Below are 72,089 nucleotides of genomic sequence, written 5' to 3' on the forward strand. Positions count from 1 at the left end.
ATTATTACTTTCAAATGCCCTGCGAATGCTCGCACATGCACCACACATGCATTGCTTTATTACTTTCAAATGCCCTGCGAATGCTCGCAGACGCACCGCACATGCATTGCTTTATTACTTTCAAATGCCTTGCGAATGCTCGCAAACGCACCGCATATGCATTGCTTTATTACTTTCAAATGCCCTGTGAATGCTCGCAAACGCACCGCACATGCATTGCATTATTACTTTCAAATGCCTTGCGAATGCTCGCAAACGCACCGCACATGCATTGCATTATTAGTTTCAAATGCCTTGCGAATGCTCGCAAATGCATTGCATTATTACTTTCAAATGCCCTGCGAATGCTCGCAAATGCACCGCACATGCATTGCATTATTACTTTCAAATGCCCTGCGAATGCTCGCAGACGCACCGCACATGCATTGCTTTATTACTTTCAAATGCCCTGCGAATGCTCGCAGACGCACCGCACATGCATTGCTTTATTACTTTCAAATGCCTTGCGAATGCTCGCAAACGCACCGCACATGCATTGCTTTATTACTTTCAAATTCCCTGCGAATGCTCGCAAACGCACCGCACATGCATTGCATTATTACTTTCAAATTTCTTGCGAATGCTCGCAAATGCATTGCATTATTACTTTCAAATGCCCTGCGAATGCTCGCAAATGCACCGCATATGCATTACATTATTACTTTCAAATGCCCTGCGAATGCTCGCAAATGCATTGCATTATTGCTTTCAAATGCCCTGCGAATGCTCGCAAATGCACTGCACATGCATTGCATTATTACTTTCAAATGCCCTGCGAATGCTCGCAAATGCACTGCACATACATTGCATTCAAATGCCCTGCGAATGCACTGCATTAATACTCGCAAAAGCACCGCACATACATTGCATTGTTACTTTCAAATGCCCTACAAACGCACTGCATCATTACTCGCAAACGCACTGCACATGCATTGCATTATTACTTTCAAATGCCCTACAAATGCACCGCATTATGCCGGCTTAGAAAGCCTCATTTCTCATAAATCATTCGGCTTAAATAGCCCATATTCATATCCGGTTTAAGGCCTCATTAATCATCGCCAAAGGCATAATTCTCATGAATCATCGGCCTAGAACCTCATTTGCATTAGCATCAGCAAAGGCTATCATTTATTTAAATCATTGCAGCTTTTTATGGGCTTATTTTACATCGCTTTACTTTCGATATTTATTTTTACTGATTACTTTATCTAGTTTAAGTTTCGCATGAGCTTTAGCGCAACGTGGAACTATTTCTTCTGTAGCGAATTGGGGCAATTTGTTGGGAAGGATAATCAGACTTCCCGACAAGGGTCAAGGATCTACCTCGAACACTCGTCTCCAACCACAAATATTCCGTTTGCATTCCAGCACATTCAATTTTCAGAATTCTTGAGTTCTGTCGTAATACCCAGTGTCATCATAATTCGACACTGGGACAATATGTTGCAAAGATTCGCACCAATCGGGATTCGTTATTCATAGGTGTCGTAGTTATCTCAGAACTACACAGGGCCTGATTCTCGTGCAGCCCAAGATATGTAGGCGACTCAGAGACCGGAGTTCGGCCGTAACCCTCTCAAATTTTCTTTACCCTTAGTCCTCCAAAATCCTTTAGCCGGGACAAAATAGGCTACTGAGTCAACGTCTTTGTCCGAAAATTCTTTCATCATTACCGGTCAAAGAAGGACAAGTTGTTGACATCCAATTTTGTCCCACCTTCCTCCGAAATAATCTATTTACGCTTCTAATGTTTTTGGAAACTTAAGAAATAATTATTTATATTTTACTATAACTATTAGCTTTTATTAATACCGGCGTTTCATTATTCCATTGCAATCACTAGCCGTTATTATTTTTGTTACTACTATCACTTACCCTTATTATTATTATTATTATTATTATTATTATTATTATTATTATTATTATTATTATTATTATTATTATTGTTATTTTTTTTTTGTTATTATTATTATTATTATTATTATTATCACCAATATTATTATGATTTGCATTGTAACCATTTCAGCATTTTTACCACCTTATGTACACGCATCGCATTTATTTTTGCGTAGTTAAATAATATCATTATTTACTGATATTATCGCACGACTATTACGACGACATATAATTTTATTTTTATCCGAGCACTAATAAATACATACGTTTATATTAAATAATATTTTAGCACACGTTAGTATATAGTTAATTAAAATGGGTCTTTTATTTAAATTTAGAAGCTCAAATTGGGTCTTTCATCAGCCAAATTATTAGTCCAAATTCGAACCCAATTAACCACCAATATTTTCGGATTGGCCCAAAACGACCCAACCCACTTTTTTTTAATCCACCAGCCCACCAACCCATTAAACCTGGTCCACTACCCGGACCCGACGCGACTCTTTCAAAACAGATGAGACATTAGGGTTACTCATTCTTTTCCTATTCAGCGCCGCACCCCCACCCGCTCCTCTCTCTCTCTCTCTCTCTCTCTCTCTCTCTCTCTCTCTCTCTCTCTCTCTCTCTCTTCCTCTTCAATAAAAACAGCAAAGTCACAGTTGCCTTTCACCTTCCCCAGCCAAATTCAGGAATGAATTTAATGCCCATCCGGATTCAACCCTTAAAAGGGGTTGAATTTTGTTTTATCCGCTTCTTTCCCCTCTGCTTTGATCTGAATCGTTTTAATGGGTTTCGTCCCTTTGCGGGGGGCAAATCTCTTTTTATCAGTCCCTTTTGATTTTTTGGGACAGGTTTTTAATGGATTTTTGTCCATTTCTTTCTTTTTCTGATCGGGCGGGTGAAAGACTCACAGAAATCCCAGCGTCTTTGACCAAGAATCCTGCCCAGAAATTTGAATACAGCAAACCCTAAAAAAAATATCCTATAAATACTCGCTTCCTGATCCATTTGAGGGAGTTTTTTTTTAGCTGCCGTGAATACCCTAAAAATAAATATTTGTTTTAGCCGCTCAAAATTCCCTAAAAAGTTTTAGTGTTCAGCAGTCGTAACAGTTTCTGATATCGAGCCAAAAAAATCTAATCATCATCTTTTGTTTTTGTTTGCCTTGGATTTGTTTCGAATCCGAGCACACGCAAGTTCGGATTTGGTGGTGTTTCGAGGTAGATTGGAAACCCTGCACCCACTTCGCTGCACCCGAAGAAGGTCGGTGAACCCTCTTCATTTTATTTATTTTTAGTATTTTGCGTGTTTAGTTTAATTTGTGTTTGTGTGTTAGTTACTATCTGTGTTGGTGTTCATTTAGTTTAGTTGAGCCTAGTCTTAGTTAATATAGCATAGCATCAATTAATCATGTAGTTCGTTTAAGAATCATACATGTTATATTTGTTCATTTATTAACTTGTTCTATGTGTTAGAAAATAGCCATGTTAATTGCTAGTTTAGGATATATATATGTGTGTTAATTGCTATCTTTGTTTAGTTATGCTTAGTAGTAGTAGTTTTCAAGCATGTTCATATATGTTACTTACTAGGTTTTAGCTCTGTTTAAGTTCCTCTGTATGGTTTAGTTGGTAATTTAGCATTTGATATGTCTTTAGGGTAGTCTCTAGTATACCTTGGTTCCGATTTCATCCCTGTTTAGGTAGTGCTGCTCTGTTAGGATGAGATTCATGCTTTAAGAATTTATGTGATCTAGATATGTGACAATTTTATATGTTACTACATTAGTTGATTTATACATGGTTAGCTTGGGGAAAATGTTCAGTTAAATGGATAATAAGCTTAGCAAAGGTTAACATAAGGTTTTGTTCTTTATTTGAATCTGATGTATCATAAAAGAGATTGGTAAGAATTTGCTTTTTTTTTTAACCTATACTAGCATCGGGTTAGGGGGCTGCCATGTGCTTATTTAGTTTAAAGTATATGAATTGAGTTTGCCCTTGTTAGTTTTGTTTTAAGTTTCCTTCTGTTTGAATATCATTCACCTTGCATGTTACCTTTGGTTTGAGGTCTAGTATGCTCACTGTTTGGATTGAATAAACAACATGTCCCCTTTTGTTTGGATATGTGCATCAGCCTAGTGAAATAATGATCATATCTCGCACACTGTTTAAAATTGATCTGAAGCATGTTCATCTAATCCATGGTTGACCAATATATTAGTATGAGTATCTACAAACCTGTGATATGTGATATTTTTTCTCTTTAAAAATACTGGTAATGCTTGTTGAGATTGGTTCTTATGATAGAAAATGGTCCAGGATTAGCCTTTGAGTCTGTTGTCATGTCTGCTGTCAGATGTATACTCATATTTCCATGCTAATGCCATATTTTTATATTGTATGAAATTTGATAGTACCTATACTGGTTCTAGTTGTCTTTACTGTGTATTGGTGGTATAGTATGGCTATTTTTAGGTTCAGACTGAGACTTATATGTGCATATAAGACTTGAATCAAAAGGCACTGGTTTAGATGTTCGTAAGGGTTAGTTCTTTTCATGTAAAGTTTTTCCCATTCACTATCATCCTAGACAGTTAGTTCTACTATTAAGTGTTGATGATTTTGGGAAAATTGGTTGCTACCTCATTCTCTTTAAAAAAGAAAAAAGAAAACTGATGTTGCACTCGTTTTGGAAATTGATCTGAACTAAAATTCATTTCATGCCATCACTATGCTATAGGGAAATTTCATGAATGTGCTATTGATCGTGTACCCTTTTTATTTTCCTATGTGGCTGTCCATTGCAAGTGTACTGTGGATTATGTATATATTGTGTATGACCAGTATATCTTAGTATTTGTATGACCAGTATATCTTAGTTAATACGTTGATAGTGAGGTTAGTTGGGTCATTATGGATCAAGCTTGAACCCTCCCCGGTGTTAGCCATGCCTGAGATTCATAAAATCCCTTGGAACTTGTGCAACATCGGGAAGACGGGGGTGAAAGCTTTCCAATATTAACCTTCTATACATCCTTATGAATGTGTATACATGAGATATACTTAAATATATGCAGTATATACATAATCTACTGATCTGTTTTGAATTTATATTTTACATGTTTAACCTTATTCATTGATTAGATACTAATCATTTTCCTTTCATTTTATGCATGACCATCGCATACGAGTCCGAGGGACTCGTTCTTCTTCCGCATTCGGTGTTGGGCTAAAAGCCCAACGCAATCTTCTCGGGTCACCCCCATCAGTCCTGTCCGCAGCAAAGAAAATAGAAAATAAAATTCTGGGCCAAAGCCCAATAGAGAGGAACAGACCGCAGCAGCAATATATAAAAATTTAATGGGCCGAAGCCCAATAGCAGGCAGATCCACAGCAGTCCTAGAAAAATGGGCTGAGCCCATTTAATTTTATTTATGCCTCTACTTTATTTTTGTGCAGTTAATTTGTATTATACGACTAACCCTTTATTTTGTTTTGTTTTCTTAAATTTGATGAACCCTAGTGAAATTAGTGGGGTTTAGTTTTAGCAATGGGTAGTTAATTTAAGGAAAATCAACAATTAATTCCATAAGTTTCATTTTCTTCTTTTTATATTAAAGTTATTTATAGTATCTATAATATTTACTTTTAGAATAATTGATTTTCAATAGCGTAAATTCATATTTTTGAGTTAAAGGAATCATATTTTATTCTTATTATCTTAGAAATTTTAAAACGCCACTAACACATAAAATATGAACTAAAGAATATTTTGTAATCATTTTTTTGAGGTTTATCCAAATTATGCATATTTTCAGCCGAATGTAGTTAATAAAAAATAATAAAAGGAGAAAGAAAGCTCACATCTTGTTTATACTCCTAAATCGCAAAAATCAATTAATACCTCGCCACTTGAGTTATCTCAAATATTTATTAAAACGCTGCACAAACCCACATTTTCTTCTACTTATATATTTTATGCAAATCTTATTTTAAATAGCATTTTTATTTAAAGCCTTAGCAACATTTATAAGTTTTATTTTAAATGACATTTGAAGTTTCCTTTTATGCAAATGATCATATTTTCTACAAGTCTCATTCTAAATAGCATTTTTATTTAAAGCCTTAGCAACATTTATAAGTTTTATTTTAAATGGCATTTGAAGTCTCCTTTTGTGCAAATTATTATAGTTTCTATAAGTCTTATTCTAAATAGTATTTTTCATTTAAAGCCTTATCAATATTTATAAGTATTATTTTTAAATAGTATTATTACATTTTCCTTTAAAACCTTAGCGACATTTACAAGCCATCTTCTTAAAATTTAAATGCTATATTTGCATCTTTAGCCCCCTAATTAATTAACCTAAGTTTGGCCGGTTAACCGTAGTTAACGGATTCTAAAGGATGCCTAACCCCTTCCCTTTAGGATAATCTAGAACCCTTATCTACAATCACGCTAATTATGCAGACCATTAACGGCGGTTTAGTTAGGCTTTACCTTAGTTAATAAATTAGGTGCCCTAATTCACCATTAAATTAATTAGGTGGTGACTCCTTAAAATAAACAAAATAAGAATCACCAAAATGTTGTACTCCTACTTTAACCCGTTTAAAAGGGGTATAACAGTAGTTGGCGGTGTTAATGGTAGTGGAGGTGGTTGAAAAATGTGTGGTGATTGACGATGTGTTTGGTGGTAGTTGGCGGCAGAGCTAGTTGTGATGGTGGAATTTGTTTGATGTAATGAATTAGTAGTTGGCGATCTTAATGGTGGTGGAGGTGGCGGATGGTTGACGATGTGTTCGATGGTAGTTGGTGGCAATGATAGTTGTGATGGTGGAGGTGGTTGATAGTAGGGATTGACCGCAATGGTGACAGAGGTGGCGGCAGCGGTGATGACGCCGACGACAGCGACAATGGATATAATTATAATGGTGGAGGTGGTACGTGTGGTAGCGACTGAAAATAATGGTTGGCAGCAGCGATGGTTGCAGTAGTAGATGTGATGACAGATGTGGTTAGTGGTGGCGGCTGGTGGTTAGAGACGATAGTGGTGGTTGACAATGGCGATCGTGGTTGTGATGAAATAGGTAGTTAGTGGTGGTAGCTAGTGATTGTGGATAGAGTGGCAGTGAAAATTATTCACACAGAAATACTTCTTACTGATTAAGATCTTTTCAGACCAAACAAATGCTTAAATCTTTATGTAAACAAGTACACTTAATGGCCTAGGCTATGAATTATTAGATTTCCATTAAGGGCCTGTTTGGAAAGCCACCCAGGTAATTGGAATTAAGTGTAATTACACAGTTTGACATGTTTGTTTGACCAAGTAATTACATAGTTAGGTGAAAATTGGGTGTAAATTACACTCTCCAATTCTCACGAGGGGGAGGGGAGGGGGGGGGGGGGGCTGAGAATTGGGTGTAAATTACACTCTCCAATTCTCATGAGGGGGAGGGGAGAGGGGGGGGGGGGGGGGCTGCGAATTGGGTGTAATTACACCCTGTAATTACAGGGTTACTTTTTAGTTTGTTCATTTTTTTACTTTAATTTCTTTTTATTTTTAATTTATTTTTATTTCTATTATTTTAACTTCTTTTGATCTTTAATTTATTTTTTTATTTTATTTTCTTTTTAATTTTTACTTTTTAAAATGTATTTTTCTTTTTATATTATTTATTTTTCATTTCCTTTCTTCTCATTCCTAACCTTTACTTCTTGTGGTCCATGTAATTGCTCGTATCTTTTTATTTTATTCATTTAGCATAACCGTGTTATTATTCTAAATTTTCAAAATTACACCTCTTAATATTGGAAAAAATGAGTCATTAACCAACTTGACATATAACGAGTGACGTTATTAAAGTAGAATTTCATTGTGAATGAGGTTATAGACTTATATTTTTCCTTTCTTTTGAATTATTTACTTAAGTTATGTTGGAACTTACTTATGTCATGTTAGAATTTGACATAAGAGTATTATGTTGAACTTTTTCTTTTGGATTTTGAATTTAGGTTATATTTCCAATTTTAAGTTATTTGCTTTCACATTGCATGTTGTTTATTTTTCACTTACATTTGATAGATTTTTTTGTGTTAAACATTTGAATAATGTTATGGCATTATATTTATTAATATTATTTTTTGTCAAACATCCAATCCATGATGTTCTAGCAAAAAAAGTCTTCTTTTAAATTTTATAATTAATTAAATTTAAATATTATTAATTTGAAAATTATATTTTCCATTATTTTTTACAATATTAGTTACAAATATATGATTATTAATTAATATATTTTCAAGAAACAATGTGTTATTAAATAACTAACTTAATATCATTTATAAAGGCAAATATTTTTTAAATATTAATTTTAAATTTTTTATAATTAAATTTTATTTTTAAATTAAACTAACTGTGTAATTACACTTGTGCAACTAAACAACACGCTTGTAATTACACTATAATTACGTTATGACAAACAAATAGGTCATTGTAATTACACTACTGTGTAATTACTAGGTTACCCTAATAATTACACCAATTCCAGTTACCAGATGGCTTTCCAAACAGGCCCTAAATGTAAACAAATGAGACCTAACAATCCTCTACTTAAAGGTGGTGTCTAATAAAACCCTGCCTAATGATTTATCTCTCTTTGTTTGGTTGGGGAATAAGTTATCTTGGGACTAGACCTCCATTAAGTGCAAACAAATGAGGCCTAACAATCCTGAGGTAGTAATACGGAAGATCACTCAACTATGGGTAATCATTTCTTAAGGTCACGATTATTTATTTTTGTAACAACAAGATCACCCAACTTTCCCTATATTACATCAAAAGTTACCCAATAAATATTTGACCAATAAATATGACATGACATTTAATTTAGTCCACGTGAATTTTTTTTTTCTCAGACCACTTGGAAAAAAGACCCGACCTGACCCAAACCCAAATTAACTCTTAGTAACCCTATATTCTCTCTTAATTAAAATAGAGTTTTTCTCTCTCTGAAAAAATTGGCCCATAATTTTATAAAAATCGTGTCTTCTTCTTTTTCCTTCTCTCAGGTGAAGTTTATAAGGATTTTTTTAACGACATAACAAAATAAGGATATACTAAGATATAAACAAAGATACCAGTAACAAAACAAGGTTTCTCATATACCTTCCATAACAAAATAACAGGCAGTTTGCAACTATTCTCTTCATAGGTACTAATAAGCAAAACCAACTGCAGCTAATTAATTTCTTCAACAAAAAAAAAAAAAAAAAAAACTGATTGAACAAAAAAAAAACTGATTGAAGAATAGCGTTTAAGGGTTAATTTGGGTTTGGGTCGGGTCGGGTCGGATCTTTTGTCAAGTGGACTGAGGGTAAAAAAAAGTCCACGTGGGCTAAATTAAATGTCATGTCATATTTTATTGGCTAAATATTTATTGGGTGACTTTTGATGTGATATATGAAAAGTTGGGTGGCCTTGTTGTTACAAAACAAAGAAACATGACCTTGAGAGATCATTATCTATAGTTGGGTGACCTTCTGTATTACTACCTCTAGCAATCCTCTACTTAAAGGTGGTTTCTAATATAGCCCTGCCTAGTGATTTATCTCTCTTCATTTGGTTAGGGAATAAGTTATCTCGGAACTAGTTATCCACCCTCAATGTGAACAAAAATAACACAACAGTTCCAGGATAACTAATCTCGGAATTAGTTATCTCAAAATTGTCTTGATCAAACGTGGGATAAACTCGTCCCAAATTTAAACTCGGAATAAATTATCCCCTATTCCTCATACCAAACGAACCGTTCATGATTTCCATAGCTTTTAATGTTTCATTGGACAAGAAATTTATGAAAGCAATCAATTATATTAAGTGTGAGTCTAATTGTCACGACCCAACCCCGTGGGCCGCGACCAGTGCCCGAGCTGGGCACCTATACGTACCCGATACCCCAAATTAGCATATTAACAGAATAATAATATAATAATAATATTAGTGGTCGCTACAGAATTTAGCAGAAAAGCAGACTTGGCACACATAGGCCGATAAGGCCATCACAGAACAGAATATCCCAAACATATGTACAGAACCCACACAGATGTATCCACAGACCTCTACAGAACATATCATAATCATAAGACGGGACAGGGCCCCGTCATACCCTGAACAAAGTACATATCCAGATAGCAGTGACAGACTGTACCAAAAGATGGGCTCTGTAGAAGAGAGCGCCCCAAAATAGCAGAAATGGGATCCTAAACGTGCGGATCAGCAAACCTGTCGTCTGTACCTGCGCGGCATGAAAACGCAGCCCCCGAAGAAAGGGGGTCAGTACGAAATATGTACTGAATATGTAAAGCGGAATCACAGAAGTCAAATCATAATGATTACAGAAAATCGGTACAAAATCCAGAGTGTCAAATGCATATTTCCAAATCAGACAGAATGTGTACAGAAACATATGTCATATCATATCCGATCCCTGCCACGGGACTCGGCAGACAGAACGTGGTCACCCTCCCGACACTGGTGCCACAATACAGAGGAATCAGAAAAGGGGCGTGCCCCGTATCATATAATATCATATCAAAATGGCCATAACAGATCAGATCAGAATAGGCGGACATGGCACATCATACTCCACAGACCCATGTACGCGTATACCTGCCCCCTCACATCGGGACGCGGCGAACAATGCAGAGAATTACGCTTGACAACATATCCTGGCCCGGGCTCAGTGTGGGAAACATTGGGACATCCACGAATGGAGTAGTGAGAGACTAATGCAATTTAAAAATATAATAAATGTTTTCAAAGACTCGATGAAGCGTATCAAAGACAAACAAATCCAATGGGGTCGGACGGAATCATAATAAATGTATTTCGGATATCATAATAAATTACAGAAGTATAACTTTCCTAAAGTCATTCCGAGTGTCAAAATAATTTATAATATTTAACAGAATATTTAAAATAATATTCGTTAAGCGATTAGTAGGGTAATTAAAACATTTCTTTCAAAAATCGCTTAAAAAGGAAGCTTTAACACATTAGGGGCAAAACCGTAAATAGCGGGCCCGCCTTGGGACAAACAAGGCGGCGGGCTCAAATTGTGCCCTCTAAGCATATAGTATCACCTAAAAAGGTTATACAAACATTCTATGACTTTCTGAATAATTTAGAGCAAAATTGCATAATTTCAGAAAAAGCGTATCAAAATGGTTCAATTCTACTGAAGGAAAAACTGAAATTTTGTCTTGCGGATTCCGAGGGCCAAGAGGTCCTTCGAGGCCCGGATCCGACCCTAACACACTAGGGGCATGCCAAGGGAAGAATTGGGGTTGCTTTACATACCTTTCGCGCTCCTTAAGCCTTTCCAAACTCACTTCCCTTTTCGTCGAAAAACTGCAATTGGTCAAGTTTACCAATTGTGAATTATTAATGCCATTATTTCAACTTTAAGCATATTTGGCTACCGAAATTTCGGCAGCACTTCCCCTATGCATATGACACCCCGAGAATTCAACTCGGCTATAAATCATCAACAACAACCCAAACGACAACAACAATATCAACAATGAACACTAAAACACAAATATCCTTCAACTAGTCATTTTTCTCACAAGTTGACATAATCTTCAATTCAACCCAACTTTCAACTAAGATCAATAATTTCATATTCAACAACCATCATGATCATCACCATATAGTTCTAGAAACATTTCATATCGTTTTCCTTAAGATATACACTCGATATACATGATATACAATCTTCCGCCAAAATCATAACTTATGCAAAACATCAAATCTTTGGCATACAACTTCATAACAAGTTTCCAACTTCCAAATTCATCAACCATAATCATAATTCACATCTTAACAACTTAATTTCCATAATATCACAAAATTATTCTAAAGTGACATAATCATCTACATTCCAACTTCAACCAAAATTCATTCAACTTTCATTCCCAATATAATTTCCATCATAACCACAACTAGAATGCAACATAAAATTCAACTCATATATGTATACAACATATATACACCCATGGCTACATATATATATACATACCCACTTTGCAAACTTCCTTATTTCCATAATTTCTACTCATTTCCACATACCACAACATAAACAAACCTTCATAACATAAGAAAAAGGAATTGATTCTTACCTTTTTCTACAAACTTCTTCACTTGAACAAGTTGTCAACTTGAAGAAATAAGTGCTCCTTCTTCCAAAACAATTACACCAAGTTGTAGAGGACACTTAATTTAGTAGGAATTCAACAAGAAAATAATTTTAGAGGCAAGATTTTGAGGGGTGATTTTTCTATGGCCAAACCCGAAATGCCCTCTTTTTGTTCTTGTTTTTCTCTTGTTTTTCCTCCTATTCTTTCTCTTGAAAGTTCTATGGAATTTGGATGATTAAGTGGTCTTTTATTCATTGACCACATGACTTAATTCCATGGGCTTGGATCCTTTTTATGGACCATGGCCGAATGGCTCCTCACTTGGGCCTGAATTTTTTTTTCTTCATTTTTTTGGGCCAACTCGGTTGGTCCCGAGTTGGGCCTAGCCCACTGACCTTTCGACCTTAAAACGTTCATATCTCCTTGTACCGACGTCACCTGGGAACCCACGACCTATGGATTGAAAGCTAATTCAATTATCTACAACTTCTATTTCAAGGTATTTTCGAAATTCCAAACTTACAATACAGTTTTTGCCCCCCAAAGTCAGGTCACCCGAAAACGTTTTCTTAAAAATATTCGTTTGGAGGGTTTCCACTTTGATTTGGTCCAAAGGTACTTCATGAGTTGTGTTTAACTTTACATATGTGATTCATATGACTTTTCAGATGTTCCAAAATAAATCTCGGTATGTGGGCCCCACCCCAGCAGATGCTCCGAGGTTCAAAAATACGGGATATAACACTAATTTAATTTTTCAAACCTAAAACTTCTACGGGCTCTAGTACGATATTGAATTATGTAATCATCTCATTTAAAAAATAAAAAAACTTAGTTACGCTATAAGCACTTAAACAATTCTCTATAAAAACTTTTTGTTACGCAACGTCTATTGGGACTCCACTTTATCTATTAGACTAGACGGCCTATGCCCGTGCTGCGCACGGGCCTAACACTTTAGATTATAATGCATCTTTGTATTTGTATATATATATATTATGTTCAAAACACGATTAATATAACATTGTAGTTTGTGCTCTGTATCTAAAATTTTATTATATTAATGTTTGCTACGAATACAAAATCGGCAAATGTATTAATATTTTTTAAAAGAGAAGACTTGTTTAAAAGGAAACTATTTTCCTCTCTTTGAGATAAAACAATAGCAATATTTAAGCATTAGTTGCTACTTTCAATTTTAATTCGATTAATTTAAAGGTGTAAAATAGTTTTTTTTTTATCAAATTTTGATTTGGATAATTCTAATTCAAATTATTAAATTAATTTTACATGTTTAAAACGAAAAAAATTAGAAATTGATTTTCTATTTAAATGAAGAAATACTATTTTTTAATTTTTGATAAATATTCTTGGTTTAGCTCATTTTACTTGTCATGTTGTCTTTCGTACCTTATTCATTATTTGATCTCCATTTGATATATTTTTTACGACATTAATGTATTTTCACATTTATTAGAGTAAGAATAAAAATAAAAAAGTAATTAAATTCTATCTTATTTTAAAATATAAATATTTTAAGTATATTTATTTTAGTAAACATAACAAATAAATGACATGGCGGAATAGCAGATACAACAGTTTAATATCTAGATTAGATCTCAGGCTAATATAAAAAAAGAAAGAAAATTGTATGGTTTGACTACTTAATCTTTTGAAGAAAAACAATTTCATTTGCTCCCACTAATGGATTGATACGCACGTGGCAATGAATCCATCATTATTGACCTAATGAGATACTTTAGAAATTACATGAATATTGTTTGATTTTTTAATATGGAGTGTACTTTTTTTATTGTGCATTTTTTAATTGTTATTTAATATATATGGGGCCAACAATTTTTTATTTTTTTATTTTAGTTGTTGTTTAATATATATGGGGCCCATAATATTTTTTGGTTGTTGTTTAATATTTAGTTTGGGCCCACAATTTTTTTTTAAGGGCAAAACGGACGACGAAGGGATGGGTGCAAAACCCATGCTTCTATATATTACTAAAATGCAGATCACTCCAACTCAATGGGAACATCGAGAATTAAAATCTCAAATCGACACCATCTCATGTGTCATTTAAATTTGTATCTAAACTAAAAATCAGATTAAGTATAATTGGAACTTCTTTCCAATTTTAGTTAAAGCGGTACTCTGTTCGAAAACGAAAATGAAATAAAAAGCACGTGCAAAGGGACACAACAATTGATAAATATTCTTAAATTAAAGAAAAGTAAAATAAAACAATAAATGAAAAGAATCAATTTTATATTCGACACACATTAGGCAACTGACAGAAACATTTTCAATTGAAAGCCTTTGAACCCAAAATTCAACAATGAGACCCACTCTATTCCTTTTCCCAAAGCAACCATTAAAATAATAATCATCACAATTAAAATAATTAAATCAACTTAGCCCTTAAATTTAGTACTGTAAAAGGAATTCAAAGACTCTGTCAGACATTACTAATTTATTGTAGTACTCCTTCCGTTCCTATTTAGTGTTTTACTCGCCCTATCTCAAATTAGCTGTGGTTTTTTTGGTTTTACGCGCATTTTAAGAAATAAGTATTAACTAGAAGAGATATTTCACTTATTTTACTCTTATTTATAATTTTTTCATTAAATATTTACTCTATTTATGTGTTATTTTCATTAATGTGAAAATTCTACTAAGAGGTATAATGAAAAAATAATTAATTGCGCTTTAAACTCGACAAATAATTTGAGACGAATGAAGTACTTTTCCTTTTAATTTGTCCCGGAAAGAGTGTTTGTTTCCATATTTTATAAGTTTTCTAATTTTAATATTCTACGTGGCAAGTTTAAGCTACAAGATTTAAAGCACTAAACACATTTTTAATTTAAGATCACTTTATTTTTTAAACTCCGAGTCCGGATAAACTAAAACACTTAGATTGGAACAGAGGGAGTAAACAATGATTAAGAAAAATGTGTGTCACAATTAGCTAAAAATTTACCCACAATAAGAAAATAATTGTTGAATTCCAGGGTTTGTTGGGTTTCACATTTAATGCACACACTACTTCTGTCTTGACTTTTTGAATCTTCTCTTCTACATTTCCACTAAAAGCCACAAACAACAAGTTGAAAAACTTGTGCAAACAAAAAAAAAACAATTTTTTACAGCTTTGGATTCTTGGTTTTGGCGTTTAAGAAAATCAAGCAGAAAAGGTTTAGTCTTTGAAAGAAAGAAATGAGTAGTGGAGGCTTTAATATCATGTGGGCTCAGTCAATGTTTTTTTTTACCAATCAAAAGGTACTTTTTGTTGGTCTGATTTAACCCTATCTTTCACTGTTTGAAGTTGATTGCTTTCACCAATTTGTGTGATGTAATGGGTTGTTCTTTTCTTGAAAATTTTAGCTGTCAATGCTTTATAAAGTTGAATTCTTGGTCTAAATGATGCAACATATTCTTGGTTGTTGGTGAATTTTTTGCAGTGTTGAGTTTCAATCACTTTGTGTTTAGCTCAACTAAGGCTCTGTTTGGGTAATGTTGGTGTTTCCCTTTACTGGATTTTGTTTACTTTTACTCAAATTCAATATCTTAGAGCTTTACAAACCTTGGAGATTTTGTTCCATTTGTTTTAGGGTCTTTAAAGTATATGATCTGCATAATTCAGGTGCAGCATTTCTTGAACTGTATAAAAATCTTTTAGTTGGGTATATGTGAAATCAACACAATTCTACAAGGAGAAAAGAGATTGCATTAGGCCTAGTCTTTCTAGAGTTTTTTTTTTTATTTTTTGATGTATTCTATGCCAGGTTTACTTTATTGAATTTTCTTGCTTTCTTCTCTTATACTCCTGTGTACTGGATAAAGTATGTCATCTTCATTTACTGATGTCTGATTCATGTTCCATTTTTGGGTTCTGATATGTTTTGTGAACTTTTTTCGATTGAACAATTCAGCGTAATGAGACAGGAGGATGAGTGTTAAGTATTGGATTTACAAGCAGAAAATTAGTTTAAGCCTTAGATTGAGGAAGATGATGAAGTGCATTTGCTCAGGGGAGCAATTAAGGATTGAAGATATTATTCCACAATCATCCGATTCTCTTGCAACTCGGGACTATTCAGCTAGTGGATATTCTTCGCGAGCCGGTGATGATGCCAAGGCAGACACCAGTAACATAGAAGAAGCAGAATCATCACTTCGTGAGAGTGGCATTTTGAATTATGAGGTTGGTGCCCAAAATTTACGTATGATGAAGTTAGCTTCCCTTTCGATCCTATAATTAATACTATCTTTTTGATAATCAGATGTTATCATCATAGCATTTGCCCCTCAATTTGATTTTGATGCAGTTAGGAAGTGTTTTATTTTACATGCCGGATACTTGGGAATTTTTCAGTTGATAACGGCTAAACTGGTTTTGGGCAAACTGAGATTTGTATGCATCATCATGTGTCATTCTGTTCAAGTATCAATCTTAAGGATCTCTTTAATAACTGAAATGCAATATGCTGGCTTTCTAGTTGTTATTTAGACACTGTTATAGAGTTAGTCCTGCTAACTCTCTTTTAATGGGCACATGTTTGGCACATCTGACATGCCATGTGTGTTTGTTTTCCACTGTGTATGTGGTCTAAAATATACATAATCAGACCTATGATCTGGTGCACACATTAGGTTTTACATTAAATTTTTTGAAATAGAGTGCATGTTTACAAGCTCAAGGAATTGAGGGGATAACTCAGTAGCATGTGAAAGTAAAATTGAATTCACAGTGGAAGCACGAGAGAAAACAAGCTGCTTTACATGCAATATTTTTAGATATATGAGACTTTCAGTGATCTTTTTATATCTCAGCATGAAGTTGTACATAATGCTTTCGCTAATTTATTTAAGTTGTAATTGGATAACTAATATCTGTTTAAAACTGGAGATGTCCAGCATGTTAACGAAAATTAACATGGTGACTGCATATTGAAATACAATAATGTTTTCAACATGTCAACAGGAAGACATTACTCACTTCAGTTGCTCACCATTAAAATCTCTTGACTTCTATTTCCCTTTATAGTCTACTTGAAGGCTAAGAGACACTTTTATTTTAGGAAGCAAGAGCATTATTAGGTCGGCTTGAGTATCAAAAAGGTAACATTGAGGCTGCTCTTCATGTATTCGAGGGAATAGATATTGCTGCGGTGGTTCCCAAGATAAAACTTTCCATTTCAAGAAGAAGTGAGATACCTAGGAGGAATTCGCTTAGTGATGCTATCCCACCTATGTCGATGCATGCAGTAAGTCTGCTCTTCGAGGCCATTTTGCTCAAAGCAACATCCTTGCAGGCTCTTGGGAGGTTCACAGGTGCTTCCTCACCTTAATTAGCTATAAGTTCATAATATGTATTTATTCTGCTGCATTATCTTCTTCCTTGGAAATTGTAGTTCCACTGACTTTATTGTGGAATATTAAATCAAGAAAATGCCTGCTTAGGGGTCTCTTCCTTTTACAGTCACAAAACCTCTATCTGTGCATGTTTGTGCTTCTTTAAGGCAGTTCCTGCATTGTCAATTGTTATCGGGCATTAAAAGTCGGGATTTTTTCATTTTTGGCCCGACAACCGAAATTAATTATGGGCGTAGCCAAAATATACAAAACATATACTGATTATGTATATTATATTATGTGTATATTAATGTATACAATATGTATATTATATGTATTATTTATACTTAATATACAAAACCTATTCATTTGCTGGCTATAATTTTTTTGAGTGGTCCAAAAATGTACTTATCCCTTAAAAGTTTCCTTTATGGCTATTGCAGAGGCTGCTCAGTCATGTACAGTGATACTGGATACAGTTGAGTCTGCTTTGCCAGATGGCTTACCTGAAAACTTTTCTACTGATAGCAAATTGTTGGAAACGCTGAACAAGGCGGTGGAGTTACTTCCTGAGCTGTGGAAGCTAGCTTGTGCTCCTCAAGAAGCAATTTTGTCGTATAGAAGGGCCCTGCTTTATCGTTGGAATCTTGACGTGGAAACGAGAAGCAAAATAGAAAAGGAGTATGCGGTATTTCTCTTATACAGTGGCACTGATGCATCCCCTCCAAATCTTCGCGCACAGGCAGAAGGTTCCTTCATACCTAGAAACAATATAGAAGAAGCTGTTTTGCTGCTTCTGGTTCTTCTAAGAAGATACATCCTCAAGAAAATTGTATGGGATCCGTCGATCGTGGATCACCTCAGTTTTGCATTATCCATTGCAGGTGAGTTTAGGGCACTTGCCCGTCAGGTTGAGGAGTTGCTCCCTGGAATTGTTGTGAGAAGACAAAAGTACACTATCCTTGCCCTGTGTTATTATGCGGAAGGTGATGACATGGTCGCTTTGAATCTGTTAAGGAACTTGATGAATAATAGGGACAATGAGAAAGGCGTATTTGAGTTAGTACTTGCTGCGAAAATTTGTGCAGAGTATCCCAATTTATTGGAAGAAGGGACAGGGTATGCCCGGAAAGTGCTCCCAAAAGTTGAAGGGAAATGTAACCAGATGGCTAGTGTTGCAAAATGCTCACTTGGTCTTCTGCTCTCAGGTCGATCTCGTGCCATCGTGTCTGATTCTGAGAGAACGTTAAGATTGTGTGAAGCTCTTGAATCACTTGAATCGGCACAAAAGATGACCGAAGGAAGAAATCCGGATGTTCTTTTCTACCTTAGTTTGGAGAATGCAGAGCAGAGAAAGTTGGACATTGCTCTCTACTATGCAAAACAGCTGTTGAGGTTGGACGGAGGTTCTACTGTTAAAGGATGGCTTCTTCTAGCTCGCATACTATCTGCTCAAAAGAGGTATGTAGATGCGGAAAACATAATTAATGCTGCATTAGACGAAACAGGAAAATGGAATCAAGGAGAACTGCTTCGCACTAAGGCTAAACTACAGATTGCCCAGGGTCATTTGCGGGATGCCGTGGAGACATATACTCATCTTCTTGCAGTACTCCAAGTTCAGAGAAAAAGTTTCGGATCTCAGAAAAAGTTGTTAAAGGTGTGGTTCCTCACCATATGAAAATATTAACTGGGAGAACATTGTTAGATGTTCAATCTAGTATTCCTTAGTTTGTCTGACTTTAGTACTTTAATTTATCCTTCTAATTTTGCATCTTTCATTAGTTGTATTGTTCATTTTTCCCTTTGAACCCACAGAACATGAGAAACAACAGTAGAAGTTTAGAAATGGAAACATGGCACGATCTAGCAAATGTATACACAAACTTGTCTCAGTGGCGTGATGCGGAGGTTTGCCTAATCAAATCTGAGGCTATCAATCCTTATTCTGCTTCGAGATGCCACTCTGCAGGTATTATTTGCTTAATAACTTATCTTGGCTTAAACTTTCTTATAAGATGTCTCTTGGAGTGTACTAGATAGTTGAAGTTTATTCAGACCAAATCGTTTTTTACTAGATACTTGACGTTAATTCAGACCAAATCGTTTTTTCTTTCCGCAAAGAGATATTTATCTGGTACAGGGCAATATGACTCAAGTAGATAGTCTCGTTGTGAATATATGTCGCCTAGGCAATGCAAGAACTCTTGTCCAGGGTAGTGGGGGCATTCACACTAAGCTTGCAAGTTTATATGTTCTAAAGTTCCATAGTTAAAAGCAGAAACACAAGTTAAGAGCTACACTTCTATTTATTTATAAAAATGAAGAGATATACTGAGCAGCTGTTTATAGACTTATAGTGGTTATCCAGTCAACATGTCAACTGAGGAGTCTTGGAAGACAAACCAGTTGAAGAGAAATTTGATATTTTGCAATTAAAAAGTTTGATCTTAGAGCCAAAGTGGGTGTGATCACTGCTGCTTTATGCCTATCTGCAAACCCAATGAAGAAAATCAGAGAAACAGGATGCTCTGGTTTCTTAATGTCTTAAATTATGATCTTGAAATGGACTTGCACTTGGATTGCCTAACCGCTGCATGTATCGGCTATTGATCCAAGAGAATAATAGACCACTTCTTTTTTAGGGTGTGTTTGGTATGAAGGAAAATATTTTCTATGCAAAACAAGTGGGTTTCTTACTTATTCTCAAGTGTTTGGTAAGTAAGAAAAAAGAGTATTATGCACCCAAAGGTGTGACCTAGTGGTTAATGAAGTGGGTTGAGCATCATGAGGTCTTAGGTTCAATTCCCAGCAGAGACAAAAACACTAGGTGATTTTTTCCCATCTGTTCTAGCCTTGGTGGACAGATTTACGTGGGAGGTGGCAGGTATCCCGTCGAATTAGTCGAGTTGCATGCAAGCTGGCCGGACACCACAGTTATTAAAAAAAATAAAAAAATTATCCAAGAGCATTTATAACATTATGGGAGTGGGACGGGGTGGGTACTGGGGGTTTGGAGGCGACAGGGGGTGGATGGTCAAGGGGTGGGGGTTGGGGGCATTGGGTGGGTGCGGAGGAGGCAAAGGCAATGAACTTGGAATGTCACTTATGGAACTTGTTTTCCCTACTTCCATTAGGGAAGTCATTTTCCTCATTTTTAAGGAAGTTGTTTTCGTAGAAAAAATGTTTTCCAAAACATTTTGACCAATCAAACATGAGAACATTCAAAAACATTTTTCAGAAAATGTGGAAAATGTTTTCCTCCATACCAAACCCACCCTTAGTGTGTGATTTAGTGTGTAGCTTATCATTGAGGCTGGTGATTGTGATGTATATTTTGAACTAATCTCATAGACCTGATCGAATAGAATAGGAGGCTTGAAATTTGGGAGTGAAACAAATCTGGTGCACTCTTTTGTTTTTTTACAACACTAATGCGGGTATTAGTAATTAAGGTATTTGTAATGTAGGTATTAGTTATGCCTTGGTTTGTTATATTAAAAGTTAATAAATATTATATACTTCTTAAAATTAAAATATTTGTTTACAATTAAAATTAAAATATTGCTTTTTTATAAAAAATGTTAAAATATTAAATTAAAAAATTATATAAGAATATTTGTTTAGAAAAGGAAAGTATTTAAGTGGGGAATGATAAGGGTAATATTGTCATTTCAACTTTTTATTCATGCATTAGTTATTCCATCTTCTACCCCGCATAAAATAATACATAGATTCCCTCATAACTTATACATGTATTAGTTATGCGGGTTTCTAAATTGCAAACCAAACGTCATACTAATTTTATACATGAATAACTTACTTCCTAACTAGCTACCAAACACGGTATAAGTATGCAGAAATTAATACATGAATTAGGTGTCTCTTTTCTAGCAACCAAATGTGGTATGAGTTAATGCAGAAATTAATACATGAATAACTTGACTCTTGTCCAGCTACCAAACGACCCCTAAACTCGTTCCTTCAAACTGTATCCATATCTAAAGGAAAAACTTGAACTAATGGGCAATGGCTTTAGCTTTTGGACTGTCAAATGAATTATTGCATGTCTCAATACTGTGGTTAAGTGTGTAAATTAGATAGGATGGAAAGCTTATTATGGAATAATGGGCCTCTCGTAGCCTTTATTCAATGATTTGTGAGTCTGCATCATAGGTACTGCTATTTTGGAATACTACTAGTTGCATGAAGTTATATCTTTGCAACAACCTTTGCAGTGATAATTGTGACTTAACTCCAAGCTAGTTAAGGACGACAGTATGAATCGTCAGTATCATAAATGCTCAGTTTGGGTCCATAATATTTCACTACTCTGTACTTAAGGATTATCTAACAGTAGGTATTCTCTAATATACGCTAGTGGTTATATCTATAATATACTAAGAGTCTTCTAGTAAGCACTAGTCTTCTAATTGGTATCACCTACATGAATTTTCAACTTCCTGTATTTTTTTTTTAATAGATCTGCCTGGATTCCGAGATACTTTGAATCTTTTGATATAACTTTTTTCCATGTAATTTCAGGTCTACCTTTTCCGTGTTTAACACCTTCAATCATCATGTATTATATCAAAGAACTGGTGCATTTGGAAGCCTACGTAACACATGGCCAAACCATATTGAGCGACATTATTTCATTTTATCCTCTATATGCACTACTCGCACCTTCTGTTGGATGTGATCATTTCTTATCATAGCTAACTTTGTATGAACGTACATCCATCTAAACATTTGCATATCTGCGACACTCACTTTGTGGATATGTTGGGCTTTAAAGGCCCAACAGTCACTCCATACAACATTGGTAGCTTTACGGTCGTTCTATAGAACTTGCCTTTCACTTTGATAGGTATCTTCCTATCATATAACACTCCAGTTGGCGCTCCTCCGTTTCAACCATCCCACTTTAATCCTATGCGTAATATCTTCATATATCATTCCATCTCCTAGAGCATTTTGTATAGATATCTAAACTGTCTACATTTAGGTACTTCAACTCCATTTAAGCTCACTTCAACTTCTCTCCTACCTCACTAGCTAAACTTGCAGTATATGTATTCTTACACCTACTCATCCTCAATCGCTTACTCTCTAAAGCTCCATAGCTCAAGCTTTAGTATGTAAACGTCAATTAATTTTAGATGTCTAGTAGGGCACAAGGTTTTCTTTCATGCTTTCTATATTGCAATTTCATAATATTTGACATGAGCTCTCTTAGCCAACTTCTGAAAGGCACTATTAATGGTGATCATTTTGCAGGGTTACTCTATCAAGCTAGGGGACTCTACAAAGAAGCCCTACAATCTTTTCAGAAGGCTTTAGACATAGAACCCAACCATGTTCCGAGTTTAGTTTCCACTGCCATTGTTCTGCGACACCTCGATGGCCAATCATTGCCTGTCATGAAAAGCTTTTTGACGGATGCATTACGGCTTGACAGGACAAATGCTTCTGCCTGGTACAATCTTGGGTTGATACACAAAAGCGAAAATGGTGCATCTGAAGCCGCAGAGTGTTTTGAGGCTGCTGAACTTCTCCAAGAATCTGCACCAGTTGAACCATTCAGATGAATCCAATGACCTTACATGTTTTACCTACAGCTGAATCATCCCACGTGTAAAATTTTGCAGCTAGAAAATACAAATAGGGGAGAGATTCGGAAAGAAATATATATCAGCATTATTGTGTTAATGTTGTAATAATAGTTTAGGGAAGAACTATTTTTTTGGACCGGTATTTAGCAGTATGCATGATATTAATGTGAATTAGTTTAGTGATGTTCATCAGTTCATGGAGTGCTATTGCTATCCCGTAAGACAATCCGTTAGCGTTTAGATTTCATACTATACTGCGTATGGAATTGATTTAGGAAGTGACTATCTATTAGAAATATTCATGGAATATGTTCCTGTTTCTCTTTAAGAAGTCATTTACCCTGTAAATTCACTTGAGCGAAAACAGTGACGAGACGTTCTGTAAATTTGACTGGAATGAGACCAGTGCATGTTCTGGTTGGTGCAAGGGGTTGTCAACTGTATCTTACCCTTTTAATTTACATGAGAATATAGCAGTTTAAATGCGTCTAAGTAGTTGTTATTTCCCATCACAATGGTGTTGGAAAATAATATTCGCGTTAATGGAAGAATACTTAATGGAATTAGGTTGCGTGCTGGAGGCTCACAAAAGTCAAAAGATCAAACTGTATTCGCAAATCAATATTAAACATAATTCCGTGAAAAGTTTTCCGTTACTACCATCCGAACTATTACTTTTTTGTGAATTTCCTTACCTGAACTATCAGGTGTGCGAGTTTTTCGAGTTTTCTATATGAACTATTACCAACTATTTATAAAAACATACCTCAACTATCAGTGATTCACTTTTCCTACATGAACGATGGTGATAATTCAGGTAGGAAAAGGGAACAACTAATAATTGAGGCGAGTTTCGATAAATAGTTAGTGATATTTCTGAACAATTTAATGAATTATAGAAGAGGGATCATGAGGAAGAAGGAGAAGAAGATTGAAGAAGAGAAGAGGAGAGGAGGAGAGAGAAATATTCATCATGAATGTAGCTGTTAGACTCAAAATGCCATGTGCATGATATTTATAACAAACTAACTAAACTAACTCCATATACTCTAATTATCTACTAATTAGTAAAATGGCTAAACTGCCCTTATACAATGTAATTGATATTCCAACACTCCTCCTCAAACTAGGTACCATAAACATCAAGCAGCCTAGCTTGGATTAAACACATTTAGCAATCCCAGTTTAGTCAGCAAGTATTCATGTTGAATTCTGTTGAGCCCTTTTGTAAGCACATCAGCAGGTTGCTCATTTGTAGACAAATACTCAGTTTTGATTAAGCCTTGCTGCATCTTTTCTCTTATAAAATGTCAGTCAATCTCTATGTGTTTTGTTCTTTCATGGAACACAGGATTGGCTGCTATTGGATGGCTGCTTTGCTATCATTGTAAACACATACAGGCAGTTTCAGCTGTACTCCAAGATCTCTAATTAAGCCAGTTAACCAGGTTAATTCAGCCACAATATTTGCCAAACTTCTATACTCTGCCTCTCATGAGCTTCTAGATATTATTGACTGCTTCTTAGATTTCCATGACACTAGAGAATCTCCCAGTTTGATCAAAAAACCAGTTATAGACTTCCTTGAGAATAAGCATGCAGCCCAGTCAGCATCATAGTATGCTGTGATTGTATCTTGTCTGTTGCTAGATAACAAAATCCCTTTTCCAGGATGTGATTTGATATACCTTATAATCCTTAGATGAGCTTCCATATAAGACCTTTTTGGTTGTTGTAGGAATTCACTTAGATTTTGAACACTATAGGAGATATTAGGTCTTGTTACTGTTAAATAGAGCAGCTTTCCTATTATTCTTTGATGGGCACTTTGATCTTGTAATACTTCATCTTCTTCACATGCCGTCTTCTTGCTAGCTTGTTTATCTTGCTGATCAATAGTTTCTTTTAGATGTTGATCATATTCTCTGGTTGTCAGCTTGACACTAATGTCTATAGGTGTGTGAAATGACTTAGCAGCACCTAATCCAGACACTGATATTAATTCTAATGCATACTTTCTTTGATGCATTAGAATTTCTTATTCTGATCTTGCAAATTCAATGCCAAGAAAGTATTTTAGTTCACCTAAATCTTTCATCTTGAAAGCTTTTTGTAACTCAGCCTTAGTTTCCACTACTGCATCTAGGGTGTCTCTAGTGATCAACATGTCATCTACATAGACCAATATGGCTATGAACCTTTTTCCACTTTTCTTTGTATACAAAGAATGATCAGACTGCTCTATTGAAACTTAAACTTGATTAGTGCCTCTTGAAGTTTGGCATTCCATTGCCTTGGAGCCTGCTTTAATCTATACAAGGATTTTGTAAGTCTGCATACTTGTTTACTGCCCTCCTGACTTTGAAATCCTTGTGGCAACTCCATGTAGATTTCATCATTGAGATCACCTTAAAGAAAGGCATTGTACACATCCATCTGATGTATATGCCACGTTCTAGCTGCTGGTAGAGCTAAAATAGTCCTTACTGTCACCATTTTTACAACTGGACTAAATGTTCTTGATAGTCTATGCCCTCCTGCTGACTGTAGCCTTTGGCTACTAATCTTGCTTTGTATATCTCTATGTCACCATTGACTTTGTGCTTGATCCTGAATACCCATTTGCACCCAATAGGAACTTTTCCATCTGGTAAAGTAACCAGTTCCCAAGTGTGATTCTGCTGTAGTGCATCTATTTCTGCTTGCATAGCTTCTATCCATTTTGGATCTCTTGTAGCTTCTGCAAAAGTCTTAGGTTCAGTAGTATTTGAAATTGCAGAGATAAAGGCTTTATAATCAGAAGATAAGTGGTCATATGATATATATTTGGACATAGCAAATAGAACATCATTATGAACATTAAAAGATACAAACTCTTTCATCCAACAAGGTGGATGCTTCCCTCTAGTTGACTGTCTGAGAGGTTTAGAACTTGGTTGCACTCTTAGCTGTGCATTCTTTAGAGTTGGATCTGGTAACTAATTATGAACATCTTGAACTCCTCCTGGAGCTTCATTTTGATTTTCAGGAGCTTCATTTTGATTTTCAGGAACTTGCACATTCCCATCAGTAGGTAAGATATCTAAATTCTCAGGTACTTGAGCATTGTTAGTAGGTCTATGAATTGTAGCAATATTGTGCTCAAACACAGCTATAGGTGGAGAAAATAGAGTTGTAGAAGATGTTAACTTTAAGAAGGGAAAGACATCTTCTTTGAATATAACATCTATATGTACAAAGAAGACTTTATTTTCTATGTCATACAAAATATAACCTTTCTGTGTTTCAGAATATCCTGTATGAATAGCAGTTCTTAATCTAGATTGTAGTTTATCATGTTGATTTAAGATCTTAGCAAAATTCCAGCATCCTAATACTCTGAGATGCACCAGAGATGGTTTCTTGTTCATTAGCTTCTCATAAAAGGATAGACTATTAAGAAAGAACAGTAGATGGTAACCTATTTAGAATGTAAACAGCAGCCTATATACAATGACCCCAAAATCTTATGGGAATATGAGCTTGAAATCTTATAGCTCTAGTGAGTTCAAGGATATGCCTGTGTTTTCTCTCAGCAATACCATTTTGCTAAGGGGTATAAGGACAAGATTTCTGATGAATAATTCCCTATTGAGTAAACAAATCATGACATAAGGAATTCAAAAATTCTGTACCATTGTCTGTTCTCACAACCATAACATTTATTTCAAACTAATTCCTTATAAGAGACAGAAAATTCTTAATATGCAGGAAAACATCAAATTTCAATCTTAACAAAAATACCCAAGTAAACCTTGTAAAATCATCTACTATTGTTAAGAAGGACTTATAGCCATCAAAGGTAGCAGTCTTGTATGGACCCCATACATCCATATGAACAAGTTCAAAAGGCTTTGAACTAACAGTAGTGCTCTTAGGAAATGGCAATCTAGTTTGCCTTGCACAAGGACACACAGTGCAATTATTTATTAAGAGAGTGATACTAGACATTGTTATACCCCATTTAAACGGGTTAACGTAGGAGTACAACATATTGGTGATTCTATTTTTGTTTTATTTTAAGGAGTCGCCACCTAATTAATTTAATGGTGAATTAGGACACCTAATTTATTAACTAAGGTAAAGCCTAACTAAACCTCTGTTAATGATCTGCTTAATTAGCGTGATTCTAGGTAAGGGTTCTAGATTATCCTAAAGGGAAGGGGTTAGGCATCCTTTAGAATCCATTAATCATGGTTACCGTCCAAACTTAGGTTAATTAATTAAGGCTAAAGATGCAAATATAGTATTTAAATTCTAAGAAAATGGCTTGTAAATGTTGCTAAGGTTTTAAAGGAAAATATGATAATACTATTTAAAATAAGACTTATAAATATTGCTAAGGCTTTAAATAAAAATGCTATTTAAAAAACAAGACTTGTAAAAAATATAATAATTGGCATAAAAGGAGACTTCAAATGCTATTTAAAATAAAACTTATAAATGTTGATAAGGCTTTAAATAATAATGCTATTAAAATAAAATTTGCATAAAATATAATAATTTTCATATAAGTAGAAATTTTAAGAGAAGACTTAGCAAATTTGAACTTTGAATAAAATTATGTTATATGAATAAGGTAATGTAGAAAAATCTAGACTTATTTTTATAAATAGGATGCAAAAGGAAGTGAGTTTTTTTTCTCTTTTTTATTAACTTTATTTAAATATATTTGGCTAAAATATGTATAATTGGATAAATCTTGACAAATTGTTTATAGCATATACCTAAGTTCATATTTGCGTATTAGTGACGTTTTAATTTTCTAAGATAGTAATAATAAATCATGATTCCTTTAGCTCAAAATATGTAGTTATGCTCTTTTGAAAATCAATTATTCTAAAAGTAAATATTATAGATACTATAAATAACTTTAATATAAAAAGAAGAATATGAAACTTATGGAATTAATTGTTGGTTTTTCTTAAATTAACTACCCATTACTAAAACTAAACGCCACTAATTTCGCTAAGGTTCATCTAAATTAAGAAAACAAAACAAAATAAAGGGTTAGTCGCATACTACAAATTAACTACACAAAAATAAAGTAGAGGCATAAATAAAATTAAATGGGCTCAGCCCATTTTTCTAGGACTGCTGCGGATCTGCCTGCTATTGGGCTTCGGCCCAGTAAATTTTTATATATTCCTGCTGCGGTCTGTTCCTGTCTATTAGGCTTTGGCCCAGAATTTTGTTTTCTATTTTCTTTGCTGCGGACAGGACTGATGGGGGATGACCCGAGAAGATTGCGTTGGGCTAAAAGCCCAACACCGAATGCGGAAGAAGAACGAGTCCCTCAGACTCGTATGCGATGGTCATGCATAAAATGAAAGGAAAATGATTAGTATCTAATCAATGGATAAGGTTAAACATGTAAAATATAAATTCAACAAAGATCAGTAGGTTGCGTATATATTATGTATATCTAAGTATACCTCATGTATACACATTCATGAGGATGTGTAGAAGGTTAATATTGGAAAGCTTTTGCCCCCGTTTTCCCGATGTTGCACAAGTTCCAAGGGATTTCACGAATCCAAGGCATGGCTAACACCGGGGAGGATTCAAGCTTGGTCCATAATGACCAATCTAACCTCCCCACTAACGTACTTCAATAAAAGTATACTATTGATATACATAAATATATACTTAATCAAACATGGTATATGTATAATGTAAGCATGTAAAAATTAACAGATTCGGGAAACATAATATGCCTACAGAACTGAAGTTTATCTCCGAATCAGTTGGCACCAATTAAGCAAACTAACTAAGGGTCTTTACATCTTATAGCATACCCGGAATGAGGAGAATTAGACACTGCCTAGTCATGGGAATTTCAAACAGGGAAAAACAGTGATACCAATACCCTTACTAAATAACTAAGGGTATTTAGTAATACCCTATTTATGATGACACAGAATACTCAAACAACAGCAAATTTCAACTTGTTGGCATATTTAAGACATTATTTCAAGACATACAAAAAGCACTCCAAAGAAAGGGGGACACAACATTAAGCAAATATCAACCCGATATGCATACTAGATTCATATTCAACTTGGCATACGCTAGATGCCTGGAAACTGCAGAATATACTAAGAAGAAAGGGGGAGGTGCGGCATGACACAAGTGAGGCAAACAGAATCAGCAGACTTCAAATAGAATTGATCCAATGCAAGTAGACATGTATAGGACCAGTTCTTAACTTTTTAAGCCTAATCCTAAAGGGAGAAGGTAAAGGGGAGATATGAAAATGTCTTAGCCATATTTGCTTAAGGAGGAAATAAATTTCAGAATTCACACATTAACAGGGGGAATCTTCATATTTCAATCACATAACAGAACTTCAAGCATTCACTCAACAGAGTGCAAAATAGTTTTAAAAGAGGCAGAACTAAATTTGAATACCTTTACCCATTTTAAAGGAACATATTCTGAGATATTTAGACACTAAAAACCAATAGAAAATTAACAACACCAGCTACGTAGTTTAAACAGAACTCTTAAAGAGCATGCAAACAGTCTTGATCAGTTTGGCAACTCAAATCACTTATCTTTTGCTTTTTTATGAACATAATTTAGACTCGGGCAAACTTGTGCAAACTGGTATGCAACTTGGAATATTATCTCTATTGGATGGCATATGGACATATACATGCTTAGGGTGAGCTTATGCTACCAAATACCAAACAACCAATTAACTAATATAAGAAAGACGTGATTAAGTCAAACTAACAAAAACTACAACTGGCCATGATTGCATTGAACCATACTAAGTATCCAAATGAACTAGCAAACATTTAAACCAGCATATGATCAGTTAGTGTTCAAATTAACCACCTTATAGGCATGCTAATGACTAGATAAACTCACTCGACACATGCTTAACAATTACTAACTAGATTTAAGACCATACTAACACATAGAACAAGTTAATAAATGAACAAATCTAACATGTATGATTCCTAAACTAACTACATGATTAATTGATGCTATGCTATATTAACTAGGACTAAGCTCAACTAAACTAAACAAACACCAACATAGATATTAACTAACACAGAAACACAAAATAACTGAAACACGCAAAATACTAAAATAAATAAAAGGAAGAGGGTTCACCGACCTTCTTCGGGTGCAGCGAAGTGGGTGCGGGGTTTCCAATCTACCCTCGAACACTTCAAATCTCCGAGTCTGCGTAGACTCGTAAGCGAAACAGTAACAGGAGCAAAAAAGTGAGAATAAAAACAAATGATTCGACGCTTCAGATATCAAGAAAGTAGTGAGTTAATATTTTTTAGGGGGAGATTGAGGCGGCTAAAAAGAGAACTTTTCTTATGGAGAATTTTGGCGACTCGAAAACTGTCCCTTCTTCACTTCCGAAAATGATTATTTATAGGGTTTAGATTAGGGTTTCTGGATTCAAATTTCTGGGCGAGATTCTTGGTCAAAGACGCTCGGATTTCTGTGAGTCTTTCACCCTCCCCGATCAGAAAAAGAAAGAAATGGACAAAAATCCATTAAAAACCTGTACCCAAAAAATCAAAAGGGACTGATAAAAAGAGATTTGCCCCTCGCAAAGGGATGAAACCCATTAAAACGATTCAGATCGAAGCAGAGGGGAAAGAAGCGGATAAAACAAAATTCAGCCCCTTTCAAGGGTTGAATCCGGATGGGGCATTAAATTCATTCCCGAATTTGGCCATGCATGGCCTGGGGAAGGTGAAAGGCGACTGTAGTTTTTCCATTTGTGTCGAAGAAAAGAGAGAGGGAGGAGCGAGAGAGAGAGAGAGAGAGAGAGAGAGAGAGAGAGAGAGAGAGAGAGAGTGAAGAGCCATGCGGTGTTGAGTGAAAAGAGGAAAACCTAATCGTTTCTTTTGTTAAATAGGCGGGTCGGGTCATAGTGGGCCGGGTCAGTTCAAACGGGTGTGGGCTGGATGAATTAGAATGTGGGCTGGGTCGATTTAGGCGGGTATGGGCTGTTGTCAAATGGTTTGTGGATTAATTGGAACGGATGAGCCCCAAATTGGGCTGATGGATTTAAAATATGGGGTTTTCTAAATTTGAATAAAAGACCTTCAATTAATGATATAGTAACGCGTGCTAAAATATTACTTAATATAAAAATACGTAATTATTAGTGTCCAGATAAAAAATAAAATTATACGACGTCGTAATAGCCCGACGATAATATTTTAAGAGTTCAATCAGTGAATAAACACTATTATTTAATTGCGCGAAAATAAATGCGATGCGTGTGCATAGGATGGTAAAAAATGCTGAAATGATTATAATGCGAATTGTAACAATACTGGTAATAGTAATAATAACGAAAAATAATAATAATAATAATAATAATAATAATAATAATAATAGTAATAATAAGGGTAAGGATAATAGTGGTAGTAGTAAAAAATAATGACAGCTAGTGACTGCAATGGAATAATGAAACGCCGGTAAAAGCTAATAATTATAGTAAAATATAAATAATTATTTTTTAAAGTTGCCAAAAAATCAGAAGCGTAAACAGGTATTTTGGGGAAGACGAGACAAAATTGGGTGTCAACAGACATTTTACTAGGAAACAATTTTTGTAATACATGACCCGTTCTCTTATGCCATAGACTAATATTATCATCATTGTTGTAAGCTGATATTAATCCATATCCAAGTACCTGCTCTTTTGTGAGTCTAAGCTTTGATCTTATGAGATAATAGAGGCCATCACCCTCTTTACAAATGTCCTTCACCTTCCTAGTGAAAAGATCTTGAAAAATACAGAAATCTGGATAAAACTTAACTGAACAATTTAGTTGTCTAGTTAATTTTGATACTGAAAACAAGTTGAACTTAAATTCTGGTATAAAAAACACATTCTGAACACTACTATTAAGGGATATAGCACTTGTTCCAGTGTTTCACATGAGTGACTTCTCCATTTGGTAAGACTACTCTTTTTGTTACTTCAGGTTTATGCAATGTATTCTTATCAAGTAACTTTAGATTAGATGTCATATGATCAGTAGCCCATGAGTCTATGATCCATTTTTGTGAATCATGCGAGACAAACAAGGCACTACTATTACCTGTCATATTTGAATTTGTAGTTGAAGCACTTGATGACTGAGACTGAGCAGCATTGTGACTTTGTTCGAATAGTTGACAGATTTCACCATACTAATTTTGAGACAGATTTGGTCCTTCAGTCTTTTGGAACTGAGCTAGTTGTTGCTGAAAGTTAGCATAGGCAGGTGCTTGATAGTTGGATATTCCAGTAGCAGGCTAAGAAGGCATCATCATCATATTACTTGGTGAAGCCTGAACTTGAGGCACATCGAACCCTTGTTGATTAGGATTAGCACCACTCCATTGTTCAGTAACTACATTATGAGCAGTATGAGGTTCATGGCTTCCTCCTCTACTAAACTTTCCTTTGTACCTGCCATCAGACTGAAACCTATTCTCTTGACCTTGTCCATACCTGTTATCAACCCGATTTCCTTGATTTTCCTTTGATGCTCAGGTGGATATCCAACCAGCTTATAGCAGTCCTTCATATAATGTCCTTTGAATTTACAATTATCACAGAAAGCATTTGGATTGCATGTCCTTTTTATTTTTGAATTTCCTTGTCCACCTCCTCTAGAATACATTGCTATAACATCACTTTCACTCATTCCTTCTGACTTTGAACCAAACAGTCCTGAACTATTTTGACTAGCCAAAGATCTTTGACTCTCATCATTTACAACCATAGAATATGATTGATTCACACTAGGAAGTGGACTTAACAACAGGATATGACTTCTAGTCTGTGAGAATGACTCATTTAGTCCCATTAGGAACTGGTATAGCTTCTACCTTTGAACATACATCACAAAGTCTTTAGACCTTTCACATTTACACCCTGGTACAGGGACCATTGATTCAAACTCATTCCACAACTCCTTTAATTTCGAATAGTAACTAGACACTGATTGAGTTCCTTGCACAAAAGTTGCAATTTCCTAAGGCCAAAGTCATAGATGGACCCCTGAACTTGTCCTGATTTTTTATTTAAACCCCCCAACTGAAGGTCGTACCATACGAACCCTTCAAGACAACTGTTAGTGTGCCATTTAAACACAAAATAAATATGCAGCAACACACAAATGGTGCGTGTAATTCACACTCAAAAATAACAAATAAGACGGAGCCACATGAATTTTAGCTTTAAAAAATAAAATAAAAGGATTTTACAAGAAAAAAAAAGTGAAAATAAAAATAGTCATCTTTTTCAGCCCCCCACCGCCCCTCTCCTTCCTCTCTTTTTCTTCTTCCTCCACTAGCCATCCGTCATCCTCCCACTCCCAACTAATTCTTTTCCTTCTAAACAATTTACTTTGAAAAACAATAAACATTAATAGCAGCAGCAGGAAGAAAGAGGACAAGCAAGAAAAGTAAAGGGGTGTGTTTGGATGAAGGGTTTTTTTTGTGTGTTTATTTCAAAGGACTATTGATTTTTTTGGTCCATTAATGGAGAAATCATGGATGAATGATTTTTTTGATCCATTAAGGGCTCGAATTTGTTGTATTTGAACAAAGCAAAAGAGAACAGCGACGCAAGCGGCGGCGGTGGAATCCGGCTTCACCAAAAAAAATTGACGGCGGCTGCGGTGGATTCCGGCTTCGGATCGGGGGAGGGTGGGCTGGGTTTTAGGATTTTTTTGTAATTTTTTTTTATTAGTTAAATTTTTTTAAAATAAGTTTTTTCTTATAATTATTTTTTTAATGATTAAAAAATTTAAAAAGGAAAACATTGGCATCTCACGCCCTTTTAGAGCAGTGCATTGCACGCGCTTTGCCACCTCAATAATTGTGTTTAAATGGCACATTAACAATTGTCTTGAAGGGTTCATATGGTACGACCCTCAGTTGGGGGGTCTAAATGAAAAAGCAGGACAAGTTCAGGGATCCATCTATGACTTTGGCCATTTCCTAATGTATGTTAAATAACCTAGAATCATCTATTTGTTCAAATATTTCCTTTAAATCATCCCACAAAGCTTGAGTATCAGTTGCATACACAATTCCACCCATCACACTAACATCTACGGAATTAATAAGCCATGACAATACAATTGCATTCACTTGTTCCCACTGATCCCATAAATTTTCAGGATAGTTTTCTTTCTTACGTTTACCATTCACAAATCCCAATTTATTCCTACCTAACAATGAAAGTTTCATTGATTTGTTCCATCTAGTATAATTTTCACTACCTTTCAACTGGAAAGAAATTATAGAAACTCCACTTACATTGGTAGATTGCAAGAAAAGAGGATGATTATAGTCGATTGTTTGAGATTGTGACTCAGTCAAATCTGAAGCAGTTGTGTTAGTAATCACCATTGTTAATTGCTCTTACAAGCTTGAATTTGCCCTAATTTTGCGGAAAACTTGAAATTTTTTGAGCTTTGATTTTGCGATTGAATTTAGCAATCGAAATTGATTATATACGAATTGAGAGAACTAGGATATCATTGAATTCAATCCCGCTCTGATACCATGAACAATTTAATGAATTATAGAAGAGAGATCATGAGGAAGAAGGAGAAGAAGATTGAAGAAGAGAAGAGGAGAGGAAGAGAGAGAAATATTCATTTCATAAATGTAGCCGTTAGGCTCAAAATGCCATGTACATGATATTTATAACAAACTAACTGTATGGATAAAAAATGTATCCGACACGTGGACCAACAGGTAGACAACATATGTCAGTTTATTCAATGATTGATAAATTTTAGATGGCAATGCCGAGAATAGCACCCATGGAAAGACAGCAAATTGGATCAACCTCAACGGAAACAACAAGATAAGACCCTCTTTATTGAACAATAAATGGAGTTAATGCGGCAACGGTTGAAATGCTTATTAACGGTCAGAATCATGGAAATTAAATAACAATCATTACTTGATCAATTAATTTCCGTTACAAGCAGAGAAGGGGAAGAGCATCAGACAGATTCATTGACCTATAAATAGAATTCTCACTGAGAGAGGAGGATCATCCAAGTCCGACTAAGAAAAATACACTATTATCATTATTTCTAGATTATTGTTGTTTTGACTCTTTGGAGATCAAGCTCTCTTCCATTCTTGAAGATTGAAGGATTACGCTATTGTTGTTCATCAATATTGGAATAAGTTTACTCTTTCCTTTTTATTTATCTATTCTTTATCAATAATCAAAAACTTATTTACTTTAATTCTTTTATTCATATCAAATTACTACCAACATGAAACTCATGAGTAGTAGCTCGAAGAGATGTAGTCAAATCAGAACCTGGAGTAAGAGCTTCTTCAAGAGCCTCTTTCCGAGATTTAAGGATATCCACATCACGTTGAAAGCGCAACATCTTACACCGAGAGTAGCAGCGTTTGCGAGAAGCTTCAACACTCTTAAAACAATCTAGAAGATCCGCATAGGATGTGCTCAGTGTATGCATTGCATTATCCCGATGTTGTAGTGCACAAACTGCATCCTCCAGACGCAACATCAAAGCAGCTTCAACAGAGTCAGAATCCCGAAGGTCAAACTTAAGTTTTTCTATCTCTAACTTAAGCTGCTCGTTTTCTTTTCTTGTTTTAGTGACATGAGATGAAGAGGCTGTTGCAAAAGAGTAACCTTTGAAGAAGCATCTCGGATAAACGACCTAAAGACAGCTCTGCATTGCCGTGGGACATCCTCGGCAACGGTAAGGATCCTGAAAAACTTTCCTGACGGAAATGGTTGACGCTCTTCGGAGATGACTCTCTCGCCGGTGTCTCAGGATTAGCCAAAGGAAGAGCAACGGAATGGCGAATATCCATTTGAATTTCCTCATCGTCATCATCTATTATTGTTACATCCCTCTTTCGTTTCCTGTTTGAAGGTCCGGGCTTTTCTTCAGGACCTCATCGTCATCATCATCTATTATTATTACAGAGGGAAGAAGTCTTAAACTCCTCCAAGAACGTGTGACATCCCCAGAGGCTCCCAACAAACCAACAACCCAATCAAGAATATCCGCAATCTTATTCGAAATGGCGGGACTCGGAGTGGGGTTCCATATCTCCGAAAAAATATCATCAGAGGGACAATGAAGTGATTTTGTTCTAATTTTAACAAATTTCTTCAATTGATCCACATCATCAGAATCAGTAGAATTGACTAGATTACGTTCTCCACGAGGAAACAAATGAATCAAGCCACCCCGAAAAATGAAAGGAACATATAGATGGATCAGATGATCCAAAGTAAAAGGAAGATTAGCCTTAATGGCTAAAAACTGAAGGCAATAAATTAATCGCCAAAAATCAGGAGCAATTTGGCCTACACACACATTGTATTGGTTGCAAAATTCCTCAATAACAAGAGGAATGGGTAACAGAAACCCAATAAGAAAAGAAAAATTGGCATCAAAGTAAAACCAACAACATGGTTGTGAAGTTTTATCCCGTTGTCAACAGTCAAAATAGGACCTAAACCACATTCCTGAGCAACGGAAGAAATATCTTCAGGAGCAATAGAGGATTCAATATCCTCTATGCGAGAAGAATGGTGGAAAATATCTAAATCATTGGAGTAGTCAAAACAAGTGGGAAGAAAGGCGTTATCTAGAGTTTCTAACTCAAAAGGATTTGGCGGAATTTTTGAAGCATTTTTGTCAGAAGAAGACGACATGTTCCCAGAGAAAATAAAAAAAATACGAAGGGATTGCAAAGAATAATTCTTGCTTTAAACGACTTATGAAAGGAAACAAGACTATGAAATATTTGATTAAATATCCACTTCCTTATATAACTTCAAAAGAGGAATGCGAAGAGTTGGGACTGACGGCTCCAATAAAAAGCAGCCTTTATGGATAATTATGAGATGTTACGCGAATCAAGGAGGATCATTGGAAAACTAAAACTGTCTTATTAGTCTTAGTCACATCCTATTTTCCCGCCAAAAGTACATGAGAATCGAAACACTTCGCCGAGGAAGAAGAAGGGACTATACACGCAGATGACAAATTTTTATGCAATAACGGCAAAAACATTAAGTCCAAGCGTTACAAAAGATATTCATTATTAAAGGAATATCACAATTTAACTGCGAGATACCCTTCCAAATTCCAAACTTTTGGGTATCCCCGGATTATTTAGCATCGCATTTTTTTTTAATTCCGACTCAAAAAACGTAAAGGGATAGCGTAATCACCTAAACGACAAACCGTATGGGAAGCAAAACCTTATCTCCGAATATTGGGAGATGCAGGGCATAATTGAGCTCCGCTCGCCCAAACCAGTAAGCGATGTAAGGTATTCTTGCCTTTCATACTTCAAAATTATTTTGTGCTTAAGTAGTTAATGGGTTACTTTTTCACAAAATAAGAGTAAATATCTCAAAAAACTAAGCCCTATTTTTCGGCATTACGAGTGAAGGAATTTATTCATAATGAGTCAGATGTCTAAACCATCTTTCCTAATGTGTTTTGCGGCAAAATTACAAATCTTCTTACAAGTATTTCGAGGTTGGAATTCTAGAACGGAGTGATCACCCGGGAAAGATTCTAACCAAAGAAATCTTACAAGAGATTTATCATCAAAATAGAAAAGTTTCATTCATTGTCAGAATTGCACAAAACAAAATTACTATAAAAAGATCAACGGAGCAGAGAAACGATCAAACACCAAAGGAGAAATAAATACAAGAGCTTCTGAAATGATCTAAGTACGATCATCATCAGATGGAATTTTCTTTTAAAAAAGCAAATCATCATTTGCATCCCCAGAATCACTCTCCTCCCCTGCTTCATCTTCATCATCCTCTTCGACATTATCATTCTCGAACATATCACTAAGAAGATCATGAGAATCTTTTAACTTTTGTTCAGCAGTAACAAGAGCAGCAGCATGATCAAATGAGGAAAGGTCTAGCCCTTTCAGAAAATTGAAACGAGTCTTAAAATCAGCCAGGTCAACCGCTTTTTGCTTTTCCAAGGCATGAATTTCTTCCAATTGTTTAACCTTCTGCTTATACTTGCCTTTCCAGTGCATAAGTTTCTTTCCACGCTCTTGAAAATCTTCTGTTTTCCTTAAAATTTTAGCGATAAATCTATTTTTCTTCTCCAACGAAGTTTTCATCTCAAGATCTTTCTCGGTGTACTTCCCTTCAAGTGCGACTATATCCCTCTTACTTTGATTTAAGTCAATCAAAGCCCTAGTCAGATCTCCAGAATCTTGAATGCTCTTAACCTGTAATTACTGAAATTTTGCATCAAGCTCGGCGAATTCGGTATTCCGATAAGATAATTTATGTCTGAGACTTTGAATTTCTTCATTTGCTTTTTCAAACTTGGATTCCATCTGTATAAGCTTCACCCTTAAATTTTCGATAGCCGTATCCTTCTCGGAGATCTCTTCCTTCAATTTCAGGAAGTCAGACGCCTGATCTCGAAATCGTTCCAACTCCATTTTATATTCATCAGCTTTCGCCCTGGCTTCAGACAATTCTATATCAAAGCGAGATTGCTTCGTCTTCAAAGACGATAGCTCCTGAGTTAGAGCAACCTTATCTTCATTGAGTTTATCAATATGCTTTGATTCACCCTCAGAACGCTCCAGACTTCCCGCCAAATAAGTCTGAGCCTACAAGAAAATCATCAAAAATTTATAACGCATTAAGAAAACATGATAGAGAAGTGTTTATAGAAGAGATTGAAAAGAAATATACCTGGATCATAAGTCCTAAAGCAACCATGTTCATCTGGTATGAGGGCATGTCTTTTAGAACGGCGTGTTCTTTTGGCCCGATGAAGTTATTGGCAAAAGTACTCATCACATGGGGATTGGCCAATAAGTTTTCCTTATTAGATAAACTGAAAGATCGGGTATGGTTAACAGTAAGAGGAACGAAATACTGCATCCACTTGATTTCAGGATCATCAGCCGGAGAGCTTCATCACCGGTATCAGCTTCATGTGAACCCTTATGGACATGTCTTTTTTCCTCTGCATAATCAGAAGGTCGACCTGATGAAGTTGCAATATCACACGAGAGAGTATCAACTTTAAGATAACCATCAGCTTCACTCCAAGAGGTATCAACTCTGGGGACAGTGGCAGGCTCCATACTAGCAACATTGGCCTCAGTTATATTAGCGTCAATAGGTGTGCCTTAGAGAGGTATTTCGGAAACATCCTCAATGATCATCACCTCAGGAAGAGTAGCCGATAAATCTTCTTCCTGAAGAGGCATTCCGAGTAGATCTTCAAAATCCTTCGTCGGGGGTGCCTCTGAGACATGTACCACATCAACAAGAGAAAGGTTAGTTCTTCTTCTTTTCTTCAAAATTAGAGGTGTGTCTTCCTCGGAGTCTGTACTTTCAGTACTAGGCCTACCTTCAACCTTCCCAATCACGGAAGGTCCTGGAGAAGATTGCTTCTTCAATCTTCTCTTCTTAAGAGCAGACTCACCAACATCCCTTGAGCCTTCAGCCTCCACACTGGACCTTTTTCTAACAATATAACGGATATTGTCCAATGCCGAGTCGTCATCGTTGGGAAGAATTAAGGTTCTTGACGATGATCTCTTTTTACCGGAAAGGCCTAACAAAAGAAGAAACTGTAAATACACTTGTGATCAGGAAAGGAAGGTTAATAAAAATAAATATCTTTGCTTTTTCCGGAATCATCCAAAGTGCGAATGCCCTGTTGCACCGCCATTGATTCCCAAGTTCTAGCCTTCGCCGAAAAACGGATCATTGTTTCTGTGAATTCACGAATATTACTCGGCATATTTAACTCGGGATTAAAAGCTCTCGCATTCCACTTCTCCGGAAAAGACCAGGCGTCATTACTCACCAACTAGTGAGTAGGAATAAACACAAAAGCATTATACCATAAACGATTATGACTGTCTTTAGGATTCTCGAACAATTTATTCTGGCCCCTGGTCCTAAACATTATCATAGAACCTTTTACAAAACGAATGGAGTTTAAGTATAAAATATGATCCAAGGTAAGTTGTACGTTGGCAAGACGAGCAACGTATTGATATAATTGAATCAAATGCCAAACTCCGGGTGTAAGTTGTGCAACACATACTCGGAGACAGCAGCATAATTGATCAATCAATGAAGACAACGGTAAATGAAATCCAATAGTAAAGGGGAAAGATACACAGCCGAAAACCCGGGTACATAAGAAGTAACAGGCCTCTCTGATTCAGGAACAAGAATCTCCACATGGTGATCCGCCTAATGGCATCTTTCAATAACAGAAGGGATAAGATCTTTAGTAATGTGGGATTTAATCTTTGACATCGTCGCCATTCTGTCACTATCAGATTCATACTCGTTTATCTTTAAATCAGTATATGAGAAGGATGTTTAGGGAGTACACCATCCATGGGAGGGAGATTTATCTTTCCAATTTCAACAACACCAGTGCTAGTAGATAAAGAAGAGGACTCAGTTGATGCAGCAGCAATAACATCGCCCATCAATTTCTTAGGAGGCATTCTATTTTTAGGTTTTTCAGCACCTAAATGGGGAGGAAAGGCATCAACAATGACGTTTTTTCTGGAAAATAGCCTTGAGAAGATGAAGGAGAAGACATGATTAAAGGAAACAGGGAAGAAAAGAAAGTAAAAGAGATTGAAAATAGAAGAACTTTGGAGCGGAAAATTTGAGAAAAGAAAAAGGTAAAATTTGAACTTTTGTAGAAAATATAAAATCGCCATCATTACCTTGGGAAACGGAGAGAAAACAAAGGGCACGATTACAGCCACGTGGCCCACGTCTGACTTCATCATTTAATGCAAGTCCTTTCAACTTCCATGATTACGCCACTTAGTCACCACGCCAGTGGGCCACGATCTTCCACCAGTCATAACGTTTCCTCTTCCATGGAAAGAAGATTCAAAAATATAGATTAGAAAGAATTGATGAAAAATGGCGAAACAATTTCTCGGGAACATCTTTGTGATGAACCCGAAAAATTGAGGGAATATCTGTATGGGTAAAAAATGTATCCGACATGTGGACCAACAGGTAGACAACATATGTCAGTTTATTCAATGATTGATAAATTTTAGATGGCAATGCCGAGTATAGCACCTACGGAAAGGCAGCAAATTGGATCAACCTCAACGGAAACAACAAGATAAGACCCTCTTTATTGCACAATAAATGGAGTTAATGCGACAACAGTTGAAACGGTTATTAACAGCCAGAATTGAGGAAATTAAATGACAATCATTACTTGATCAATTAAGGATTGCCGTTACAAGCAGAGAAGGGGAAGAGCATCAGACATATTCATTGACCTATAAATAGAATTCTCATTGAGAGAGGAGGATCATCCAAGTCTGACTAAGAAAAATACACTATTATCATTATTTCTAGATTATTGTTGTTTTGATTCTTTGGAAATCAAGCTCTCTTTCATTCTTGAAGATTAAAGGATTACGCTATTGGTGTTCATCAATATTGGAATAAGTTGACTCTTTCCTTTTTATTTATCTATTCTTTATCAATAATCAAAAACTTATTTACTTTAGTTCTTTTATTCATATCAAATTACTACCAACTGTGGTTAACCTCAGCACAAATTCAACTATTTGAGTAAAACACAAATTTTGACTCAAACACTAACTTAACTAACTCCATATACTCTAATTATCTACTAATTAGTAAAATGACTAAACTGCCCTTATACAATGTAATTTATATTCCAACAAGTTCAGATAAGAAACTTACAAAAAAAGTCATAGTTCAAGTGTGTTATTGACCATTAACTCTTAAAAAATTAACGATTTTCGGTTCAAATATGTTATGTATATAGTTTTGTGGAAAGCTACTCCGTTGTTTTAGTGTGATTTATGGTTCTTTTTTCTTTTCTTTTCAAGCCTTGTGTGTTCTGAACCCATGGTCCGACTAATTCGAATTTGTGTCATAGAAAATCTATTATACATGAAGGCTGTTCACGCTTCTACCAAAGAGAACTTCGTTCAATGGGGTCGAATCCAAGACCTTTCTTTAAGAATTAAAAAAACTTTACTATCTCGCCACATCCTTTGCAATGTTTTAGCAGGTGAAGGAAACATGCTTTGATAGTGCAGTCATTATCTTCCTTGAAGAATTTATGGCCCCACTGTATTGTTATTAGGTGTTCCACAAATTTTCTTCGAGAAAATGATCAAAATGGTCCTTAATGTATAGGGTTTGGACAATTTCAGTCCTTCATATATACCACGTAGTTGAAGTGGTTCTTAATGTATGACAAAGGTGATCATTTTAGTTATTTATATATACCACATAATCGTAATAGTCAATGATCATTTTAGTCCATCATATATACCACGTAACGAATTAGTCCTTAATGTATGAAAAAATTGACCATTTTCGTCCTAAACCTTAAAAGTAACGGTGCAAGTAAAAAAGTCAGTTAAATTTAACCAGCAACTCATCGAATAGGAATGAGTAGAAACTTTCAATTCTCCGAGTTGGCATGAAACAACTTCTCTCAACAGTCTCCAGTCTTCTTTCTAATGACCAGTTCCTCTCCTGTTGTGACTGGTTCACTAGTTCCTTAGGAGTTCTGTTTGGACTTCTGATTCTTCAACATCTTCCTTTAAACTTTCTTAAACTGATTGTCGTCTAGACATGTAGTTTTTCAATCATTACAACTTCATTTTAAGCTCTGAACTATTGTTGAGACTGTAGCATCGCAACATCGTGCTTCCTTTTCATTACAGCTTGCTTGGATGCTTCTTACATATTACTATTTATTGCATCGTGTTGTTACTTTAAATATAATAGTTGGTTTCATTGATACTTAAATTATATTGTTTCATATCGTTAAATTCATCCTTATATAACAACGAAAAGTCCCATTATATATAGCAACCAATTTGGTGAGATCGCGTTGTTACTTTCTTTATTTTTCATCATTTTGCCATTTCGTATTATTTAATCATCTTACTTATTCTTTATCCTAATTTTTTTGTTTTAATAATAATTTTACCCGTACCCAAGTTTTATTTATAATATTGTAAGTTTATTCTTCAAATTACTGATGTGTGGCATTATGTAACAACGGGAAACGATACGATCTATCCAAATACCATATTCATTAAAACAATACAATATAATACAACACGATTACGTTTGTGAAACGATATATAACAATCATCCAAATTAAACAAGTTCTACAGGGAAAAAGAATCAAAGTCACGAGATCTGCAACACTCTAATGCAAGATATTATATGATTTTATATAACCACGAACTCATAAGCAGTAATTATAAGCAACAATAGTTCTTGTACAGTGTTAACACTTCTGGCAGATGATTATTCCTCAGTTTTATTTGATTATAAATTTTAAGTAAATTACATAGACATAAGCTTCTTTATTTCATCGTCTACATAACTACCAAACATACAAATTATGTTACAAACATCTCAACAGTTTCCCCCGTACACAACCAATCTTGGTACAATATAGCATAAAATCATCATCACTTGTTTGATCAAGACTCAATCAAATCTCTCGCAAAAGATGGCAAAATAAAAGCTGCCTTATGAATCTGAAAGAAGAAGAAGCAAAGGGTTAATTGACAAATTAACAAAAAGAAGAGACACAAAAATAAAAATAGAAAAAATTAGGGGGGTGAAATGTGTAACTACATCGGAGTTGTAGAACTTCAATGGTCCGTTAGATTTGACATGGCTGGTATCTTTGTCAATAGAGTTCACTGGATTCTTGAAATTAACTTCTGGTCCCTCCGTAGAGCAAAGCATGTAACCAATTACACCACTGAAAATCAAATGGATTGATTAATTGTAGCACCATATGTATATATAAACAGCAGTGAAAAAAAAGTTCTGAAAATAAAAAATGAAGCTCTCTCAATCTACCAAGACTTTTTATGGTCCAGCGAAGTGTGTGTTTAATTCTCTCTATTTTGCTTTTATTTTTCCTTTTCTGATCCCTGACGTACCTAATTAAATACTCATAGAGGTAAATATTCTAGCTAATTTTATGGTAATACAATATTAGAATCATTAAAATGAGCAGGGAAGGAGAATGTCTTCTAGGATCTCGACGTGCTTCTTTTATGTCCAGGAAACTATGAGCATTGACAATCTTCGAAAGGATTAAATTAATTGTGGGTTCGAAGTATTGCTTTTTTTTTTTCAATATAGGACGATAAATACTTTTAATGATATAAAAAATACTTCTTTTTTTTTAAAAAAAAGTGGTTATTTTTTATATTTTGAAGTGTTTGGCCAAGCATTTAGAAAAAAGATAAGAGCAGTCAAGTAAGTGGTAGAAGCTACTTTTAAGAAGCTAAAAAATATTTTTTTTTTTCCATAAGCACTTTCGGAACCTGGTCAAACACAAATTGATGCTCCTAATATTACCAAAAGAGTTTTTAAATTGATTGGCTAAACACAAAATGTTACTCGTCAAAAAAGATATTTTTTCAAAATCATTTCTTTAAAAAAAAAAAACCCTTATAGTGGTATAAAAGGTCTCCATAACCTCGTCCGTGTCTGTGGGCATTTACTTTTTGAAATAAACAAATTCTGAAAATTTAACCAAAACAAGCTAACAATAGTAACAATACTAACGGCCAACAGGACCATAAAATATTTCTGACTTTTCTTGTTTTTTCCAATAATAGATATTATAAAGAAAACAATTAGGTGAAAGAGAAAGAGAAAGAGAATTACGTACGTAGGGTAAGTAGGAACTGTAGTCCATGCATAATTAACAGAACCCTTAAACACTTGGCGACAATTTGCAAGTATTTGCTTAATAATATGCATGTGAAGCCATATACTTTCTGCTTGTGTACACACTACTCCTCCTGGCCTTAGGGCTTTGGCTACTGCCTCGAAAAATGGCCTTTCAAACAAGTCTTTTGCTGGACCTGTAAATTAATATATACATCAGAGTTTAAGTTTATGTATCGATGATATACGAACTCTTAAGTTGATATTGAATTACATGTACGTCATTCTTAATAACAAGAAATGGAATAATTAATCTGCTATATTTAGTTAAATTGCACATAAATTACTGTCCAAACATCAACCAAAAATGATATTTTTCTCTATGAATAAATGGTAGTTAATGTTGTAAAATAAAGGGCAAGTTACCCATTTGGCCGGTCGGCCAAAAATAATTACATTCGCTGGTAACATATACAAAAAATATACAATATTTTGTACTAAAATTGTATATGCTATGTTAATATAACTAAAAATATACATTCACTAACTATTATTTTGGTGGATGACTATTTATATAAATTTCTCTAAAATAAATTACCAATAGGATCAGAAGAGTCCACAATAATGGCATCATAGTATCCAGGTTGAGCAGCTTTCACGAATGCAGCTCCTAACGAGAGGAAGAGCAAATCATTTCAGAGATAAAGGATTTTCCAAAAAGGAAGAGGAAAATAAAATACAATTAAATAAATTACCATCTCCCATAACAAGGGTCACTCTGGGATCATCAAATCCTGCTGCTAGGTATGGAAAAAACTTTCTAGACACCTATCGAAGAGGAAAATAAGAAAGTTATTCGTTTTAATATATTAGTACTTGATAAATGGTGAAAGCATCAAAATCTACACATACAATTAAGGAGTTTTAAGTTTTATTCACCGATTACATAAAAAGCATTCTACATAAAGTAGCTACTGATGAATATTTTTATGATCATTAATTTCTTTTACTTTGTTTTGGTTAAAGATGATCATTGAATGGTAACCTAGTAAAAATAGAACTTCCTTCGTTTTATTTTATGTGATAAGATTTTCTTATTATTTTGTTACAAAAAGAATGAAAATATTTTTATATTTAAAAATAATTTAAGACTTCTCAGTTTATCCTTTATGAAAATGCTATGGAATGTCTCGAATCACGTGTTTTAAAAGGTTTATATCATATAGGTGATATGACATGCTTAATTAAGACCACATGTTTCAAAACAAAAAAAAAATCTTTCTTAAATATCATACTGGATCAAACTATATTTTAGGTAAATTGAAACAGAAAGAATAACTAATGTGTTATTACAACTTAATTAATGTGTATTGATAATGTAGAGAAAAATATGTACACTATCAAACGTGTATAATTCAGACTTGAAAAGAAAAAGTGACCATGATAAAAAGGTAAAACTCCATCTGATCGACTTACATCCACAACCACGTCATCGATCTCAACTATGTCTATTTTTTCGATAGTTGGGTAACGAGAGACCTCAAACAATGTGAAACCAATCCCTCCACCGATGATTAAAACCTGAAATACACGAAAACAGAAATAATTAAGATACTCTATGTAAATACATTGTACATTCTTCTAAAAAATCATTTTATTTCTTTTTAGGCAGTACTATATATGAAGAAATAGAAAAAGTTGTTAAAGGACACTTAGTAATTTAACCTTCTTTGGGCATGGAATGGAACCAAGGGGGAGATGAACAATCATCTCAGTGTATGGAAATCCACCATTTTCTGTGTGTTGAATTGCCCCATCCAAAGTTAGCACCTTCCCATATGTTGCTGACTGTCGATATATATGAGCATTATAAATCAATTCACAAATTTTGTTATACTACTATCTCCAATCCTATTTATTAGTAAGACTAATTTGACCAAATTATCTTTATTTATTCTTTGATCTATTAATCTTTTTACTTCTCAATAAAACCTATCGCAAGATTAACAAAAAGAAATAATTACATTTTTGTTTTTTAGTACAACAAAATTATTGTTAGCAAAATGACAAGTAAATAGAACCGCAGAGAGTATATGCTTTACCTCAAAAAGCATGACGTCTTGATAGTCAGACTTCCCTTGAAATAGTAACTTTTCAATTTTAAGTGAAAATGCTTCACCTGCAAATAATTTAATAATACCAATGGTTAAGAACGAAATCTACCCATTTTATATTCAAACCGACCTTTCATGAAAAATAAACTATATGTTGTCTAGTAACAAAGAGTAATATTCGAACGAATGGTATTTTTCCACAGATGATTCTTTGGGGTAACAATCTTAAATAAAGAAAAAAAGGAAAAGACCAATAAATAGTGAAGGAATTACCAAGACAAAGTACCATTGTTCAATGTATATAGAGTTCAGGTATGTATATTGATAGTGCAAAAATATTTACATATCATATTATTTATGTATTATTACAGATTAAACTACATTGATCGTGTGAAAAACAAAACTTTCATAATATCGGTGTCTAGAAGATAAGTTCCAATTTATATACATGTATTTTAAGACTAACCTGGCCAAAGTGCACTAAACTCAGAAAACCAACCAGGCTTGATAGAGTTAGTGCACTCTACAAGCTTATTTTCATTCTCATGGGAGTGGGAGTTTCCATTGACATTGCCATTGCAAATGCTGCCATTTTTCAGTACAATATTGGTGGTGCTCCCATTAATGTTGTGGTTGCTCATGACCTCCATTCTTCAAACTAAATAAGAGAAAAACAATTATTTGAAGAAATTAAATTTAGCACTCAAAATGCTTCTTTACTTTTGGCCTGTCTGTTTCCTTAGGAGTGCAAGCATATTTATAGTCGTATGTACTTACTTTTTTTAGGTGTTGTTGCTTTGCACTGTTTACTCACTACAACGTGAATATTGTCGTGTCCTGGCATTTTGGATTTAAATATACTTTTTAGCTATGCAAGGCGTAATCATAATTTACACCAAATTGATTAGAAGTACATACACGAAAAAGTTTTAAGGGATTTTGGATTCATGTGTATTTTTTCCGTCTCAATTTTATGTGATACATTTTGACTCAAGACGGAATTTAAGAAAGAAAGATACACCTTATGTTCCAATTCATGCGGTACTTTTTCTTCTCGAGATTTAAATTATGTGAACTTTAATTTGATGAGTATTTTAAAATATGTTTTTGATCATACTAACTTTTGTATGATCAGAAGAATTGCAACTTTTATTACTTATCGACACTTTTGAATATCTAAAATTTACTTTTAAATTATTGAATTAGTCTAATCAAATTTAGCTTAAAAAATTAGTCAGTGCGACACTCTAGAAGTTGAAAGTGCTTTACAAATTGGGACGAATAGAGTACGACTTTTGAAACTTATGAGGTAATGAGAAGTTTAAGCATTAAATTGTTTTTCTAAATACACAAAAGTACCATTCTTTTGAGATAGACTAAAGAAAATATGTATTACATAAATTGAAATACAGAGAGTAGTGTACAATTTTATAGCGAATAAGTTTCAATTGACTAGTATTGGACAAGAATAGCTCCGCGCCCTAATGATTGTTGATGATATATTAATTAAACGACACGTGTCGTGTCCCCCCCCCCCCCCCCTCTGGGTTTGTAGAAAATGGACCTACAAATCCACGAGAATCGCATGGTACTTACACTCCAACTACTATTAATTTTTTACTAATGCATGACAATAACACACTGTTTTCCAAGTATTTTATACTACAAATCAAATTTCTCTCGGGAATTGAAATAACACACGAAAGGGATTTTTTTTTTATAATTTTATTCAATTAGAGCCCAATCATGTAAAATTATGTTCTTTCAACCTGTTGTTAAATTCAAATCATGTAAAATTATGTTCTTTCAACCTGTTGTTAAATTCAAGAGAACTGCAGAGAGGGGGACAGCTAAAAGAAATGGGTGAACCTTCCCCCGTGTAAAATGCAGACACATAATAATGGAAACAGCTTAAATGGAATTCTTCCACTAGTATTTTTCAAATATGTAAGTTCCATAATCAAAATACCAAGTAGTCGAAGTTTATTGCATTAATAAATTAGTTTCGTTAATCTCACATAAAATACGATGAGTGTATACGGTAAAAATCGGATATATGTTAAACCGGTGAGATCAAGACCGAAGGAAGAAAGGAACAAGAACGTGCGCGAAGGCTCCTGTTCTGAACCGGAGGAGTGTTTGGACCGAAGCAAAGGAAGGGCATCATTTGGTCCGGTTCCCCCATGACCGGGTTGATCGTTGCCATTGGTCCGTTTGGTCTAGGCCGTTGGTCCGTTTGATCGTGGCCGTTGGTCCGGGAGATCCGTTGCGCGGCTGCCACGCGTCGATAACGTCCTGCCATGTTCAACTGCCAATCGTACAAATGTCAAATCGTACGGTCAACCTAATCCAACCTACTCCAACTCAGAGCTCTCTCTTTATTATTTTATTTTTCATATTGTATGAAGCCCATAGGGCAGTACTATAAATAAAGGGTATTGTCCTCCTTTTAGAGGGTTGGCTTCTACATTTTCAAGAACTCTTGTAAAAGCAAAAACTATATAAAATCTCTCTCAAATAGCTGATTTTGGTCCTCAGTTGCGGTGTTCATCTCTTATCCTTCCTAAATCAAATAACGCTTATATATTAGTGGATATACGAGTTTATAACAAACCATTGGTTGTTAGTTGCTTCTTTATAGCATATTCGTATATTTCTTTTCTCTATCAAATAAGTTCAAGATATAACCACATACCCTATACCTCACCTACAAATTTAATTGATTATCCAAATTCGGGGTAAATAGTTTGGCGCCCACCGTGGGGCTAGGATAATATTGGTTTTGATCTTAATCTCTATCTTACCCATCAAAGTCGAAAATATCTTCTGTTCGTCTCCGAAAAAACGGACCAAATGGCTGACAGTGGACAATCTGGTCACGTTAACAACAATGAGATTGTGGCCGAAAATGAAGGCAGCGGGCTACGAGGATTGTCAAATTCCGCTGACCCGAGTCCCGCTAATTCGAGGGAGGGCCTCAACCGGCAAAACACCGTGGACCAGGAGAATGCCGCCTTACCGGCCACTGATCCCCTAAATACCCACAATTCTGTTACTTTGTCCCGGACACAGGGCCGGAAAGAGTCGGATGCACCTAATGACAATATTGATTTACGTTTAATCTTTGAAATGTTGCAGGAACAGAGAGCGGCGATTGCCGAACAAGGAATCGCAATTGCCCAATTGCAAACTCGAGGGGATACAACGACCCCGGAAAAGACGAGCGGTGTTGCTGAACCCAGAAGGGATGAGGCACGGGTTATTGAAAGCGATGGATTCGGAGCTGGTTCTTCCACCGAGGTTCTAAAAACGCTCGAAACTTTGGCAAAGCGGGTAGACTCGACCGAAAAGAGAGTCGAAACATACAACTCTCAGGTGGATCAAATCCCGGGGGCTCCGCCTTTACTGAAAGGGCCGGATTCGAAGAGATATATCCAAAGGCCATTTCCTCCGAGTGCGGCTCCGAAACTAATCCCGAAGAGATTCAAGATGCCGGATATCCAGAAATATGACGGCACAACGGACCCACACGAACACGTGACCTCATACGCGTGCGCCATAAGAGGCAATGATATGGAGGAGGACGAAATTGAATCGATATTGCTGAAAAAGTTCGGGAAAACTTTGTCAAAAAGAGCATTGACATGGTACGACCATCTACCTGAACATTCGATCACCTCTTTCGAAATCCTCGCCGATGCCTTCGTCAAAGCGTACGCCGGTGCCAAAAAGGTGCAGGCCCGTAAGGCCGACATTTTTCGTATAACCCGAAGAGACGACGAGTTACTGCGTGAATTCGTAAACCGATTCCAAAGGGAACGGATGAAACTCCCCCCGGTTCCAGAAGAATGGGCTGCACAAGCTTTCACAAAGGGGCTCAATGTTCAGAGCTCAACGGCTTCGTTCAAATTAAAGGAAAACTTGTTGGAGTACGAGGCTGTGACATGGGCTGATGTCCATAACCGATACGAGTCGAAGATTCGGGTGGAGGATGATCAATTGGAGCTTCCCCCGGGGCCAATAAATGTGAATAAAAGTTTTGAGAGACCAAGGAAGGGTTACAGAATGAAGGCTGAATCGTCGAGGGAAAGGTATCGGCCATACTCCCATTCGGAGAAGCAAAGCTTTAGGCCGGAGAAATCGAGGGTTATCCCAAGCCGTTTCTCCGGTCGGGGTAATAAACGGGTCGAGCGCCCGTTGTTGACACTCAATTTTGTCCCACCTCTCCTCCAAAATATCTGTTCACGCTTATCATTATTATTATTATTGTTATAGCTATTATTATTTTCACTATTATTATTATTATTATTATTATTATTATCATTGTTATTTTATTATTACCGGTATTATGATAATCCGCATTTTTATCATTTTAGCATTTTTAACATCTTATGCGCACGCATCGCATTTATTTTCGCACAATTAAATAATAGCGTTTATTTACTATTGAACTTTAAAAAATGTTATGGCACGACTATTACGACGTCGTATAATTTTATTTTTTATCCGTGCATTAATAATTACATATTTTATATTAGGTAATATTTTAGTCCGTATTAATTCAGTCCATAATTAAATCCTAAAACTATTTGGGCTAAAGCCTAATTCGTGAAACCAGCCCACATTTTAATTCATCCTACCCGGCCCATTTTCACATTCTTATTCACCAGCCCAATTCAATACCCGGACCCGACCCGACTTCTTCCAAATGAAATGAATCACTAGGGTTTTGGTCTTTCACCCCTCAGCCGCACACCCTCCTCGTTCTCTCTCTTCCGCTTCTCTCACTCTCCTTCCTCCACGCCTTCGACCAAAAATGGCCAAATCACAGGCTTATTTCGCTTTACCCAGATCTTGCATGGCCATTTTGGGAAAGGCCATTAATGCTTGTCCCTTGCCTCGTCAGTTTTTCAGCCGTTGAATAGGGTAAGGTTTTGTCTCCTTCTCCTTTCCCTTCTTCCTACATCTGAAAACAATTAATGAGTTTTGTTCGTTATGAGCCCAGATCGTTTTTTGTTTCGGTTCCTTTTTACTTTCGGGTACGAGTCTTTAATAATTTTTGTTTTCTTCTCCCCTGAATCTGATCGATGGCAGAGAAGATTTGAACGTTTGATTTCTTTTTGAACGAAAGGTTTGACTTAGAAAAGCCCGCCCAATTTCAGTTGCCAAACCCTAGCAAAAACCCTAGATTTTCCCCTATAAATAATCGTTGCTGGGTTCGTTTTAAGGGAGGTTTTTTTTAGCCGCAAGAACTCCCCGAAAATATAAGTCTTTTGGTCGCAGAAATTTCCTAGAAATTAAAGTTTTGGAATTATAAAATACCCTTTAAAGATACTAGTTTTAATTTTTAGTTGATATCGTCTCAAAAAGAAACAACAAAAAATACTAAATCTGTTATGTTTTCTGCCTTGAGTATTTTTTCTGATCCGAGTGGATACGAACTCGGAGAATTCGAAGTGTTCGAGGTATATCGGAGGTTCGAGCCCCACTTCGCTGCACCCAAAGCAGGTAACCCTCAATTTTTTTATTTTTTTTATTTTTCTCTTTTGCATTTCTTGATTGCTTTTTGTTGTTCCGGTTTATGCCTCCATGATTCAAGCATGTTAGTTTTAGTTAATTCATTTTAGTTCGATAGATAAGTCTGTTTGTGTTTTTTAAGCATGTTCATGTAGGATAATTTAGTTAGTTTAGTTAAGTACGTAAGCAACTCTCCCATATTTGCAGACTCGGCTGGTTAATTTCAGTTTAGCTTAGCTTAGCAACATTATGCATATTCCTGTTTTAGTTATTTAGTCTCATTTTGGTAGTTAAAATGTTTAGATATTCATGTTCTAATGTGGTTTAGTTTCCAGATTAGTAATTAGCAGAATCTACCTATTCATGCCTTAATTCAGTTCAGTTATTTTAATTTAATCAGCATGCTTGTGTCTGTGTGTGGGTCATATTAGTATATTGAATGTTTATGCCTCTGTATAAATGAACATTTGCACAGTGTATGCGAGAGGCCCCCTGAATTTTCTTTCCTCTTTTCTTTGCATTTTCGAATCTGATCATGTTGCACCTCTCCCTTCTCCTTTGATGTGTTCCTCTGTTTCTAAGCATTTGGCATATGCCCTGTTAAATGTGAATTCAGTGTGCAAATTTGGTTGTTTGTCTGTTGAATGTTGTCTTTTTTTTAAGTGCTTTTGTATGTCTTAAAATGATGTCTTAAGTATGTCAACAAGTTGAAATTTGCTGCTGTTTGAGTATTCTGTGTCATCATAGATAGGGCATTACTAAATAATTTCTTAAGTCTAAAATATGGGTTCGGCTGGGATTAGTATATTTAGTCGTATTGGTGCTCTCTTTGCTTTGTTTTTGCTCAGCTTATTGTAGTATTTGATCCTGCTACCCCCCTGTTTGGTTTACATTTACGCTCCAAATGCTCATGACTGTTAGCTAGGATACTGTATGTTTGATTTATGGCATACAGAAGATATACCTAGATATACAAAGTATACCCAATTCTATATACATCCAAGGGTATAGAAGTTGATATATTTAGTATATGTGGGATATATCACTTGTGTAAATTTACTAGTCTAAACTGTTGTTGGGTCTGTTTAATATTTGGGCCTGTGTCTCCCTTTTAGCTGCTGGGCTTCGGCCATATGCTTGGTGTAAAATGTGGGGCCTGTTTTGAACATTGTCTAGTTTGGGTCTTTATTTCCTCACAATTGTTAGAGTTGGGCCTCTTGTTCTTCTTTCTGTGTTAGGCCTAAACTAAAATCTATTTTATTCCGATAGTATGCTATAGGAAATTTCACGAGTTGTTTGTGATGATTCTGTGCCTAATTTAAAATCTGATGTGTTGGATGTCGTTGATTCGATTATGAGAAAATGTTTGGATGTAGATGTCCTATAAGTATATATGTATATACCCGTAGGATGATATTAGGAGAACATGTCGTGTCCTGTCTCCCTTGATGATCAGTTTGCTCTTATCAGCATTTGTTCATTTTTAGTTTGCATGAACTGCTCTAGGGCTGTACCTGAAGGTTAAATCTGTAAGGCATGTCATGTTACTGCCTATACAATTATTGCGATTCTTATATTACCATATATACCCGGAATATTATATGTATACCAGCCTTTGCATATGTACAAATTCTATACATATCTAAGAACAATGAATGCTACACTATTTGATTCTGCCTATGTTTGAATATTGCCCTGTTTATATGTCATAAGTGTGTGGGGGCTGATTTGTGTATACATGAGATATACTTAAATATACATAGCATGTATGCAAGTTACTGACCTGTTTTGAGCCTATATTTTACATGTTTATCCTTACTCATTGATTAGATACTAATCCTTTCCTTTCATTTTCATGCATGACCTTCGCGTACGAGTCCGAGAGACTCATAATCTCCCGCATTCGGTGTTGGGCCAAGGCCCAACGAAACATCACTCATCCCACTGTCCAGCCTTGTCCGCAGCGAAGCAAAACAGCCAGAAATAAAATTCTGGGTCAAAGCCCAAATAGAAAACAGCAGCAGCAGCAGCAGTCCTTAAAAATGGGCTGAGCCCATTTAGCCTATTTGACCCTTCTATTTTATTTTTTGGGGAATTTAATTTGTATTGCATGATTAACCCTCTATTTTGTTTCGTTTTCTTAACTTAGGTGAACGCTAGTAAATTTAGTGGGGTTTAGTTTTAGTCATGGGTAGTTAATTTAAGAGAAACTAACAATTAATTCCGTAGATTTCATTCTTTTTTTTATACTTTACGATAAATTATTTATAATACTTATAACATTTATCTTTCATTAGAATAATTGATTTTCAAAATAACATGGCTACATATTTTGAGTTAAAGGAATCATGTTTTATTTTACTATCTTAAAAATGTTCAACGTGTCACTAATATGTAAATATTAATCCTAGTATAATTTTATAAACATTTTAGATTAATCCGATTTTGCACATTTTAGCCGAATATAGCTAAATAAAAATTAATAAAAGAGAAAGAAACTCACGCCCTTTTTATCATATTAAAATAAGTTTAGGCTTTTCTACATCATAATATTCATATAATATAATTTTTTATCTAAAAGTTCACGTTTGTTAGATTTTCTCTTAAAAAACTATTATTCATGGGCAAATTACTCTATTTTCTACAAATCTTATTTTGAATAGCATTACTATATTTTCAAAGGCCTTACCAATATCTTTAAGTTCTATTTAGCATTTAAAACCTTCTCTTATGCAAATTATTATATTTTTCTACAAGTCTTATTTTTTAAATAGCATTACTATTTTATTCAAAGTTTTAACAGCATTTATAAGTTTCACTTTTTAAAGCATTTTCTTTATGCAAATTACTATATTTCTCTACAAGTTAGTTTAAATGGCATTATTATATTTCCTTTAAAATCTCAGCAATATTTATAAGTCATTTTCTTAAAATTTAAGCATTACCTTTAACCTTAATTAATTAACCTAAGTTTGGCCGGATAATCGTTAGTTACAGATCCTAGAGGATGCCTAACCCCTTCCCTTTAGGATAATTAGAACCCTTACCTAGAATGAAAACTAAGCAGACCATTAACAGAGGTTTAGTTTAGGCTTTACCTTAGTTAATAAATTAGGTGTCCTAATTCACCGTTAAACTAATTAGGTGGCGACTCCTTAAAATAAAGCAATGTAGGAATCTCCAATATGTTATACTCTAATCTAACCCGTTTTAAATGGGGTATAACACCCGTCGAACAGTCGGGGTCTCTCATTCAGGAGCGATGCCGGAAGCTCTACCGGCAACAAGGACTTACCAAAGATATCAGAGTACAACTTCAATGTCAGTACCTCGGGCCTCATGTCGGCTATTGGTCGTGTCCCGGTTGTAAGATGGCTAAGACCTCTAAGGTTGGATCCGGACCAACGAGACCCGAGCATGGTGTGTGATTACCATGGAACCCACAGTCACAGAACTAAGGATTGTCGCCAGCTAAGAGAGGAGGTAGCCCGGTTACTGAAGAATGGTCACCTCCGAGAATTGCTGAGTGAACGAGCCAAAAGTCACTACAAGGAAAGGGAGGCTCACCGAAGGGCCGAACCAATAGAATCCCAGCATATAATCAACATGATAGTTGGAGGTACCGATGCCCCTCGAGGGCCGGTGATGAAACGGGCCAAGGTTTCTGTTGTTCGCGAAAAGCGCAGCCGGGATTATTTACCCGAAGGCTCTATCTCTTTCAGCAACGAGGATGCAGAGGGCATCATCCAACCGCATAATGATGCATTGGTAATTTCTGTACTTATCTTTAAAACTCAGGTTAAACGTATTTTGATTGACCCAGGTAGCTCGACCAACATCATCCGGTGGAGAGTGGTCGAACAGCTAGGGCTGCTCGATCAGATCGTGCCGGTAGCCCGGGTACTCAGCGAGTTCAACATGGCGAGCGAAACCACAAAGGGGGAGATCTTGTTGCCTGTGAACATCGATGGCACTATCCAGCAAACGGTGTTTTATGTAATTGAAGGGGACATGAAGTATAATGCATTGCTGGGTAGACCTTGGATACATAGCATGAGGGTCGTGCCTTCAACATTGCATCAGCTGCTGAAATTCCCAACCCCGGAAGGGATAAAAACCATCCGAGGTGAACAACCCGCTACAAGGGAGATGTTCGCGGTCGAGGAAGCGACGTCTCGGCCTAAAGAATCGGTTCATAAGGAAGAAGATCTAACCGGAAAAGCGGACACCAAATATCAATCAAAGTACACCGAGTCAGATCCGGGGTATGAAGAGGATGATTTCGATGTACCCAGATCATTTGTCATGCCGGATGACTCGGATGCAACCAAGTCGACTGTCGAGGAGCTGGAGCAGATCATCTTGTTCGAGTACCTACAGGTATACCTGGGCACGGGGTTAACCCCGGAGCTCAGGAACAAGTTAATCGAATTTCTTCGAGCTAACGCAGATTGCTTCGCATGGTCCCATATAGATATGACAAGTATATCACCAGAAGTAGCAGCTCACAAGCTCAGCTTGGACGGGAAGTTTCCCCCGGTGAAGCAGAAGAGAAGGCTCATGGCGGAAGCAAAACACGTCTTCGTAAAAGACGAGGTAACAAAGCTTTTAAAAATAGGTTCTATCCGGGAGGTAAAGTACCCGGATTGGCTAGCTAACGTGGTAGTGGTGCCCAAGAAAGGTAATAAATTTTGAATGTGTGTTGATTACAAGGATTTAAATAAAGCATGCCCGAAGGATTCATTTCCATTGCCTCACATCGATAGAATGATCGATGCAACGGCCGGGCATGAGATGTTAAGTTTTCTTGATGCTTACTCCGGGTATAACCAAATTCGGATGCACCCGGAGGATCAAGAGAAAACATCCTTCATTACCCGGTATGGGACTTACTGTTATAATGTCATGCCTTTTGGATTAAAAAATGCCGGTGCAACTTATCAACGCCTAGTTAATGAGATGTTCGAAGAACGAATAGGAAAAACAATAGAAGTTTATATTGACGACATGGTAGTCAAGTCCCTGGAAACAGAGGACCATTTAAAACATTTGCAGAAAACCTTCGACGTGCTCCGCAAGTATAACATGAAGCTCAACCCGGAAAAATGCGCCTTTAGGGTAAGGTCCGGCAAATTTTTGGGTTTCATGGTGTCAAACCGGGGGATCGAAATCAACCCGGACAAGATCAAGGCCATCGAGGATATCGAGGTGGTGAATAACGTCAAAGGAGTACAGAGGCTCACCGGAAGGATAGCGGCGTTGAATCGCTTCATATCGAGGTCCTCAGACAAGAGTCATCGTTTCTTCTCCTTACTAAGGAAGAAGAACGACTTCGTTTGGACACCGGAGTGCCAAAGAGCTTTGCAAGAGTTGAAGAGATACTTGTCCAGCCCACCGTTGTTACACACACCAAAAGCGGACGAGCAGCTTTTTCTCTACCTCGCTGTCTCCGAGGTAGCGGTAAGTGGCGTTTTGGTCCAAGAAGAATCAGGTACGCAATTCCCTATCTATTATGTAAGTAGAACTTTGGGGGATGCGGAGACCCGTTATCCCCACTTGGAAAAATTGGCATTGGCACTGGTAAGTGCTTCTAGAAAGCTCAAGCCCTATTTTCAATGCCATCCAATATGTGTAGTAACTACTTACCCCCTGAAAAACATCATGCATAAACCGGAATTATCGGGTAGACTAACTAAGTGGGCCGTCGAGATTAGCGGGTATGATATCAAGTACAAACCTCGAACGGCCATCAAGTCCCAGATTTTCGTCGACTTCGTGGCAGATTTCACCCCGGCTATGGTCCCCAAGAACGAGAAAGAACTTCTGCTGACCTCGGGAAAGGCCTCGGGTATTTGGTCGCTACATACGGACGGGGCCTCCAACCTCAAAGGTTCTGGGCTAGGAATCGTCCTTAGAACCCCGGCCGGGGATGCCGTTCGACAGTCTATTAGAACTGCTAAATTGACTAACAATGAGGCCGAGTATGAGGCTATGATTGCAGGTTTGGAATTGGCCCGAAGTATGAGGGCCGAAATAATCGAGGCAAAGTGCGACTCGCTCTTGGTCGTAAACCAGGTGAACGGCGTCTTCGAGTTCAAGGACGAACGGATGCAGAGGTATCTTGAAAAAATCCAAGTGATACTACATCGATTTAAAGAATGGACCATGCAACACATACCGGGGGAGCAGAACAGCGAAGCTGATGCATTGGCAAATTTGGGATCCTCGGTCAAAGGGGAAGAAATCAACCCCGGGACTACGGTGCACTTGTTGAACATGGCGATAGAAAACGGACATGCCAAAATAAACACCATGGGTTTAACTTGGAATTGACGCAACAAGTACATAGACTACTTGCGTGATGGGAAGCTCCTGAATGACCCAAAAGAATCACGATCTTTAAGGACCAAAGCTGCGCATTTCTGCTTGATAGACGGACAATTGTATCGACGCTCTTTCTTCGGGCCCCTGGCTAAGTGTTTGGGTCCCGGAGAGACAGAATATGTGATGAGAGAGGTGCACGAAGGAACCTGCAGCAATCACTCCGGTGCTGATGCTCTGGTCCGAAAGATTGCCAGGGTTGGTTATTATTGGAACCGGATGGAAGAAGACTCAAGGAATTTCATCCGAAAATGTGACGGGTGTCAGAGACATGCTCCGATGATTCATCAACCCAGGGAGTTGTTGCATTCGGTGGTGTCACCCTGGCCTTTCATGAAGTGGGGAATGGACATTGTCGGTCCACTACCATGGGCACCAGGTAAAGCCCGTTTTATTTTGTTTATGACTGATTATTTCTCCAAATGGGTTGAAGCGCAGGCCTTTGAAAAAATCAGAGAGAAGGAAGTCATCGACTTCATATGGGACCACATTATCTGTCGTTTCGGCATCCCTGCTGAGATAACTTGTGATAACGGACCCCAGTTCGTAGGTGGAAAAGTCAACAATTTCCTCGAAGGGTTGAAGATCAAGAAAATTGTATCAACTCCGTATCACCCGTGTGTGAACGGACAGGCGGAATCCATGAACAAGACGATAATCCAAAATCTGAGGAAAAGACTTGAAGCATCGAAGCATCATCGGAGAGAGATATTACCGGAGGTATTATGGGCTTACAGAACCACATCGAAATCAAGCACGGGGGAAACTCCTTTCTCGTTGGTCTACGGGGCTGAAGCCCTTATTCCCGTGGAAGTTAGTGAACCGACCCTCCGGTTCCGATATACGACCGAGGAATCAAACGAGGAGGCCATGGCCGTAAAGCTCGACCTCACGGATGAACTTCGCGAAAATGCGTTAGTCCGTATTGCGGCCCAGAAACAGAGGGTGGAAAGGGACTACAATCGGAGAGCCAATTTTCGTCATTTCCAAGTTGGGGACTTGGTGCTTCGAAAGGTTACCTTGAACACCAAGAATCCCAATGAAGGAAAACTGGGAAGGACCGTACAAGGTAACCGAGGTAGCGGGTAAAGGATCATACCAGCTGGAGTCCATGGACGGGCAACGGTTGCGCAATAATTGGAATGTGGCTCATCTGAAAAGATACTACTGCTAAGGTATGAACTCCCCATATTTTTCTATTTGACCTTTCTTTTTTGCAGGAAGCCGAGTACGGGGCAAAGAAAAGAATCTAAATTTGAAAACATGTGTTGCACTCTTTTCCTTAGTACAATTTTGTCCCAAATTTTTTTTTCCGACAAGGTTTTTAATGAGGCAACAAGTACAACGTCTTACTCGGGGTCACACAATGCGAGTGGGGACTCAATAGCACTCACCCAACCTTGCAGCTCGGATAAGCGCTAGGGGACTACAATACCCACTACGAAGTTTTCCCCGGTTAGCGAAAATCGGAGGAGCACTCAAAGAAAACCGGACCTAAAATATTAGGTTCCGATGTAAGGACTAAACGATCAAAATGAATCGTGTCCACGCAATATTTGCTACGGCAAAACAAAGAACCGGACCTTCTGCACTAGGTTCCGATGTAAAGACCAAACGATTAGAATGAATCGTGTCCATTTAGTATTTGCTACGGCAAAGGCAGGAGGAAAAAGTTCAAATTCGTTCTCATGTATATAAATACTTGCAATACAAAAGTAATCGAAAGTTTGGATAACATTATCTCGAGATGTCTTATTGATAAAACACTTTACCCCGATGATAGTAAAGCACTCTACCTCGACGATTACTGCCGTATTTCGGCACAACTTCATTCATATACCCGATACCGGGCGCTACGGTCGAAATTCGACAAAGGCAACAAGGTCACAGCGAACCGAGCCAAAATTATTAACCCCACAAACGGGGACTTTTACATCAAAAACCGGCTAAGGCTGAGACTCAGGTGTCCGAAATATACCGGCCCTAAAAGATAAAAATAGCCGAGAAATTCGGGCCCTAAAAATGCTCGTCGTGATTCGGAGACATTCGAATTCACAAAGCATAAGATAAGTTCCACGGGAAAAACTCAATAGATTCTCGGACAAAATGCACCAGATGAAGTAAGAAGCTGATATTCAGGCATAGTCAGCAATAATGATTCTTTAAGGCAGACTGGCAATTCGGTCGGAAATCATAACAAACATTAGAACAAAGGCAAATAGTCAAGGAAAACACATGTTATATTCATACGAAGGATTTTACATCAGGGATTCTTAAAGAAGCAAAAACAAAAAACAAAAAACAAAAAGGCCAAATACAGGCCCTAATCTATCCGGCATGACTGGATCCAGAGGCTTCGGACACTGTCCGCTCGGAGTCGTCAAACTCAGACCCGAGGGCACCCCTGGCCTCTTTCTCAACTCTTCTAGCCTTGAGAATCAGGGCCGGAAGATCCGCAAAGCCGTGTTCGGCTTGCTCGAGGGTGATCCTCCGAGATTTCCATTTCTTGTATTCAGCGGCAATGGTAGCATGAGCCTCGGCGGCCTCCACGCTTTTCAAAGCCTCATTCAAATCGGCCTCGGCCTGGGTTAACTTTGCCGCCAGAGCATCCCGAGCCCCTCCGAGGACATTCTGCATTTGGATGGCCGACTCGAGCTCGGCCTTGAGGGCATCATTAGCATCGGCCGTATCCCGGAGCTCGGTTCTCAGAGCATCGCATATTTGGCCCCTTTTCTCCGCTTTCTCCTCGAGCACCCTCATACGCTCTTTATCTCGGGCACTTTCAGATTCGAGCAGCCGATGCCTCTCGGCCATGCTTGAAGCCTCGGACTTGGCAGTGTCTAACTCCTCCTGGAGTTGAGAAATGGCGGTTTCGAGCTCGCCGAGTTTTGAAAAGAGGCAAGTGTTGTCTCGGCTAAGGCCTATCTTGTCCGCTTCAAGGCTCCTGTCATATTCGGCCATCGCGGCCAGCTCACCCTTTAACTGTCGATTTTCGGCCTTTGTCGCACCGAGCTCAGGTCGGAGGTTGGAAAGAGCAACTGCTTGGTTCAACTCCTCCTCTTTTTCCCGAAAAAGGTGCAAATATTTCTCTGTTTCCCGGCCTTGGGCATCCAGTTGGCCCTTGAGATCGTCTACCTCTTGCTGGGCACGGACGAAGGCTTCATTAACCAACACCACACTCTACAAATGAAGCAAGTTAAAAACTTGAACAATGCTAAAATTCTCAGTGGAATTATGCAAAGATGGCTAGTAAACTTACCCGATTGCCCGCATGCATACCCTCGTTAATGAGGCATTGCCAAGAGACCCAGTTCATCTTTCGCTTGTCCGAATCCGAGACAAGAGGCCTCAGATAGCTGGCCACGCCCACCGGGCGAGAAAGAAAGCTGCAATCCTCGGGGACGGATTCGGATGTCCGACTAGCCGTACTCGTGGCCCGAGGGATCTGGAGATGCCCAAAACCCGCAGCTTCGCCGGTTGCAGGAGGAGTGCTCGAGAACATGTCCTCAAACTCGTCCGGCCTCAGAGCCGGAGTTAGAGAACTTAGAGCGATCTCAACGGCTTCAGCAAAAGTAGGGATCTCCGAAGACGTAGTAGGCTCGGGCTTGGGCACCGGATGAACGACAAGGGGGACTTCGTTCTCCACGACCGGTTCGGTCCTTTGACCGGCTTCGGCAGCAGTCGTCTCCCTAGATCTTCTTGTCCTTTGTAGGGGGGTCTCCTCGGAAGAAGCGTCGCCTGAAATATCGATGAATTCAATCGACCTTAGAGGAGTTGGGAAATGAATTTCTTCCTCACTTTTGTATAATACGGGAGCCGAGGCTCCTTCCCCGACTGAAGGAAGGGGTGAAACAGTGACCACCGCTTCCGAATAGGGGCCACGGAAGGGGCCTCACTGATCCTCCGAGCGAGGATCTCGGGCTCTACTTCGTCCCTTAAGGTCCTAACGACGCTCCTCGTTCGTTTCTTTGGTTTCTGCCCTTTGTCCGAGGGCCTTTTTCTCTTGGCAGCAGCAGCAGCGAGGATGCGAGATGCACCTGCAGAATTGAACTCCGGTGTCGATATTGTGGGTTCGGCTGCCGACTCCGGTCTGGGATCAACCGAGCCCTTGGGCAAACCTGAAAAGCAAAGACGCAATGAGTACGGGTAATGGAAGGTGCAGTGAACACGGGTAGAAGTGAAGTATTACCGTGGTTCTGGGTGACCCATCGGCCGCGTGACAGGTGGCTCCACGTCCGGTTGTCATGGACGTGTTGGCTAAAGAGTGCAGTGACCCACTCGTTCAGATTCCGGACGACCGGAGGAATCCATCCGTTGGCTATTATAAATAAGAAAATCAATGAGAAAGTAAGACCGAAGTGTGACAAAACATACAAAATCTCGGGGATATAAGCGTATCAGGTGGGCCAGCGTGAACTCCTTCTCGGCATTGTTGGCCAGCAACCGGAGGCATGCCACGACCCTCCAAACGATCAATCTGTGCCAAGCTCACGTCATAGGTCCGACACATGTCCAAGATGACCGGATCGATCGGAGGGTCGAGCTTGAGAGTGAAAGGGTACGTATAGACATACAAGAATCCCTCCCGATGGTCGGTAACTGACTCGTCCGGCCCGAGGGAAAAAACTTGGACTGAGTGAGTGTCCCATCCACAGTCAGACCGGACCAGGTCTAGTTTATCCTCGGTAATGGAGGAGGGATATCGTCTCACGTCATACCCTCTGTCGGATACCGAGGAAGGTTTTTCGACCTCAAAATCTTTGTTGAATTTAGGCTTAGCCGGTATAATATCCGAGGCAGTGGGCTCGAGGGTGCTATTTTCTTTAGTTGGAGAAGCAGGTTTGGTTCCTTGAGATGAAACCGAGGGAACATCATGGGAAGTGGTTTCAGACATTTGGAGATTACAAAGAAGGACTTGGAGAAATTCGAAAGGAAAGTTAACAAATGGAGTAGGAGAGCAGATGGTTCAAGAAATGACAGAATGAGAAGCAGCAACACTCAAACAAGAGCAGTTAGTGAAGATGTTGGCAAAGTTGTTTCCTTTCACGCGGCATAAACGATGAATCAGCAACAAACTTGATATAGAGGATAACCAGATGTGGTGAAGATGAAAAAATGCAGTAGAGAGTGAAAATGAAAAGAAATGAGTCGTAAAAGTGGGAGAATGGAGAAGTTGAAGACGTTTTATAGGTGTGGGCTTCAGGCGGTTACGGTTTCCGGCCAATCGGGGTGCGCCAAGTGTCCCCATAATTAATGAGGAATGACTTGAAACGACGTGCGTGCGGCGGTTGTCAGAGCGGACCATCCGGGATAGGACACGTGGCCGATGGCAGAAGAACGTGGCGCAACTATTCCCGCCAAAAATGAAAAGATGGCAACGGGGAAATGGAGTCACCGGTTTCGAGATTCATCCACTCCCCGTCACTCCGACAAATCTACGATCCGGGAAGTGTGGGGACTATCTGTATACGGTAAAAATCGGATATATGTTAAACCGATGAGACCAAAGACCGAAGGAAGAAAGGAACAAGAACGTGCGCGAAGGATCCCGTTCTGAACCGGCGGAGTGTTTGGACCGAAGCAAAGGAAGGGCATCATTTGGTCCGGTTCCCCCATGACCGGGTTGATCGTTGCCATTGGTCCGTTTGGTCTAGGCCGTTGGTCCGTTTGATCGTGGCCGTTGGTCCGGGAGATCCGTTACGCGGCTGCCACGCGTCGATAACGTCCTGCCATGTTCAACTGCCAATCGTACGAATGTCAGATCGTACGGTCAACCTAATCCAACCTACTCCAACTCAGAGCTCTCTCTTTATTATTTTATTTTTCATATTGTATGAAGCCCATGGGGCAGTACTATAAATAAGGGGTATTGTCCTCCTTTTAGAGGGTTGGCTTCTACATTTTCAAGAACTCTTGTAATAGCAAAAACTATATAAAATCTCTCTCAAATAGCTGATTTTGGTCCTCAGTTGTGGTGTTCATCTCTAACCCTTCCTAAATCAAATAACGCTTATATATTAGTGGATATACGAGTTTATAACAAACCATTGGTTGTTAGTTGCTTCTTTATAGCATATTCGTATATTTCTTTTCTCTATCAAATAAGTTCAAGATATAACCACATACCCTATACCTCACCTACAAATTTAATTGATTATCCAAATCGGGGGTAACAATGAGCAGCCGGGACGAACACACGTTGGCCACAGTGTGTGTTCAAGCATCCATCACTTACACCGTGACACCCAGAATCTCCAAAGGCAATTGCATGTTGTAATTTTTCAGGAAAGTTGATAGCGCCCAGGATCGACTAAGTTTTCGATACGTCTGCCTTCCAGCCCAATTTCTGGAAAATCCGTTGATAATTTGAGAAAACTTAAAATATTAAAGTTGTATCCCTTTGAAATATCTTTCCAATGGTTTATTGTGGAGCCCTAACGGAGCTCTGTGCTAGGAGTTATGCCCATTTTACTGAACGCTGTCGACAGAGTGTAAAAGTGACAGAGGAGCTCGCCGAGCTCGCCCCAAAGCGAGGCAAGGGCTCGCCTTGGTCTGTGCTCAGCGAGGTAGGGGTCCAAAAGTGGAAAAAATTCAAGAAAATCGTCTAAGTGTAAAATGGACAAGGGAGCTCGCTCGCTGAGCTCACCCCAAAGCGAGGCATGGGCAAGCCGTAGACCGCACTCGGCGAGCCTTGGGGTCCAAAATTCCCCATGCTATATATTCAACACTTAACTCGAAATTTTATTTATCAGACATTCCAACTTCGTTCTAAAGCCCTAAGCAGCCACTTTCCTCCTCTCCTCTTCCTCCCACATCAAGGTAAGATCGCTTTAGAGATTCCTAAGTAATTATAACATTAATTCATCAATTGTAACATGATTCTTCAACCAAAACATAGGATTTCCAAGGTAAATCCATCTCAAGCGATTCAAAGCTAGAGTTTTGGTTTTCTTCGTCAGAGAAGCAGTTTAGTTCGTTGGATTAGAGCGTTTACAGGTATATAGGGTTACTATCTACGTGTGGGAACATCTTTGTTCTTCCCCACGCCACGCTCTTCCATGAAAGTATGAGATTATACAAAAACTAGGGTTCTAGATCTGTTCATGATAACCCTAAGTCTATATACTATGATATACCATGTTTCTATGAATAGTTCGTTATTGTATTCCTAAGCTACCTTTACGGTAACTGGGGACCCCTACGTGTTCCATGAACCCATGCTTAATTCTATGAGTTCCAAGTATTCAAGTTATTAACTTTATGAGTTTAAAAGTATGAAACCTTATATGTTTTCACACAAGCTTTACGATATGAACTCATGATTATACTATATTATTCAAACCCATATTTTACATGCTATTTGATATGAAACCATGTTTATGTTATATCATTTCAAAACATGCCTACAAGTTATTCCATGAAACCATGTTTACAAGTTATTTCACAAAAATCACGGGCTTCTTAGCCAAATATATCATGTTCATGTTTTTGGGAGTTGTACAAATAACCGAGAAGGCTCAAATAGCCTGAAACTACGTTAGCCATCGTAGGATAAGGATTGCTCCGCCCAGTTAGGACGATTCCTTCATGTTATATTGATTGGATCATTTCATGTCATGTTTTCATCTCATACCCCTGGCAAGGTGTGGGAGCTCTGCTGGTCCAGTGAGGTACAAGACTCCACGTACCCACGTGGTTATATCATGTTGTCGGTTTATGCAATGCTCTCCCTACTTACCATGTTCTACTCATGTTATGTATATATATGTATTCATGTTCATGCTCATGTTCAGGTTTTCAGTTTCACTTCTTATCATGTTATTTCATGTCCCATGTTATTTCATTCAGTTGCTTTACATACCAGTACATTCAATGTGTTGGCGTCCCCTTTTATTGCCGGGGGGCCTGCATTTCACGACGCAGGCACTGATTTACAAGATGACGTATCTGCACAGTAGGACTTCACGCGTATCAGCGTATTGGTGAGCCCCACCTCATTCGGGGTTTAGTTAGCTATCTTACGTATGTTATTTATGCATTAAAGGTACGCTGAGGGGCCTTGTCCCATCAAGTATGTTTTCACATCAGACTCGTGTTAGAGGTTTCATAGACTAGTTAATCAGTCATGTCATGTCAGATATCCGAATTATTTAGCCATCTTTGGCACTATTCATGTTATTTCCGCACTCATGATTTAAACATATATTTTATTTACTATTATGACTTTTCATGTTTTATGAAGGCTCATCATGCATTCACGCTATATTTCCGCTCATGTATGCCTCATGATGATTCAGCAAGCCATGTGGTTCGCTCAGTCACATGCAGTAGGGCACCAAGTGTCGTGTTACGCCCAGGCCATGATTCGGGGCGTGACATATTTTTACCATCAGTTTCAAATAGTTGTGCACTTATACTTGATTATTTATGGCAATTGTAATCATTAACACATCAATGTGCTGAAATTATTAGATTTAGTTAAGTTGAAACCGTTGATTATATATGTTATACAAGGGAGGATCCACGTTGAGAACAGTGGGTGCTCGAACACCATTACTTTCGATTGCAAAATTTATATACTTATACAAATAATTTGTAAAATTAGTCCATTACATACTAAGCACACAGGATCTCAAAAAGCAATTGCGTGTAAGATTTTTCAGACAAGTTAACAAGCGGCCATAATTTTTTTCGGCGTCAAATCGAGTACTACTATAGTTATTTTCTCCCTAATTAGTGTGTTTTTCTTTTCTTATGTGCTTGCTTATTTTACATTCTTTTTGCCCATTTTTATTTTCTCTAAATACAAGTTCCTTGCTTTTTCTTTATTGCTTTCTTTTTTCCTTTATATTTTATTTTGGTTCCTAGTACTAGACTCTGTATTTCCTAACTTAGAAATCCTTTCTTCCATTTTCGTTTTAACGTGTGTTTGGTATGAAAGAAAATATTTTCAGAATATATTTTTAAAAAAATTCATAGAAACTTTTTGTTTAATATAATAATTTTTTCCTTAAAAATCAGAAAATAACTTCAATATAATTATAATCTTTCAATGAATAGACGACGTATATATGACTTCAAAAAAAGCTCCTATTCTTAGAGACACTAGGATGGCTAATGTACTTGATTCCCAGAACTTATTTTATTATGTCTTGATACGTGTCTATGATTCCAGAAGATCTATTTTGATATAATCCATAGTGACATTCGAAGGATACTTGATATGACTATTGTCTTGATTATCAAATGATGGTTCATTTTGATTATTCTATTGAGTCTCAGATATGACTTAGTTTGCATATGGTTGCTCACTACTCTGCTCGTGCATGCCTCAATATATCTTTTACCGAGTCCCAGGCCGGGGTACGATATCGTGCACAGTTTCACTGCATTGTTCACCGAGTCCCTCACTAGAGGGTCGGGATACGGTATATATATATATATGATGTGATTATGGCGCCAAGGATGGTATATGATAACTTTATTCACCGAGTCCCATAATGGGCCGGGTATGATATATGATATTGATATGCATGATTTACATTTCATAAGGCAAGTGTGTTGGTATTATGATTGTCATACTTGTCTCCTGTAATCTCTATTTCAGTCTTGATCCTCTTTTATTGTGTTTCATGCTTTATATACTCAGTACATATCTCGTACTGACCCCCTTTCTTCGGGGGGCTGCGTTTCATGCCCGCAGGTACGGATACTCGATTTGGTGATCCTCCAGCCTAGGATTTTCGCCCAGCTGTTTGGAGAGCTCCATTGTTCCGGAGCCTATCTTATTTTGGGTACAGACCTTTTGATGTATATATATATATGTTTATCCAGGGGTACGACGGGGCCCTGTCCCGTCATATTTCACTATCGATACTCTTAGAGGTCTGTAGACGTATGTGTGGGTTGTATATAAGTTCTGTTCAGCTGTGTCTATATGATTTGCTAAGGATATTCCTGTCTGTAGTGGCAGCCTTGCCGACTTGCGTATCGTATCGTATGTAGTGGCAGCCTTGTCGGCTTGCGTATCATATTGGTTTATAGTGGCAGCCTTGTCGGCTTGCGTATCATATTGGTTTATAGTGGCAGCCTTGTCGGCTTGCGTATCATATTACGTTTTGATTAGTTATGACTCCTCAGGAGACAGGTTATCTTGATATATATGACGTTGTGAACCTTTAATGTTTTTGCAAGTTTCCATATTGTCTTTAGTTTCAGTTGACTATATCTAACAGGTACGTATACGAGTGTCTAGCTCGGGCACTAGTCATGGCCCACGGGGTTGGATCGTGACAGTTCCATTCGACGGTGCCGTCGACCAGTTCGACGCTCCGTCGACCAGTTCGGCGCTCCGTCGAGTATTCCGTCTTTCTCTCTTCTTGTTGATAGATCTGATTGACGACACAAATGACGAAGCGTTGATCAGTTCGACGCTTCGTCGATGTCTCCGTCCTTTGTCGTCTTCAACTTTGTCATCACTGGAAAATCGAGCTTATCGACGCTTCAAAGGACGGTTCGTCGGCTGATCGACGGAACGTCGATTCTTCATTTCTGGCCAATTTTTCCTTTGTTCTTTGCTTTTTGCTTTTGGGCCATTGTTTTCCTAAAACACAACAAAACATATTAACGAGAACCAGACTTACTTGAAAACAACCAAAATTCATAGTAAAAAGGCGTCGAATGTGCCACAAATCCACGGCACATCAACACCCCCAACTTAGGATCTTTGCTTGTCCTCAAGCAAGTCAAACAAAACAACCACAAAATAAAACTACAACTATGCTAAAAATAAAGTAACAGTGACTACAATGGTGCTTTCTCATCGCTACCGGCATGTGCATTTTTCAAATCAACTCCCTCTTTCCTCATTCCCAAACAGGGTTCTTTCAAAAAAAACTTATTAGAATTGACCATGACGCTTCAATCGATGACATCACATTATTAGAAGCATTTATGCGTGCGAGTATTCACCATTATGCCCTAACTTAGATTAGAGAATGTCCCACACACAATTTTACAATAAGAATCGGGACAATGATGGATGAGAATAGAAAGCACTCGCGCTCACAAAGAAGTTCATGATTTACAAGTGCAGATACCATATGCTTGTCTTGAATTTCAATGCCTAACGCTTTCGGATGGTCCAATTGTGATCACTATAGGACTTGTTCTTGGGTTGTAATGTAGGCTCGAGGACGGTTAGGATACTCATTTGGGAATTAGTGACTCATCCTCCTCGACACTACAGATTTTGACCTTTCTTCTCATGCCCCATCTATTCATTCTTCAACTCATGACTAAGATGTGATTTTACTCTCACTAGAATTTACAATATTTTTATGAGACAATATTATTATTATTATTATTATAAAACTATATATATACATTTTTTTATAAACTTTTCTCAAATTTAATCCACTATCACATCCAGTTCTCGACTATGCAACTCACACACCCCCAGCTTTAGGCTCTTGGCCTTTACTTCACACATATACCACCCCCAGCTTAGGCGATTTGCCTCTTTTCTCTAGTAGTGTCAAGGAGGGAACGGGTGCAAAGATGGAATGAATTCATGAAGTGGGGAAAAGGTTTGTTACGGCTAATCAAGAGAAAAAGTCAAAGGCTCAACATGGGAACTAGTGATATTCATATAGAACGGACTTTGGGCATTTTAAGGTTGACGTGACTATTTAGAAGGAAATCCTATGATCACTTCACAACCAACTATCCTAAGCAATATAGCACAACCTACCAGGCAAGTTATGGATCCACATATGCTAACAATGAACACAAGAAGTTCTCACACTTACAATGGCATAAGGATTTGAACACTCAATTCATACACACTATAATATCTATGATGTCACAAAAAGAACCATACATGTCAATTCATTACAACCTGAGATACTCAATAAACTTACGGAGGGGTCAATTTCAAATCAATCCACTTTCAAGTTCACAAATATCCTTTTTCATTCAAAATTCATGCCATAAGTTCAAAATGCAACAACCATGAAAGTCACAATTACTTTAAATAAGATCTAACAAATATATATACTAGAAGGTACATCAGGTTACCCCACCCCCAGCAAAAAGAGGATGCATTGTCCCCAATGCATCAAAAATCATACCATCACCCCATGGTGGAGGGGCCGACCTGAAATGCTCTAATCCTGCTGTTGCTGCTGAGGTGTCTCCTCTGCAGCAGTGCGAATGGGAACCCTCTCTACTGCTGGCTCAGTGGACTGAAAAGGTGGTGCTGACTGGTTCTGTGGCTGCAGGTCCTGAGGAGCTATCGTAATTGGCCTGACTGGTGCTGGGATAGCACTAGTGCTGGAAGATGCGCCGGTGAACCTCATGTCCAGGCGCGACCGCCGAATACCCTCTTGAAGCTCAGGGTCTTCATCCTCATTATCCTCCTCCTCGTCCTCATCATCAGCCAATGTGACAGGATTTTTTTTCTTGCGACTTTCTCTAAGCTCATCCTCAGTCACCAAGTCAACTACTTTGATCAAATCGAAAATGCTGGCGACCGATGCAGGTGGTGTCGGGTCATCCACAATAACCTGCTCTCTTGTTCGAAGGGCCGCAATCTCAGCTCGGAGCTGGTCAAGCTCGGTCTTCAAATCTCCCGAAGTACCAGACTCACGCTTCTTCTCAATAGTGAGTATCCGCATCTCTAAACTGTAAAGTCGTGCATTGACCCTAGCATATGCCTCTCTATAGCCTCCTGAAGAGGCTCCAGCTTCGGTGCAATCTCTTTCCGGACAAACCTACCCAACTACTGTAATATCCGGGTCACCTGCTGATCAGCACGCTCTGCCTTGATAGCAAACTCTCTGAAGTTGGCTCTGTTGAGGACAAAGAGATACTCGGAAGCTGATGCTGCGGCTGACGGAGGAATATGAGATGCAGACGGGACATCAGGCCTAGGTGGTGCCTCTGAAGAAGGGGTAGCATCAGCAACAGATGGTGTGGAGGCCTCCGTTGTGGACAGTCCTTCTGTGCCTATTGTCACACCCCTTTTTAACCCGGAGGTTAAAATAAAAGTATGACATATTGGAGATTCCTGTTTTTGTTTATGTTAAGGAGTCGCCACCTAATTATTTATGGTGAATTAGGACACCTAAAGTTTATTAAAGTCATTTTCTAAAGTTAGCT

General features: G+C 37.3%; 3 protein-coding genes across 4 annotated transcripts; 1 reads left to right on the forward strand and 2 right to left on the reverse strand.

Moving 5' to 3' along the window:
• The first annotated feature begins 15,148 nt into the window (after positions 1-15,148).
• On the forward strand, positions 15,149-23,550 carry LOC132643193 (protein NPGR2-like). Of its 2 annotated transcripts, none has more exons than XM_060359910.1 (6): positions 15,149-15,432; positions 16,086-16,357; positions 17,235-17,487; positions 17,952-19,168; positions 19,327-19,480; positions 22,789-23,550. In XM_060359910.1, the coding sequence occupies exons 2-6, from the start codon at positions 16,103-16,105 to the stop codon at positions 23,097-23,099; spliced, it is 2,190 nt and encodes a 729-aa protein (XP_060215893.1). In that variant the 5' UTR covers positions 15,149-15,432; positions 16,086-16,102; the 3' UTR covers positions 23,100-23,550. The 2 variants fall into 2 exon arrangements, with proteins under 2 accessions (XP_060215893.1, XP_060215894.1); XM_060359911.1 differs by lacking the exon at positions 15,149-15,432 and adding an exon at positions 15,505-15,663.
• Positions 23,551-24,615: 1,065 nt separating this feature from the next.
• Positions 24,616-25,152, reverse strand: LOC132616136 (uncharacterized mitochondrial protein AtMg00810-like). Its single transcript, XM_060330733.1, has one exon. It carries the CDS (start codon positions 25,150-25,152, stop codon positions 24,616-24,618), a length of 537 nt encoding a protein of 178 aa, XP_060186716.1.
• An 18,273-nt stretch (positions 25,153-43,425) lies between these two features.
• LOC132614642 (putrescine N-methyltransferase 1-like) lies at positions 43,426-47,746 on the reverse strand. The gene is made up of 9 exons (XM_060329183.1): positions 47,497-47,746; positions 47,019-47,095; positions 46,642-46,764; positions 46,393-46,497; positions 45,672-45,744; positions 45,515-45,586; positions 44,918-45,113; positions 43,864-43,993; positions 43,426-43,763 (listed from the first exon to the last, which is right to left on the reverse strand). Exons 1-9 carry the CDS (start codon positions 47,678-47,680, stop codon positions 43,707-43,709), a joined length of 1,017 nt encoding a protein of 338 aa, XP_060185166.1. The 5' UTR covers positions 47,681-47,746; the 3' UTR covers positions 43,426-43,706.
• Positions 47,747-72,089: the final 24,343 nt, after the last annotated feature.

This window comes from Lycium barbarum, chromosome 1 (assembly GCF_019175385.1).
Source record: "Lycium barbarum isolate Lr01 chromosome 1, ASM1917538v2, whole genome shotgun sequence".
NCBI lineage: Eukaryota > Viridiplantae > Streptophyta > Magnoliopsida > Solanales > Solanaceae > Lycium > Lycium barbarum.

Bases quoted from the DNA above. Each gene is read 5' to 3' on its own strand.
- LOC132616136 (XM_060330733.1), bottom strand. From the start codon at position 25,152: ATGCATCAAAGAAAGTATGCATTAGAATTAATATCAGTGTCTGGATTA.
- LOC132643193 (XM_060359910.1), top strand. From the start codon at position 16,103: ATGAGTGTTAAGTATTGGATTTACAAGCAGAAAATTAGTTTAAGCCTT. The intron at 19,169-19,326 runs GTGTGGTTCCTC...TTGAACCCACAG, and splicing joins CTCAGAAAAAGTTGTTAAAG to AACATGAGAAACAACAGTAG. The intron at 19,481-22,788 runs GTATTATTTGCT...ATCATTTTGCAG, and splicing joins TTCGAGATGCCACTCTGCAG to GGTTACTCTATCAAGCTAGG.
- LOC132614642 (XM_060329183.1), bottom strand. From the start codon at position 47,680: ATGGAGGTCATGAGCAACCACAACATTAATGGGAGCACCACCAATATT. The intron at 46,498-46,641 runs GTTAAATTACTA...CGTGTATTTCAG, and splicing joins CCATTCCATGCCCAAAGAAG to GTTTTAATCATCGGTGGAGG. The intron at 43,764-43,863 runs GTAGTTACACAT...TTCTTCTTTCAG, and splicing joins TGAAGTTCTACAACTCCGAT to ATTCATAAGGCAGCTTTTAT.